We start from the raw sequence: 71,028 nt of genomic DNA on the forward strand, positions 1-71,028 counted from the left end.
AGGAGAGACTGTTTGTTAATGGATCGTTTGAAGAAGCAAAACGAAAAGAAAAGTCTAAAGATTGAAAGTGAAAGCCCCAATACAACTGTCACACTTCCTTTAATCATCTTCTCTAGATACTCTCTAGTGCACGGCAAGGAAAGGCAAGGTAAGGTAAGATACCCAATTTCTTTAATTGGGCTAAAACCGGATCCAATATCCTGTACCCGCATCAATGCATCATAGTGAGATCTAAATCATAGTTTGGATTTTGGAAAATCAGTTTTATATTTTATTTCCCTTTATTTTATTTGATTTATCCTTTTTAAAACCTAATGAATCGGCTGAGTCAAATCTGGTTGTGATGAGTCTTTTTTTTTTTCTTTCTTCCTTTTTCAAGAAAAAAAATAAATAAATAAGAGAAAGAATTGAGGCTATGATTAATTCACAGATGAGAAGAATTGAAGGTAACAAACAAAAATTTGAGGATTTGTTAATTATAGAACAAACTTATGTTATGTAGTAGAGTTTCAAATAATTTGGACAAAAACACCAAGTCAATATAAAATCAGACTGACTCAGACTTAATCTGATCATTTCTTAAATCTGGGCAAGTCTTCATGGCACCTTATCAGGTTTCATGTTTTTACTTCACTCAATTTAAGTGACTAGCTTTGATTTTCCAGTTATGAACTAAATACAAGATTTTTTTTTTTTTTTTTTTTGAGGGGGTGGTGTTGGAACATTAACTTATCCCTGGGGTCTCTAACATAGTTATAGGTATCGAGTATCATTGGATCATTATCAAATTGGATGCCGGGAATCGTCTTGGATATTGGTGCCATTGCTAACCGATGCCTTATGATCAACACCTAAAACCATGACCTCAAAGGATCCTAGATGTTTGACATGTATGATGTATAAAATGTAAATGTATGCATACGCCAATCTCGATCATATTTTGATGCTGGAGAAAGTTTTTCTTGATCATGAGAAGAGAAAAACTCAGAATTCATAATACTCTTTCCCATTTATGACACTCATCAAGGGTTTTAGTTCACAATATCGTGACCGATATTGGTCACCCCATACCAATATCACTAAATATCGATTTGTATCAATCGTATCGGACCATATCAAGCTGATACAAAATTAAATAGTCAATCTTTCCATGAAAAAAAAAAAATCTAAGGTTTAAGTTGAATCACCGATATCAAATCGGTCATGTATCAGTGTAAGGCACAATCAATTCGATATGGATTGGTTGATATGCCTAGTCTAATACATATTCCTAAAACCTTGTATCCATCCAACCCAATTAATACCCAAGGGAAAGGAAGATGTCAAAATCGTCTATGGTGAGGTAGTGAGATGCAGTGAGTATCCAACGACTGAGGTACATGAATAGACCCTCCTATCGTTGAATGTTCCCTACAACTCACCACTCGTTGCAAGTAATTTGAACTCGTGAGAAAAGGAAAACCCATGATCCGTACTACTCCTCCCTCATGTATCTCTTCCGGAAGACCTTATGAGTGTAAGTGCCCTACGCGAAACAGTAGTCCCTCATTTATGACACTCATTTCATCTTCATTAATTCTCACAAGGAAAGAATACCTCAGTGGGGAAGGGATCAGAAAACTGCTCCCTTTGATTTATATTTATTTTTAATCAAAATTTCTCACATTCATTATAATCTCAGGTCAAGCCCGATCCAAATGGGTCATGTACATCCATGACCCATATGCTAATCACATCATGTAAAGTAGGATTGGGATCTAGACCAACTCATGTAACTCAAATGGAAACGTAATTATAAACCATTGTGGGAAGGATTCATAGGGATCGTCTTCTCTCTTCTCACAAAATGGCTTCATTCAAGCCTTTGGTCCAGAGGAGGGCCATGAATTCATGTAGACCTCCTATCCTTCCTCGGGCTTTGGAGTCATGTTGATGTAAGTATGTAACCACTTCATTGATTTATGTCAGTTGTCAAGTAACTTTAGACACCGCATGTTGTGGATTCCATGGATCACCTAAGCTTATCCTAATAGCAGATGATTATTCCATTGTTATATTTAGGTTATCACATTTTATAATTCACATATGTTAACTTATGTATTATAAAGTGGTAAATAGTGAAGCATTATATATATATATATATATATATATATTTCATTAAACACAATGATTTGTAGAAAAATCACTGTTAGAACCAGATTCTATAGTTGCAGGTTTGGGAGGAAAAAAGAAATGAAAGATTAAGGAAGGAAGAAGAAGAACAGAGTTCAAGAACAGGGGAATGGGAATGAAGACAAGAAAATGAATTTATTTTTCATTACCCAGTACAAAGAGTACTCCTCTTGATAGCCCCATCCTCTACTTGTATAAGTGGTGGTCCATCCACAGGTGGTCCAAGTGTATCATTCCCACCCTCTTCAAAAGACACCTTGTCCTCAAGGTGCAACTGTGGATAAGTAGCTTGAAGAGTTCTGAAATTCTCCCAAGAAGTGTCCTCAGGAGCCAAGCCTGTCCATTGAACCAGCACTTGAGGCACCAATTCCCCACGCACCCAAACTTGATGCTTGTCTACAATGGCCAAGGGAAGAACAACAGGGCGATTACCCACACTATGAACTAGGAGAGGGCTGTATGATGTGTTGACATCCCCCTTGAATGGTTTCAGAAGAGAAATATGGAATACTGGGTGAATCTTACTCTCAGTTGGTAGTTGTAACTTATAAGCAACAGAACTCAGCTTTTGGATTATCTGAAAAGGCCCATAATAACGCCTGCATAATTTGTTGCTGGATCGAGCCGCTAATGATTGTTGCTTATAAGGTTCGAGCTTGATAAGAACCCAAGTAGCAACCCCAAAAGCTCTATCAATCTGGTGTCGATCAGCCATGTCTCTCATTCGATGTTGAGCCCTCTGCAGGTTGAATTTCAGTTGTTGTAACAATTGGGAGCGAGTGCTAAGCTCATGATCGACAGCTTCAATAGGTGAAGATCCCTTGATGTATCGCTGAATAGTTGGTGGAGGTCTCCCATAGAGAGCTTGAAAGGGTGTCATTTGTGCTGCCGAATGGAAAGAAGTGTTGTAGCATAACTCAGCTCAAGGAAGAAAAGTGGTTCATGCTTGAGGTCTGTCCATCACAAAAGCCCTTAGATATTGTTCCAAACATCTATTGAGAACCTCAGTTTTCCCATCAGACTGCGGGTGGTATGCAGAGCTCATACTTAATGTAGTGCCACTGAGTTTGAACAAGTTAGTCCAAAATTTGCTGAGGAAAATCGGGTCGCGATATGAAACAATGGACTTTGGTATACCATGTAGCTTAACCACCATCTCAATGAATAATTGGGAAACTTTAAATGCATTGAAGTTGGAAGGCAAAGAACCACAATGAGCATATTTGGTTAAGTGATCAACTACAACCAAAACAACGGTAGCTCCTTTAGACATGGGTAGACCAATAATAAAATCCATTGACACATCTTCCCAAACTTGAACTGAAATAGGCAAAGGATGCAACAGTCCCCAAGGATTGGATGTAGAGTACTTAACCTGCTAACAAATGAGGCAGTGTTGGACATATCTGATGACATCTTGTTTCATCGTAGGCCAATGAAATTGAGAGGAAATTCTGATATAAGTTCGTAGGATTCCAGCATGTCCACCTAATGGGGAAGAATGAAATTCATTGATGATAGAGTCCCACAACTGAGATTGAGAACTGATTCTGATTTTGCCTTTGTAAAATAGTAATCCATCCTTAATAGAGTAATGGGAATCAATATTAGTGCCTTCCCGTAACGCCTTATGAATTGCCATCAACTCCGGATCAATTTCATTTTCCACCTTCAATTGTGGTAGGATATTAAAGACCGGTTTAATGTAAGATTGTAGTGCAGACTCGGATAGATCAGTTTATGGTAATCTGGACAAAGCATCCGTAGCTTCATTTTCCTTTCCAAGTTTGTAGACAATTGTATGAACAAATCCCAAGAGCTTATTGAGGTATTGTTGTTGTTCAGGTGTCTAAATGACTTGAGTCATTAAATTCTTGAGGCTCCGATGATTAGTTTTAATGATAAATTGTCTCCCAAGTAAATATTGCCTCCACTTTTGCACTGCTTGAGATATAGCATATAATTCCTTGACATGTGTTGATGTTGTTGCCATGTTGTGAGATAGCTTCTTACTATAGAAAACTAATGGATGTCTTTCTTGCATCAACACAGCGCCTATGCCCACATTGGATGCGTCAGTTTCTAGTTCAAAATCCTTGTCAAAGTTTGGAAGAGATAAGAGCGGCACTTGAATCATTGCTTCCTTTAATCTATCAAATGCTTTTTGGGTAGATTCATTCCAATGGAAAGCTTCCTTCTTGAGGAGATTTGTAAGAGGGAAAGCTATGCTCGCATAGTGATGGACAAATTTCCAATAATACCCGGTCAAACCTAAAAATCCTCGTAGATGCTTAATAGTGCATGGCTGTGGTCAATCTTGCATTGCTGAAATTTTTTCAGGATCAGGACTAACACCAGCTGCAGAAACAATATGGCCGAGGTAGGATATGGATGCTTGATAGAAACTACACTTGCTTAGCTTTGCATATAGGTGATTTGTCTTGAGACAACCAAGGACCAGCTCCAAGTGATACACATGTTCAAGTAGAGTTTTACTATATACCAGAATATCATCAAAAAACACCGTAACAAATTTTCTCATAAATGGTTGAAAAAGCTAGTTCATAATGGATTGAAAAGTGGATGGTGCATTTGTAAGGCCAAAAGGCATCACTACAAATTCATAATGGCCCCGATGCGTGCGAAATGCTGTTTTGTAAATGTCACTGTCTTGCATTCTAATTTGGTGGTAACCACTCCTAAGATCCAGCTTCGAAAAGAAACAAGCACCATGAAGCTCATTCAACAACTCCTCCACCGTTGGAATAGGAAATCTGTCCCTGATGGTGATGGAGTTAAGTGCTCGATAATCTACACAAAAACTCCAAGTCCCATCCTTCTTCTTGACCAGCAGTATAGGTGAAGAAAAAGGGCTCTGAGAGTGTCTTATAGTTCCCTATTGTAACATCTCTTGTACCAACCGTTCTATTTCAGTTTTCTGAAATTGGGGGTACCTGTATGGCCTTACATTAACTGGTGTAGCTCCTGGAATAAGGTGTATCTGATGGTCATTTGTTCTTGAAGGAGGCAGCCTCTTGCGTTCTTCAAATACCTCAGAAAATTTTTCTAATATGCTCTGAACCTCAGGAGCTTGCTTGGTAATTTCAGTTTCGATACTAGCAAACTAATATGCCTTGAGATGGAAATATGAAGCTATGGAGTGAGTTGCAGCCAATTTTTTAACATGCTTGGTTGAGATAGGATCTAACCTGAATTGAGGTTCACCTTGGAAATGTACTGGGGAATTTTTCCAGGTGAAGTCCATTGTTAGCTTCTTGTAGTCCGTGACTATAGGTCCCAAAAGGGACAACCATTGAATTCCCAATACTATATCAGCCCCTTGTATTGGCAGTACAAACAGATCCATAGTAAATGTATGCCCCTGCAATTCTAAGGTCATCCCAACACATTTCTTGGTACAAGAGAGATATTCTCCATTGCCAACAAGTACTTTAAAAGACTTTGAAGGAAAAACTGGCCATGATAGCATATTGGCTACTTTCTCTTGAACAAAATTGTGGATACTCCCACTATCGATAAGAACATGAACATGAAGTTTGTTGCAAGTACCTGTTAATCTGATTGTACTTGGGCTAAGTGGTCCTGCCAGAGCATGTAAGCTGATTTCTGGTAGCCCTTCTTCAACAGAATCTAAGATTGGTTCCCCTTCAATTTGATTCTCCTCATCTTCTTTACTTTCATCATCCACCATTAACAGCAAGAACCTACTTTTGCACTTGTGACCAGGAGTATACTTGTAATACCCTACTTCTTAAACCCGGTCTGATTACACGGTTGACCCGGTTTAATCATGCAGGACCCAAACCGGAGAGAATTAGAGCGGGTTCCTTATGGACTATGATGGCAAGGGTGACCTTAAACACCGGCTGGCCCGACAAGTCCAAGCCAGTGCCAGAAGAGACGGGAATACCCAAGCTGTGTACATGCACCTATCATAAGGCCATGTACAGATAAAGCAGGTATGTAGTCGTATATTAAGGCGCATACGTATATTACATCGTATGCCAAGAGTGAGATTTACGCCGAGGGTCGAATTCTGTCAAAATCCCAAGTTTTGGCCCTCAGGTGGGCAGACAGGTGGGTGCATCCACCCACCTGAGTGACCCACCCATGTGAATTACTTAGTTATTTAAGAAGTATATATAAATAGCATTTATGATTTTATTTTCTTTTTCATTTATGACACTTGTACGTTGGTGAGAAGAGTAAAGAGGAGAGAGAAAAGAAAGGAAGGAAGAAGAGAAGAGAAGGAAGAGGAAGAAGGGAAGGATTTCAGTGGCGCCGGGGCTTGATCTCCCCATTCCAGCGCTGGAAGAGTGATCTTCAACACTAGATCTACATTTGGAGGTAAACAAAGTTTGGGTTCCTTAAACCTTCACCATACCCAAGCAAAACCCTTGATTTGTGTAGGGTTTCTTGAGATCTTGTAAATCCACTTTCAAATGATGAATCTAAAGTTTAATAGATGATTTATGTGTTGATCTTGAAGGATTTGAAGAAGTATTTACAAGGTTGGAGAAGCATTGTGGATTTGAAGTGATTTTTGGGATTTGAAGGTGGTCTTGAGCAAAGAAGGTAAGATGGTTTCCCATTCCTTAAATTTAACCTAGATCTAGGTTAGAACCATCCTATAAAATCTTGAAGGTGTGAAGAATGGATTTGAAAAAGCCCCATTTGAATCCCTAAAGAATGGAAGAAATTGGAAAGAAACAGCAGGTTTTCCGCCAAGATCGGTGGGCCAAACCGGTGGGCCATCTGGCCCACCTGTGGGCACCCGCCTGAGAGGGCAGGGCCCTCGGGCACAACCGACGGACCAGACCGGCTGGCCACCCTGCCCGCCGGTCTTAGCAGACCCCCTGGCCCAATCGATGGGCCAGACCGACAGGCCAACCGACGGGCTGACCTACCCGCTGATCCAGACCGATGGACCAACCGGTGGGCCAGACAGGTGGGTTGTCTGACCCACCTGAGAGGCTCCAAATGTGATTCTTACGTCCGATTGGACCCAAATAGGACGTGTGACCTTTTTTTAATGTTCTAAACATGATTTTATCATTGGATCTCGTTAATTTTGATCCTAAGATGGTGAAATACTAACCCCGCTCACTCATGTTAGGTTCACCAAATCCTATGCTTCTCGCACCGGATCTCACCCGTACCGAACGGGAATCCTTGTACACTACAGGTAAGTGGGGAGAAGACGTTTGGCCTTGTTTCAAGGCATTGTTTAGCATTCATTTAACTGTATCTAGTCTAGTCATACCATCATGAAATTGCTATGTAGATTAGTCATCCTCACATGGTTATGCATGGATGTTCTGTTTATTTTCTAAATACCAAGTGATAATATGTTTCTGTGATGAATGTTGACATCATTGTGCATGATGCATTAATAGACTAGATGCTGTAGTCTACTTGGAAACGAGTGCATTGGTGGCCCGTGGTATGGGACGCGATGGCACTATGCAATCGTACTATTGTCATATAGGAGCATGCGGTTTAGGATTTTCACCTTCCCGTGCTACGACCCTTCCCAACAGGGGTTAAGGTGTTGGGTTACCATTGGGGGGAAGCAGTGGTCGCGGTTGTCGGGTCACTGTGGCGGTTAGACATTACGCCTGGCTGGTCATTAGGACAGTCGGCAACCCTGGTGGTACATTCAAGAGGGCCAATCGTACTGCTTTTAAATTGCTGGAGTCAGCACCTTTAAATTCAGTCATTTACTTTTCTATTGAGAGCCGGTGGTCGGCATGTTTTTACTTTTCCGAGTACTCACGGTGGGCCTTCTCCGACAGCCCTATGGGCGTATCGCGGGATGGAGTTCGTGGCTCGTACTCAGAGTATACGCGCACTGTGGCTGTAGTAGCACTAAACCAAAGACTTAGTAATGTTGCTTAGGTGCATGTGATTTAAAATGTATTGCATAGCATGTAATGCATATGATTGTGTTTTGTTGTGTGGACTGCTGTGTGGTCCATCTTTCCACTTACTGAGCTAGTGAGCTCATCCCACGTGTGCAGCTCTTTTTAGATAATTTTGCAGGTCATCCATCTGAAGAGCACGGGTCGGGTCCCACGGTTGAGTTCCCTGAAGAGGACTGGTGGACCCCTGAGAAGTTAGAGCACGGCACTGATTGCTCGTGCGAGAGTTGTGCTACGGGACCGCAGTTCTAATGCCGAGCTGAGCTCCACTTTTGAGGCCAAGCTGAGCTCTTCTATGTGATGCCGAGCTGGGCTCAACCTTTGATACCGAGCTTAGCTCTAGGCTTGAGACCGAGCCGAGCTGTATATTCTGATTTTTGATAGTTTCCTTTTTGTACTTGATATGTGAATTGTACTGTGATTGTGTAATTATCATGCCTTCGGACCCACATGTATATAACTATTGTATCACAATTCGGGTATCAAGTATTAGGGGAATATTCACAGGTAAACCAAGTCTTCCGCTGATCTGATAAGCTTTTATTAGTTATGTGTATGTTGTGGTGGAATACAGTATCAGATGATCCTGACAGGTTTGGATTAACCTGTGTTAACCCGGTCACTGGCCCAGTTTAGTGTGAACGGGGTGTGACAATACTGCTCATCACAGTTATAACATAACCCTTTCTCTCTCCTAGCCTTCAATTCCATAGGAGTAAGTTTCTTAATTAGAAGTATAGTTGTTGATGGAGAAAATGGAGGTTTGAGGGCTTGTGTAGGTGGTGTAGGCAAAGAAACAAAGAAACTAATCAAGAATGGTTCTGATAATCCAGTAATACGGTTAGAAAGGTTTTCAAATTGATTTTGATATTCAGCAATAGATGTAACCTGAGTCAATTTAGCCAAATCTCCTTTGTGATCTTCATAAGATGAGGGTCCAAACCTTTGTTTAAGGACCTCCAAGAATCTCTGCCAGTCACGAACAAGGCCATTGGAATACATCCATTGGTACCAAGCATGAGCTGCTCCATCCATGTGAAAAGAAGCGATCATGAGTCGTTGTTTGTCTGGAGTCTCGTGATAATCGAAGAACCGTTGTATCCTGAAGATCCAGCCTAATGGATCGGTTCCATCAAACCTTGAAACGTCCAGCCGCATCGATTTGATCGGTTGATGTTGGTTACAATGTTGAGATGCCGCAGAGTAGCGATCTTGGGAGCTGTGATTGTTCCCGTTCTGTTGATGATCATGCTGGTTGAGATGAGCCATTGTTTCCAGTCGAGCTTCCACAGTTGCCATGAATTGCTTTAGAGTAGCGTTGATCTCTGCACAGTGTAGATCTGTAGACTTCTTTAATTCACTGACTTCTTGATATTGGGAGGTTTGGAAGCTTTGGATCGTCTTAATGGTCTCATTTAGTTTAGTGAATCTGGTTCCTTTAGCCATGGATTCAACTCAATGAAAGCACCAATGTTAGAACCAGATTCTATAGTTGCAGGTTTGGGAGGAAAGAAATGAGAGATTAAGGAAGGAAGAAGAAGAACAAAGTTCAAGAACAGGGGATTGGGAAAGAAGACAAGAAAAGGAATTTATTTTTCATTACCCAGTACAAAGAGTACTCCTTGTTTTATATTCAGTTACAGAGAAAGATAAGCTGGGTTGTTTAACATACTAACACCCACTTGTCTAACTAACTAACCATATTTTAAACTAATTACTCTCCTAATGGCTAACCACATAATATTTTATCCAATGAGGAACCTTCCTTGTCCTTCTTGATACAAAAGTCTGTGGTCCCTTGGTTGAGATTCCTTCTTGATCAGCCCCATCCTCTTCTTGTATAAGTGGTGGTCCATCCACAGGTGGTCCAAGTGTATCAATCACCCTAACAAATGAAAATCCCACACATATAAGAGGCTCAAGGCAGGTTTGGGTTCGTAGATCAAATTTGCACTCCTAGTTGGAACCTTAAATTTGATGATCTATCTCAATCAAATGCTTAATCTTTCTTCTGATGAAACAATATATATATATATATATTAAAAAAAAAACCCAAATATTTTTTTTTTTGTGTTATTCAAACAAAATATAAAATTAACATCTTCAAACTTTTTAAATCATTATAGAAGCATGTAAATGAATTAAACTGATCCCAAGTGAAAATAAATGATGAGGTGGTGATATGAAAAACATGTCTAATAAACTTGGGTACCTTTAAAATTACCACATGGCAAATATACTGAAAATACAATTAATTTCTTCCAATAAATATTATTACCCTTCTTTTCAATTCATCCAAGAGAAGTTTATTTGCTAATATAAAGTGAAGATTGTTGTAGCAATGCTGATTTTGCTATATTACATATTGCTTATATTCCAAAAAACAGGGGGAGTGGGAAATAAGATTATTTTCTTGACATCTCATTTGTATGTGGATCATAATATCATATAGTATAGAGGTTGCATTTTCGAAACTTTAAACAATAAAGTTTAAAGTATAGAGTGCCAAGGCATCACTCTTGGCCTAGTGGTAGGGTCTGATTCTTACATAGTGGAAAATTGGCATAGCATCCCACATGACCCCATGTGGGAGATTGGGTTATGACTTGGGAGTGGATATATGAGTTGTAACCGAAGTATCCTTGTAACCAATAAATAAATTTATCAAAAAAATAAATGAATAAATATATAAATAAATCCAATCGAATTAGGTTTAATTGTTTATGACCGGATAGGCTGATTTTAACTACTTAATTACACTGAAATATATTATCTAAGAGCATGTCGAAATAAGTGTTTTTTGTCCATTTACAATAGAATTTAAGTTTTAGTTAAAATATATGTTCTTTTCGATATTCTTGGACTAAGGTTGCATAGTTCTCATTCCCTCCGGATCTCGTACATACAAAAAAAATTTATACATCGGATATATATATATATATATTTTTTAATATATATGTTCCTCTCTCACTCTCTCTCTTACCAAAAAAAAAAAAAACAAATAAGAGCATTTAGAATTTTTCCAATGACTTGCCAAACAAGTAAGTTAGCTTATCTACTTGAGATTGTATCTTACTACATTAATGATAATCATTAGTTGCTATCACTTCTCACATGGGAGACATGGATGGGGTCCAGTAGAAGAAAACCCCTCACCATGTTAGTAGGTCAGTCCTCAGTCCCGCAGATATAGGGGATTGCCACAATGATGAATCTAAAATGATACAATTTTACAATAATGCCATTAAATTGTATTATCACGGAGGACAAAACTTTTAGAATAGGGGCATCAATATCTGCTTAGTTGTATCTACCAAAATTAAATTAAATGAGGGTCAAATTTGTGTAGAAGTAGACCTAAACGTTCTCTATTTTCATGTAAAATTTCTTCTCTGAAAAAAGTTTTACAAGTAGCAAAATAGTGCTTAAAAAAATTCACGGTTGTAGGAGAATACAAAATAATGATCAGAGTATCAATTCTGCATGAGCATACTAGGAATGCATGGCAGTACATAGGAAGACATTAGATTAAACTAATGTGGGAGGATATTAGCTTAAACTAATATCTGAAATTTGATATGTATTTAATCCAAATCATATCTATCCAACATTTAAAATAACCACATCACCATCCATGTGGACACCTTATTAAAGCGGTCCTTGAAAATGATTTTCCTATTATAAGATGGCATTTTTTATTTCGTAAGACTTTTGATTTGCACTCCAATCCCTTCTTTTGCTTGATCCGCCCACATCTGTGCATCTTTACAATGTGGTAAGAGTGTGGTTTGCGTTGAAGTGGGGTAATCCATCACTGGGATCAAATGTGATAGAATAGTCATGGGCATTTCAGACCTTCAACATTTAGGGAGGCATTAATGGTGACCTTAGATTAAAAGGTGAACCCTTCACCGTAATGAAAGATAACTTTCTCCTATATTTCACCAACCCCAATTTGGACTCCTATGTTGAATCCCAATACAAGAAACCTTGATTTTTCTCAAACCCTACAAAGCAATGTGAAGTAAATAAGAAGAGAAAAAAACTTTGGCCAAGAGAGCCCTATGCTTGTGTGGACATCACACCAGCACACAGACCAATGAAAGGCCATATGGAGACATCAGGTTGGGGGAACATTGCAATCTTTTGGCAACCGCCTTTATTTGGGCATAGAGCCATACAAGCGGACAAGACTTCTATTAGGATGTTCAATTGGAAGTAAGTTGATGTGGGGTGATACTAAGAAAAAAAAAACCCTCTAAGTTGATGTGGGGTGATACTAAGAAAAATAAAAACCAATCTTTCAGGGTGTTCACCAGCACTGAGGCCATGGTGCCTTCTGCAGAATAGACTCTGGCCATAATTCAAGACAAGGTTAATTGAGGACATCACCCAACTCAAACACTCATCACAACTACCCAAGGGAGAACAACACTTTCTAAGAATCTCATGGCCAGTAAATAAATGTAAGAACAGTATCTGATTTATGGAAATGAAAATGTATAATCATAAAATTGAATGATAGAAGTCGGTGATTCGGTAGATAGTTTCCCAAATAAGCAATGAAGGCAACCTTTATTGAAAACTGGATAAGAAATTCCAAGCTTCTTCAGTCCATGCGTTCCAACAAATACAGTAAATGCAAATACATTAGCTAGGAATCCTCTGGAGCTATGAATGATAGAGAGAGAGTGAGAGAGAGAGAGGAAGTGTTCCTCCAAATGCCAAATAATATACACTAGACGTTCTCAAATTTACATGATTTTGGTTTCTTCAGTCCCCCAAAACTCAAAATGAGGTTAACAGCTTTAGTTATAACCACTACTAATGAAATATGCAAGGAAAAGAAAATAAGAGAGGAAGTGAAGGACATGCGAGAAAAGAGAGAAACTGCCTACTGTTGAGAACTACAACACACATGTTACATTCCAACCAACTAGGAGTTCATTTCCTCAAATTGCATCCCTATGATCTGCGAGATGACAGGTCAAGCTCAGTCGGACTCACAAGTCACCACATGGAATTGTTCTTGCTGAAGATGACTCACCCAATGAGACAGAGGTCAGAGAAGATGCCCATACCCGGGCATTTTTTGCACCTTTCTGGAAGTTCCTAGTCTTAGATAGCCTCAGCTTGCTGAAAACCCTCTTCACATCAATCATATTAACGGCACGGCCCAATAACTGGCTTGTCTCCCCAAAGATACCCAAGTTCAGGTGGGGGATATATGAAATCCAGAAAGCCTTGAAACGAGATAACATTGCTGGGAAGAAGTACATGAATGCTCTTAAGCAGAGGAATAATACAGCTAAAATAAGATGGGGTTCCCTCCTTAGAATTTCCTTCACTGAAGATCCATTCCAGAGTTGAAGCAAAGTTTTATCATCTCCAGAGCAACTAGGCCGATCAACAGTGAAATATCCAACTGGTTTGATTCCTGTTTTGAAGCAGCAAAATTACGAGGTCAGCGGAGAAATATCCAACTGGTTTGATTCCTGATTTCGAGGCAGCAAAATTAAGAGGCCCTCCAATTTAAACTATGGGGAATATAAAATACACGTTAATATCAGAGGATCCCTACCTGTTATTCTCATATAGAACTGTATGAGAGAGGACAAATCTTTTGGACCACAATACCGTACCCTTGCTGTCTGATTTACCAAAAATATTGCAGGCAAGCTATGAATTCCATACCTGGAAAATAAGCTATGAATACAAAAGCAGATGTGAATCAGTTGAACTTTTAAAGTTCTGATACAAGCCATTCACATAAACTACAATATCAACAAAAACAACAATAATAACAAGGGAAAAGTCTGGTCTTCCTTGATGGTCCAAATATCAGCCATGTCACGGTCCTTGACTTGCAGGTTTGGTGGGAATTTTGTCGACGTCAATCATCTATCAGTCTGGTAAGTTTCAGCCAAATTCAATTTTCCCAAATGGAGGTATAAACCTTCGAAAATGGTTGCAAATTCAGCATTGCAACTTTAGAGCCAGTATTGTTCAACCATGACAACCCAAGGGTAAAAGTCCTAACATGGTGGGCTATACAGTGGAGATGAGACCTGTAGGTGGGTGCTTTCCATCCAACTGTCAGGCAGACTATGGGCTGTCACAAGTTACACTTCAACAACACAACAGCTGTAGAAATAATCAAAACATCTCAGTGTTGGAAATCAAAGCCAACAAACTGTTGGATTGGCCATATCAGCTCTCCATGTGACTCAGGCTTGAATGGACCCATCTGCCAGACTAGGAAACACCATCACTAATAATAATTAACAGCAATCACAATAACTTTGGATTGTGGAGAAGCAATGAACCCCACACTTACCATGGACATGTCCAGCTTTGGCAATCCATGGGATCCACCAAAGAATCCAGCTCAGATTTCTGCTCAACCATAGGTTGATTTAATTATGTTTATGATATAATGTAAGGCATTCCTTTGGACAACCATAAACCAATCAAACTAAGTGAAGATGAAGAATGTAATAGTTATCTGCTCAAATCAATTTTAGCTTAGGTATATCCTCGGTGGATCCCATCAAAGAAGCAAACTCAACCCCATACATGGCTCAAACAATTAAGTAGATATCTTCCACCTCCCATTCGGGCAATAGGACAGCATAACAGACTTAGAGTCATAATCCTCCTACCTTGGCAACGCTGAAGATTGTTCCACTGCCAGGTGTCTAATTTGTGGAAACATGGAATTGAGGGCATCAAACGTGGGTAGCACACCACATGAAAACGGACACCAGGATGCATAGAAGAGCACAGCGGTATTCAGATTCTTCTGGTTGGAGCTCAGAGCTTTGTCAAGTGATTCTCCGTCCACCTTGAAATAGAAAACAGCCATGTTAAATCGAAACTAAGAAAATTCATTTACTACTAACCCACCCCCCACCGCCCACCACCCCCCCCCCCCAAAAAAAAAAAAAAAAAACTGCATACTGAAGCCAACTCAAGGAACCTTACACAGTTCCACTAACAGAAAATTTTCTCAAGGGAAGATCTATTGCTGAATGCATACCACAAATGCAACTGGTAACCTAAATAAAATCGGTAGAAATTTTTCAAAGGGAAGAAGAAAATGCAAAACCAGGTATCTGCAAGGATTTTAAATGTGTTACTGTGACTTGAAGTTCTTAATTGTTCACTGTGAAACTTATACTGGAAACCAAAGAGTGATACCAAAAGATATTACATTGCATGCACAAAGAATATCTAACTCCAGTTTCCTACCATGAAACCTTTGAAATAAAAAATAAAAAAAGCAACACTACTACTACAAAATGGGATAAATGAAATTCCACACAAGAAACATAAAATCACCGCAACATTATTAAATAATGCCTAGATTAAAGAAAACAAAAAAAAGCTAGGCAATAGCTAACATACCACACAGAAAACACACACACCAACTTTCAAAGCAAAATAACTCAATAAGTTTCCTGCTGAACTAAAACAAGCACACAATCACCTCCAATAAGAATGTAAAAGATATGTACGGCAAGACACCAGTGTCCGCCATCTAAAGGAACCCCAAATTGCAATGGGCATCATGATTACACTGAGAATGTAAAACCTCCTTTTCTAATGACGAAAGTTTCCTCCAAACTCTGTCATCTACAAAAGAACTTGAGGAAGGGGCGAAATCGAAGGACATTGCCTTGAACTAGGATATTCATAAAAATGAATCCCTGTTGAAGTTTGCAGCAGCCTGAGAGATGGGATCCAAAGCTTTCAAGAACCTCTTTCATCACTGCTGTTGGAGGCCCTTTAGCGTCAATGTTGATGGTTCTGTGGCTGGGTGAGAAGGTAGAGATGGTATGCTCTGGTTCCATGACATCAGTCGTATGCCTTCAGTGGTTTCTCCATGGCTGTCGTTCAGGCCAACCAGGTGCTTGAAGACCGAGCCAGATCCAGTCTGGTCCTTTCGGCACTTCTGTCGGTGTCTACGGTGGCCCCAACACCACTCGCTCATCTGCAACCACTTCTTGCATCATTTTCAAGGTTCTTTCTAGTTTTATCGTTTTATCCCATATCTTTAGTTTCTAACCCCCCCCCCTCTTATGTTCTCTCTTTCAATATATTATCGTCTTCAGCCTCTAGACATTTTATCACATTTAACTATGACGAATTAAATCTAATTAATGCAACCAAGTAATGTGCACTTTGGTAAACGCACTTTGGGCTCTCAACACTTATTAAACTACTACATTGGTCTCCATCTGAGTCTTGGTCCTCGTTCTTTCATATAATGGATTGATGGTTTTAGATCAATTCTGAAGAATGGACTACATAAACAAATTGAAGGATCTAAGGGATGGAATTTTCAAGCAGCTTTACTCATCGATGGTTCCATGGAGATTAAAGGAGGAAATCTAGTGCCAGGGCCTTGGATGTTCCTTCCGCCATGAGTGCTCGCAGCATGATTAGTGAGAATTGAAGGAGGGAGAGGATAAGGCTAGAGAGATGGAGTCAGTCAGAAATGGAAATGAAAAACAATTGTACTGCATAAAGGAAATGCCATCATTTTTTTTTTTTTTTCTGATCAAGTTACCGACCTACGCTTTGTCTCATTTGGTCCATGTCATACCATGATAGAAACTATTTTCTTACTTGGGAGGCTCGTGGAAAAATTTAGAGTTTGCAAGAGGGATCTCCATATGTTCTTTATTGACCTAAAAAAAGCCTATGACAGAATCCCTATACAGTTGAACTAGCATATACTAGAGAAGAGAAGGGTGTCGAGTAAGTAAGTTAATATAATTAAAGATACGTATAAGGGCACGGTGACTAGTGTGAGAATCGAGGGAGGCCAAGGTAGGGAATTCTCAATTAAAATTAAGCTACATCAAGGACCAGCTTTAAGCCCTTATTTGTTTGGGTTTATCATAGATGAATTTAACCAGGAACATTCAAGATGAGGTCTTTGGTGTATGCATTTTGTTGATGATATTGTTTTGGGAGATGAGATTAAAGCAAAGATTAATTGCGCGGATCTGTGTTCCAAATTTGGAATCGGATTGCTTATGGGCCCACTTAGACACTTAATAAGTCAATTGCAATAACCAATGGCAGATTCGAAATTAAAATAGAGACTCAACTAGATGGCAGAACTGTAAATAAACTCAAGTTTCCAATGGAGATGGCAAATCCGTAAATAAATAGAAACTTATAAAAGAGTGGAACTTTGTAAAATTGAAGTTGCAAAGGTTAATGGCACTTTTGTAAGAATCAGAATTTCCAAATGTTTAAATGAGTCGTCAAGAAGTGTGGGCAAAAGTGGGAATTTAATTTATTGTTCAGGGTCAGATTTGGAACTAAAGGTAATTAAAGGACAAAGAAGTATAAAGGAACTTTTGAGGGGTATAATGGGAAAACCAAAATAAAAGAGCTTTAAAATAAAACCCAGAATTGGGGTTTTTTTCAACCTTTGGACAGAACCAGAAACAGGAGGCAGATTCGATAGCTTTGTTAGAGCTCTCTCACGACATCATGGGTCGACCTAGGGCTTGGAAGGGAGAATCACAGCACAAGAATCTTGTGATTGCAGCCAAGGTTCAGCCAAAATGGTAAGTGAAAGGATGGAGTTTCCTCTCTGACATCAGAACTGGCAGAAGGTTTCAGAACCAGATCTGATCTCCGGTTAACACTCCTAGCATGGAGCAAAGATCGATTCGAGAATATGAAGGGGTGAATCGTTTCTATCGCAGGGATGTTTCCTACCAATCCCCAACCAATCTGAAGACCATTACTAGAGATCGATATCCCAATGGGGCCTGCAAGTACAGTCCAGAAACAGAACCAGAGAGAGAGAACAAGGAAACAAGAAGAAGAAAGGAAAGGGGAAAGAAGAGGATAAGTCAGGGAAGGGGAGGGTGTGCCACTCAACTCATGGCAGCCATAGCTTTAACCAAAACAAACTTTCAATTCTCCAAACTCTTAAATCTTCACCGTGTTACATGACTATATAAAGGAAATCAAAGCATAACATTGGAAACTAATTAAAAAAGAAACTAACCTAAATTAGCAACTGAAATAAAAATTTGAATCTCCCAACTAACTTCACCACACCCTACACAAACAATAAAGGAAACAAATCAAAGTACTAAATTAATCTTCGCCCAACTGCATCATTAATGCCAAATTGGAGTTATGGAGATCAACCTTGGAATCAAGAGGTTTTAAGATAAGTAGAATGAAGATGGAATATATGGCAAGTAATTTTAGTTACACTAAGACGGATAACGAAATGGTGAAGATTGAGGAGAGAGAGATACCATAAAGTGATTATTTTAGATATACAAGGTCAACTATAAATATTGAAGGTGATATTGAGGATGATGTCTCACAAAGAATTAAAGTGGGATGGATGAAGTGGAGAGGTATGTTCAAAGCGTTGTGTGATTGACGTTTTCCTTTAAAGCTTAAAAGAAAATTCTATATGATTGGCTATGATGCATGGGGCAGAATGTTGGGTGGTTAAAAAACGTTCATATAGATAAGCTAAGTGTAGTAGAAATAAGGATGTTGAGATAGATGTGGAACAAAATTAGGCGGGATAAGGAATGACCATATTTGAGTTGATTTTGGAGTTGCCTCAATTCGTGATAAGCACCGAGAAAGTTGTTTGAGGTGGCATAGCCATGTTCAATGGATGCCTTGGGATGCACCAGTAAGGAGGAGTGATCTGATTCAAATTAAAGGAACTAAAAGAACTAGAGGCAAGCCTAAAATGACAATAGGAGAGAAGTAGTGAGGAAAGGCATGCATATTTTAGGTCTCGTCTCAAGTATGACATTTCACTTCATCATATCTTTCTTTTCCTTTGATACAAGATCGTTACATTTCATTTTTACTGCTGATTTTGTTGTAAAAGAACATTTAAATTGTAGGTTGAAGTATGTAGTTCCACAAAGCATACTAAATCCCACTGTTGATGTATACATTTATGTTCACCTTCCCTAACAGTTCAAGCTTTTAGGTGAAAGGGTAGGAAACATGGTATCAAAGCAAGGAAGCCGAGGGTTTTGACTCCTGAGAAGTACATCAGAAGAGTTTTCTAGACATTTCTTCTCCCTTGGTGCCGCACGAAGGAAATGTTGCGTGAGCTCCACGTGCAAGGGCTATGGGATCTTGGCCTACACGTGCAGGGGAGTGTTGATATATATATATATATACACATTGACGTGGCCCTTCCCTAACAGTTCGAGGTTTTAGGTGAAACAGTAGCGAACAAAGTGAAAAAAGGGGGCAAAAGCTGTGCTCAACAAAGGCAAATGCCCTGCTACATACGTTGATATATCTCCATGGGATCTTTCACATCTCCATAGAGAGGAAGATAATAAAATTGAAATTAGATTTTCTCATAACCACAATATTCCTTGAAGATAAATGGATGCTACTCTGATATTCTACTATTTAAAACCATAATAGCCAGTAAATCAACATCAATGAAGTCTTTTCTCATCAAACATTCAAACCTGAGTCGTTTTTGGCCTCCACCTTGTCATTTGACCACCTTCAATATGCACAAAATCACTCCTTAACAGTGCACTGGGCGGTTGTAATTGCACATGCCCAAACCAACTCAATCAACATTCTCATCATGTCACCTATTGGTGCAAATCCTAATTTTCCTTTAATATGTTACTACAACTTGCCCAAACCAACTCAATCAACATTCTAATCTTATCACCTATTGGTGCAAATCCTAATTTTCCTTAAATATGTTTCCACATTATTCTTCAACAGAATTTGTCATTCACCCATTCTTTCCCCAGCAGGTGGGGGGGGGATCAAGAAGGAAAAATATCATTGAACCAATTAACCATTGATAAGTTTGACTCATAAAACAATTAAGTATATTCAATTCACATTCTGCTGAAAACTTCATTTCAATCTAGAGACAATAGACTTACATTTTACAAGAAAATACAAGACAGAACATGGTTTAACTACCTAAGTTACTGAAACATTCTACCAAGACAAACTCAGGACAATCAAAGTAGCCTGACAAACCTTAGTGGCTTTGGATAAACTTCACGTCTATCTCATGAAAGCATGAGGCACAAATGTCTTCACAATTTTCAGAAAATTCAAGCACAAAAATTAGTAATTCAGTACCAAACACATAGAATAGGGAAAAAGTATTTTCAAAACTGTGATTTGAATTCAAATCCTTAAAACTAAGCAACAATATAGTCCTCAACCAGGTTCGGAAAAACTGAACTCAGGGAAATGGAAAGGGGGCTGTAATCAATTGTCAGTGACAATCCAATAGCTTAATTTACAATTCATAATGATCTAAAAGAAATATGTGAAATTAGCAATACCCACATAACCAAAATTCTTTTTTTAAGTCAACCAATACAGTTTTAGATTTATTCTGATTCTTTATATTCCAGACCATGAATCCACCCCCCACCCCAAAAAAAAAAATAATGACTTGAAAGACGAAAAGAGAGACCAAAATAAAACCCAACAATCTTAACATGTAAACCTAATTACCCAACATCACAACTATAAAAACAAAATCCATCTTTTTATTCCTATAATCTATTAATCAGGGGATAATCAAACCGCTTTTTGAAAGGCAAATAAGGGAAGAAAAAATAATTCTTACAGAAGAATTGAAAGGGGGAAAAAAGAAAATTAAAGGCACCGCTTCAACAAGAAGGCATTAGCTTTTTATCCCATTTAAAATTTCAAATACCATATCCAAACTGAAATTATAAAAGAACCTACAATCCAAATAGGCAAATCAAACAAACGATCCAAGTTCCAAACATAAATTCTTAAAGTAAAACAACAACAGAACAAACGAATATTTCGTTACCTCGATATGCGAAAAGGGGGTGATCGCAGTAGGGCACTGAGATTGAAGATTGCTCAGAAAAATATGAGATTGAGGAAGGCATACGGTCGACGATGATGCGAGTCGAAGCGTAGAAATGGCGAAAATGCAAATGAAAATAATAGAAACCGTAGATGCCGCCATGAAAAACAGAGAAAGAGAAAAGAGAAGAGGATGTGACCGAGGACAAAGAAAAGAAAGAAAATCAAACTGTATTTATATTTTCCAATTCTCTTCTATGTATATGTTTATCGATCGTTCGTTCGTTCGTTCGTCGACGATTCCTTCGGCTTCGACCTTTGGTTTTTTCCTTGCACCAAACCTGCTTTTCCAGCTTCATACTGGTCGCAGCCATTTCTCAGACCTTACGTTTTATATCTCACTTATTATTATATTGTTATCGTCATATTTACCAAAATAATAATAATAATATTATTATTATTATTATTATGGTCATCATCATCATTAGATCTTAGATAGATCGTGCGTTCTTTCTAAATGACGGATATGCCTTCAATAGTCAAATTAACACTCGCCTCCCGGGTCAGGTGACACATCTACATCACTCCTTCCCTCAATTCCCCTCTCCCGACTCCAATAATGTCAACCTTCTAAATTGATTTCAATTCACGATCCTATCTTTAGTAAAAAGATTGGAACAGGAGTCAATATCACGTCAAGAAGAACACTCCATCAGGCACTCTTGGTTCTTAGCCGAGTCTGTATCCCTGGTGGCAGGGATGTCAAAAGCTGACCCACAAACCAAGATTGATTATTATTAGAGTATTCATGGTGCTTGATTGTATCCGAGGAGCCTCTAATCAGGAATGATTGACACACATAACCAACTGGAGCCCTGACTGTTTATAGTTCAACCAATTCTTTTACAGCCCGTTGGTAGCCCAATTAATCTATTTAATGATTAACTTGAATCTGATTATAAACTGGCATCAAATGCCTGAATATAAACGTATCAATGGTTTATGAGAACTGATTAATTAATTAAAATAATAATTATATAGAAACTTAAATTGATGAAAACCTTCTCCGAAACCAATGTGACCAACTACCAATATGAGTTTAACATGCTTTTTTATCTATTGTAGTTGTTAGCAGTGACATATTGATTATATTAAACAACCCAACCCACTCACCCACCACCCTTCCCTCCTCTTTCTTCTCCTTTCTTTCCTTTTACATTTTTTTAAATAAAGGTCCCTCTTCTTTTCAAGTCAATCCAGGCGTAGGGTCGTAGTCTTCTAGAGGGAGCTACATTTTCTTGACGAGTTAGTCAAGTCGAGGGTTTTATATGGCTTTTGACGCAGGGGCGGCGTAAAGGGGCTGTGTAGGGCATTTGATAAAAAACATGATGGAACGGTAGTCTAAGTTAAGCCAGTAAAGAAAAGCAAAGACAAAGAATCAGATTAATGCCATTAAAGCTCCAGCAGTTGAGATAGGCAACTGGAACTGGAACTTCACACTGTTCTTCACTATACCATAAAAGGGCGTACTCAGTGCATAAGGCTCCTGATGTGGAAAGTCCCTTGGGAAAAGAGGGCAAGAACTAAACAGCCTTATCCTCAGAATGAGGAGAAGTCGTTTCAATACCACATTAATTTAGTTGCTCACCTGGTAATATCACAGGTTTCTGAATTCTAAAGCAGTACTTTTTTTCACTAAAGGGTCATGTATATTAAGAGACGAAATGGGAAAAATTAAAAACTGTGCAAAGATGATCCATAATAAGAAGATCCAAAGAAAAACAAACAAATAGCACACAACCTAGGACCCACCTCCACCTACGGCATTGCCATTAGCAGAAAGATAGGCGCTAGGCCAAAAACATAAACTGAACACTAATAAAATCTAAAGCGCGATCTGCCCATAGCATCCTCAGCCATGAACTCAAGCACCTCAGGAGGCCATGCCACTACTGATGAAGACGCTTCCTTCTTAGAAGCCGTCTGCGCCAGGAAATCTGCTATAGGGTTTGCCTCCCGACAACAATGAGTGATTTTTCATCTTATACCATTGAGATAAGAAATAAGGGAAGACCACCTTTACCAAACAAACCACGGGACCGAGCCCCTTTGAACCATGAGCACCACAGCGCCCGAATCACATTCGATCCACAGAGATGCACAATTCATCTCTCTTGCTCTCTCAATTCCTTCAATTAACGCTTGAAATTCAACATGGAAATTCGAAGCTATTCCTAAATAGGAGTTATAAATCGATACAATCTGGCACTTGCTGTCCCTTATAATGCCACCTGCTCCTGCATTCCCTGGATTACCCAAGGACGAGCCATCACAATTTAGCTTCCACCAACCATCCATCGGAGGCAGCCAAAAAATTTCTCGCACACCTTTAATCTTCCTTCTTGGAACCTCCATATTAAGCTTCAAGCATCTCTTAGAATCTAGGCGAGATTTAATTCTATCACTTTTTCCTGGGCCACGTCTTCTGATCTCCTCCATTATTGTATGAAAGACTTGACCATAAGATCGATGCAGTCCCCTAAATCTCCTTGAGTTCCTTTCCATCCAAATAAAGTATGGAACAAGAATCAAGCCTGCCATCCACATTTGAGACAGTCCAATGGCTTTGGATTTTTGAGTCCACCATGAAACATGCCCTGAAAAATATTCCCCCTGATAGGGCCAATGAAATCCAAAGACTTCTGCAAACGCCCTCCAAATGTAGACAGCTCCATCACATTCCAAGAACAAGTGATTTATAAACTCCTCAGCCTTATTGCACACCTCACACCTAGAAGGGAGCGGCACTCCTTTTCTTTTTACCTTGTCGTCACAAGGAAGCTTTCCATGCATAAGTCTCCATCCAAACACTGATTGGCGGGGGATCAAAACCGAGCTCCACACTACTTTTGCCCAGCCCACTTTAGGAGAAACCTTTCTCAGTGCTTCCCAGGCCGATTTAGTGGAGAAAGCTCCTAAGGAGGATAGAGACCAGCAGCATCGGTCTTTCTAACCCCGCGGCAAGGATATATTCCCTATAGCTTTGAATATATCATGTAAAAATTCAAACTAAATAGAAGGAAAACACCACTTACCGTCTCCAATAAAGTCTGCCACTCTGCAAATGCTATAAGAAAAATGAGACAAAGGGAGGGGGGAGAGCTCAGCAATAGACAGGGGGCCTATCCATCGATCCTGCCAAAAAAATATGTCCTCACCGGTACCCACCATCCAACGCTCAGATAGAGATTCAAAGTTCAACATCTTCGCAATTCCTTTAAACACCGAAGATGCTTTATAACCCTTCTTGAGGTCTCCACCTTCATTCACAAACCTAGCCCGCAAGAAGGAACTAAAAGCAGATCCTTCATGCTTCATTTGCCACACTAGTTTGCTGAGCACCGCACAGTTGACATCCCTCAATCGCCTGATACCTAAACCCCCTTCCTCCTTAGGTCGGCACACCTCTTCCCATTTCACAGCGATTTTCTTCACTGTATAAATATCCCCTGACCATGGGAAATTCCTAATCCAACGCTCCACCGTTTTAATTACCGATTCAGGCCACCAATAAATGGAAAAATTATGAATAGGCATACCTGAGATCATAGACCGAATGAGCTCTGCACAACCTGCCATTGAAAGGAGTTTGCCTTGCCATCCCTGTAATCAAGATTTAATTTTATCCATAAGAGAAAGCATCCTATCCTTCTTGACAGCGCCCTTGAAGATCTCAACCCCAAGATACCTCGTCGGAAGAGAGCAAGTTGGGATACCCAGAAGATTAGATATATAGATCTTCCTGTGAGGGGCGACTTTGCCAAAAAAAAACCTTGCTCTTCTCCAAGCTGAATTTTTTGCCAGAAAATTCTCGGTATTTAAGCAGGAACTCTCTCAAACATCGAACATGTTTCGCTCCGGCGTTCATGAAGATAAAAATGTCATCCGCGAAGAGCAGATGACTGGGAACAGTGGCACCTCTAGGACCAGGGAGCGCCTTCAATTTTCCCTCTTTTAATAGACCATTTAGACCCCTGCACAACACTTCTTCTGCAAAATAAAAAGCATAGGGGAGAGCGGGTCCCCTTGTCTCAAACCTTTCTCAACTCCAAAGAAACCCACCGGACCACCATTCAATAACACTGAAATTCTAGAAGAAACCAAAATTTCGTGAATCCAAGCCAACCACACATCCGAGAAGCCGAATCGTTTCAAGACCGCAAAAAGAAAATCCCATGACAATGTGTCATAGGCCTTCTGCACATCAATCTTAATACCCATGCCACCCCCTCTGACAGATGTATGTAATAAATTAGCAAGCTCGGAGGCTAACACAATATTTGATGAGATAATCTTACCTTTATGGAACGCCCCTTACTCATCTGACACCAATCGAGGGAGAAGGCAAGATAACCTCTCAGCCATGATCTTTGATAGGACTTTGCAGAAAAAGTTTGCCATACAAATGGGGCGAAATTTATCCAGAGAGACCGCTCCCTCCACCTTTGGAATTAGCGTCACAAAACTGTTATTTACTCCATTCGGAAGCTTCCCACAGTGGAAGAAAGCAATCACAGCCCCACAAAAATCGTCACCTACTATCTCCCAACACTGTTTGAAGAAAGCTCCTGGAAACCCATCAGGGCCAGGAGAGCTATCTGGATCCAACCCCCATACCACCTTCTTAATCTCTTCTCTGGCAGGGATAGCTTCTAATATGGAAGAGTCCTCCCTATTCACCTCATTAGGAATCACTTGCAACAGCTCCATATAATCTATGCAATGGTCCACTTTATGAAAATTTTCAAAAAAAAGTGACACATATTCTGCCATCTGCAGCGGCTCAGAGACCACTGTACCATCTTGTTTTTTCAAAGTGCGAATGCTATTTTTTATACGTCGCACCTTAACCGATAGGTGAAAGAACTTTGAGTTACGATGAACTGCAGTGTTAAATAGGGGGTAAGAAAATAAAAATATTTAAAATTATGTCTTAGACACCTGATAGGATCTTCACCAAAGCAAGCATTACAAACTCTGTGATCCTACAGTTTCTGTTTTTATTTATTCACAAAGCAAAACATTATAAATTTTCGGCATGTGATGGAACACCATAGGTTTTCACTCTTCACAAAAGGTGGTGGTTTTGAGGGGGAGATGAAAAAAGGGGGGAAAAAAGGGAAACACATATATCAACTGTTTATTACATTATGTTTGCTATATATGGCCGTCTGGTTTATCTTCACACTCAAGTAGAGCCTGAACTACAGCATCCATGGATATCCAACAATGTGAGATGCCATTGTGCTGAATTATAAGGTACAGACAAAACAGAGAGGGGCATCAGATTCAGAATTCAACAGGTATGAAAAGTAAGAAATAAAAGGGTTGTTTTAACAGTTTTAGCTTCAACCCCAAAAGAAAAAAAAAATCAAGTCTTGTTTTATACAATTTGAGAGAGATGGTAGAGACTTTGCAGACAAATCTCAAAACATATTTTAAGTCATAGATGCAGATATCAGGACAAGAGCCAATGAAAGAACAAGATCTGCAGAGGCATTTCAATTAACTAACTCCCAATCAACTATAGTAACTGTAACATAATGCAGATCTAATCTGAAAAACTCTGGAAATTCATTGATCTGAAATCGAAGATGTGATCTGGTATCAAGAACACCACTACATCTAATCCACTGAAGCCGCTGACAGAGTCCTAAAAGCTGCCTAACAATAGATCCAGAGGACATTACATATTTAATATCAGAACAACAGAGGAGATCGGAAGAATGCATCGGCCACCAATAGGATAGAGAATTGGACAGTAACAGAGTAGAAATTTTCACCAAAAAGAAAACAGAGTAGCAATTCAACAATCTGGTGTTCGAAATACTACCATGTTTTTTAGACCAATCATGTTCTCTAATACTGAAGAACTAATCAGAAGTAATGAGATCCAAATAGAAAAATCACAAACCTCGATCGAACTTGCAGTAAATCAGAGAAATTAATGACAAGATAAAGATTACCGCAAATCGAGATCACTTTGACCTTACCTCAAAAAGCACTAAAAAAAAACCTAATAAAAAAGGCCAGAGGACTCTCTCTCTCTCTCTCTCTCTCTCTCTCTCTCTTCCTTTTAGGGTTTTCTCATTAGAAATCAAGAGGAAGAAATCCTTGAGGAATAGATGGAAGAAAACCTAACTAGGCAGCCGAATGAAGAAACGTTACCTGCTCTGCGATTTCAGAACGTTACCTCTCTCTTCTCTCTATGAGCGATTTCACAGGGCACCCAGGATGAAGAGGTTTACCTGCTCTGCGATTAGAAGAGAAGAAGAAGAAAGAGAAGAGGTTTAGAAGTTACCTGCTCTGCGATTTCACAGTGGCGAGATGGAGATGGAGCTCTACTCTTGTCTCCTCTCTGTGTGCGGACTCGTGAGCAAAGGGAATCATCGGGAACGATAGTTCCAACTTCTTTTAATTTGGAACGAAACTCCCCCCACGGAACGCCTTTTGGGTGTTTCGTCAAATTGACCTATTTTCCTTTTTTTCCCACTTTTTGTTCTAAAAAAAAACAAAACACCACAATCATGCACCAAACACAAGATTCCGTTTTTTTATTCTAATAGAACGGAAAAACGACAGAAACGTCTTTTAAGAACAATACCAAACGGGCTCTAAGACCCCCAAAAAAGGTTTTGATAAGATGCACAACTTATGCTTCATTAGCTATATCCTACATCTGGGTAAAATCACTGCCTCCACTATACATCTTGCCTGAGGATGATTTTACATATGCTAATGTTCTTCAAATGCAGCAGTGCCTATGACTTGGTCTGAAAGTAGTATTAACATGAAAATACATGAACCCATCTATCCCTGCTATGACTTCGAGCATTGTCCATTGACGCAGGTCCACTCTTCAGTTCAGTGCATCTCTGAGCTTTCTGCTTAGAACTATAAGTACCTTCCAGTTCAGTGCATGCATCATGCCTGAGAGAAAGAGTATGGCATGCCCCATCATAGGCAGCTAATAAGACCCATGAGCTGATACTACGGACCTAACAGCTGGCCAACTACTTGTCCACAAGAGAGACCCATAAATGTGTCATCCAGAAATCAGGATCAGCTCTGTGCCATTTCCAAAAGGCCAGCTTATCTATTGAGCTACTTTCTTCAACACATATGGGACACCAATCGATAAACTAGTGAACTTTCCCTCTTAGAATTACAGTGCCTTTCGGTTCATTGCATGCACCACACCTTAGATCAGGAGTAATGCTACGCCACATCACTGGCCTGCAAGTAGGATGCCAGCAGTTGATAATACAGGCCATACAAATGGCCAAACCCGTTGTCCACAAGACATTCTCATAAATGTGTCATCCAAGATCAGTTCTGTGCCATCTCCAAATGCTAGCATATCTCTTGAGCTACTTTCTTCAACACAGACAGATTTATTTTTCAGCCTGTTATCAAACATGCTTTAGCCTGTCAATTTAAAAAAAAAAAATACTACACAGTCACAGTTAGCGAACTCAAAAATCTCATGCAGATGATAAGAACCATCAAATAAATGATTATGATCATCCAATATGATCAATCATCCGAACAGTTGGGAATTGAGATGGATATATCTAATGCAGGTCCCTGCTAACAGACACAGCACAACTAGCCCTATGGAATATTTTTGATGAATTGACAAAATCATAGCAGCCATTTTGCTCCTTCTACGCATTCTCTTTAGCATGCAAATGACAGTCACCACCACTACCACCAAGAAAATTAGTAAATAAAAAAAAATATCGAGTTTCACATTTACACAAGCCATATAGGAGAGACCACTGAATTCTTCCCTTTCGTTAAAGAGATAATATCAAGGAAATCTCTAACAAGAACAATGCAAGCCATTATAGAGGGATCCTGCTTCAATAGGCCAAGTTTTACCTTAAAGATGGTATTGTATATCAGTCTCTAAGAGGCCTTAAACATCTTGAAAGTGTCAACACAGTATCGGGCAGAAGACACTTACTGTACTTAGTTTTTTGGATCAGTAACTTACTCGCAGTACTACTATATTATTTGCTCTTCTACCAAACCTAATCTTTATCTACCCCCCCCCCTTCAAAACAAGAGAAAGATAGTCAAATAATTTCAATTTTGCACCCAAATCTGGTGGACTCAAATGGTAAATACCCCCCGCCCCCTGCAGAAGCTAATGCCCTCTGCATAGCCCCACAAAGCTCCACGAAGCCACGGTTGCCCTCACTGGCCACCTGTTTAGGCCATCTCTCTATCCACCATCAGATCAGAATATTGGTTACCCTCTGGATCGGCCATGTGACAAGTTTTAGTCCTGAACTTAATTGTGCGACCTACCATATATTGAACATTTACCCTTCTTGTTAGGCCAGTAAACCTAACTGTTCAAAGTTGAATTTCCTACCATTTCCCAAAGCTTTGAAATATTGGTTTGAGCTAAAGTTACCAGAACTGTGGCGTGGAAAACATGTCAACAAAACAAAATTTGAAAGCAACTAAACTGGCACAAGTGCACAACAAAGTGATACATACAAAACATCCGTTTGCCTATATATGGAGGGCAAGGGTTCTCTTAGCCACCAGGGTTTCCATCAACCCCCTCACAGTAATTTTTATATTCATTTTCCCCCGTAAAAAATGAATATAAAATCACTGTGAGGGGTGTAGGGTGCTGGGCAGTTGAGATACTTTTCCCATTTATAATAAAATGGGCAGCTGGGAAGAAAATATTTGCCTTTACATATACAAAATGGTTCAATGTCAAGTTAAGTGTATAAAAACTTAAATTTTTATAGCATTAATTTCATATAGTAATCTGCAAGGGTTTATAAGAGTAACAACGTAATTTGCAACCAAAAAAAAAAAAATGAAAAGAACAAAGCTCTTACAAACCTAATAGAAGTTATTTCCAGATTCTCTAACTTGTTCAAACATTGCTAGACTAGGAAATCGTGGCACATGAAAGGTGAATTCTCACCCTGCATGGGTATTTTGTCTCTGAAGCTCATTTTGAACAAACCAGTATAAAAGTTGTTTAACTGTGAGAGTACATTCTCCATTTAAATAATTATCTGATATACCTGCATTTATTTTAGGAGATTAGAACCACTTGATGAGGATTAAGATCCATGATTCTTCACCACCATTCTATGCCCCCACTGATTTAACTAACTGCTTTCCATGAACCTCAATCATCAAGATATTGAAGTGAGTATGTACAACAACCCACCGACTCCAAAACATATATCAGGACCTACTTGCATTAGATTTAGCCATTTAGGAATCAAGCTTAGTCAGGTATGGACTGGTTAACAAAATGGAGAAGCAAAGTGAAGTTTTTTAGACTGTTGACTGCTTGCAGCTTTTAACATGCGACTTTGGGTGCTAAAGAGAATAGAGTCAATAGACATGGATGCCCTTGCTGCCCTGGACAATGGTTTAGCATATTTTTAATGCCCCGCTTTATCACCCACTAAAAAGAAAGGGACCTGTTCTCATCTGAGCTCTATTTTCAACCAACATAAATCTATATGCTTCAGCATTTTGCTATTATAGCTACAGATTAATATTGTCAAGTCACTCATTCATTGATTGATAGACACAAATATTAGAAGGGAGATGTGGGTAGGGTGGTGATGATGGTTCTCAACCATCATATCCCTTCACACACGCACATGTGACCTTGAATATGAGAGATCAAACAGGTTACGATTGTTCCCAACATCTATGTACATGCAAGAGATGACTATATTCACACATTAATGGTGTTTTATACAATGCATATGGTATGGTAAATCATTCCAAAGTGGGAGATGTTGACCCGTGTGGATCAGGTTCCCATAATTGACCATATCAATCTATTATAGGAAGTACCGTGTACGCTTAGCTATTTACACATGTGTATGAACGAACCCTTTCTTGATCTCTCACATAGCGTTTAAGGGTGTATGGGACTATGGGTGCATGTGTAAACATGCATGAGAAGGAACATGATGGCTGCAAACATCAGGCCCCTCTCTTCCTCCCTGTTGTCTCCAACAGAAATACAAAGGAAATTTTTCAAAGGCAAATCTTATTTACAAACACAATGTAAGGGAGCATAAGCATGTGTTCATGCTTATTAAGAAAACGATCACATTATAAGAATGTGATAGTGCGTTTTAGTAGTAGTGTCAATGAGAAAAAGAAGGTACCTATTCCCTAATGGCTGTTATATGTGATTGATGGGTGCTTTGGATGCAAAAGTGAAGCTATATAAAAAGTTTGCAGCCCATTTGGTAAAAGCATCAGAAATCATACATATATCTCTTCCCATAGTACCTTGGACCGCACATCAAGGTGATGAACGATCATTAATTCACTAGCCAGCCCCAACAACATAACTCTAAAATTTCACCCTATCCTGGGACATCATTTTCTTCTATAACTCAGCAGTGATCATTTCAAAGAAATTGTCAAAATTATACTTTGAAAAATAGTAAGTACAACATGTTAATGTGTGTCTAATATAAAGGAATTAAAAGAATGCAAGTTAAGTTATTTACCTAAACAATCACCAGATGAGAAGCAACATAGAAATTGCAAGCATCTCTTATAACCATGGTTAAAAATTATCAAGCAGGCTGTATTTGAAGCCTTGGTTGCAATTCGTGGAGTTTCATCAACAACTCATGGCATGAGATACCCAATCCTTTTGATGCACCAAGTGAAAAAGTGGGGATTAATTCCATGATCTTGGGATTTTCTTCATCCATACAAAGACAGTTCAAAATAGTAGAAATTAACCCCATGTCAAGAACAACACCCTTAGCTGCCATTTGATGAATTAAGTTGATGACTTCATCTTTTTCACCATTTTCGCTAAAACCATTTAATAGTGAATCGTATACAATGGCCTCTGGTGACAAACCACGAGCAATCATGGCCTTGAACATACTTTTAGCCTCATCCAAGAGCCCTGCCTTTGAAAACCCATTTATTAATGTGGAAAAAGTAATTAAATCAGGAGTGAAACCGCTTTGAAGCATTTCCACAAGCAATTCCTTTGCTGCTTGAAGATCCCCAGCCTCAAGTGCTCCATCAATAATGGTATTAAATGAGATCACATCAGGTTCGCAGTTTGCATGCCTCATTTCTTGGAGCAAACTCCTTGCATTCTCTAGATTACCCTCCTTGCACAAAGATGCCATCAACGTGTTGTAATCAAACAAAGTTGCACATAAACCCTGCACTTTCATTTCAGAGAGAAGCCCTTTCACAGTACCAACCATTCACATTTTGCAGAATCCATCTATCATGATACTATAGGTGAAGGAGTTTGGAAAAATCCCCCTGCCAAACATCTCCTGCTGAAGCTCCATAGCCTTATCAACATTTTGTACCCTTAAAGACCCACCAATTAGCATGTTATAAGTGACCAAATTGCTGAGGTTCTTCCTCTCAACCATCTTCTGACGAGCCCCCATGGCCTCATCAAAACGGCCTGCATTGCAAAGCCCCTGGATTAGCATGTTAAAGGTCATAGTGTCTGGCTCAACATTGGACGTACCTTTGCCCATCTTATTGAGTAGATCCATTGCTTCATCCATTTTCCCAGTATCACAAAGACCCCCAATTAATGTATTGTAAGTCACTACATCAGGCATTGTCCCCCTTTGGGCCATCGTGTCAAAAAAATTCAATGCATTAGACACCAAGCCCTCTTTGCATAGTCCATTAATTAAGACATTATATGTTACTATGTTGGGCTCTTCCCCCTTCTCCATCATCGAAGCCATCAATTCCATAGCTTTGGTAGCCCTCCCATCCTTGCATAGGCCATCAATCAAACCAGTATATGTAACAACATCTGGATCAATCCCAGATTCCATCATGGAACCTAACATTGCTGTAGCCTCTTCCCACTGTCCCAGCTTGCTAAGACCTTGCACCATGCAAGTATAGGTAACAACATTTGGAGAAATTCCCTTGTCCCAACATCACATGGAACAGCTCCTTCACCTTACCCAAATTTCCACTACGACAAAGACCATTTATAGCTGTACAATATGCAACAACATCTGCATTGAGACCCTTTTCATGCATCTCATATAACAAACCCACCGCCTCATCAACTCTATCTGCTTTACATAGACCATTCATGAGAGTGATGTATGTAACCACACTGGGGCAACATTTCTTTGCCTCCATATCAACCCGCAACTCCAGAGCTTCTTCCAACTTGTTTGCCTTGCAAAGCCCATTGATGATAGTGTTACAAGAAACCACATCAGGAGATATCCCAATTCTCCCCATTTCCTGGAATAGTTCTCGCGCCCAGAGGACTTCGCCACCCAAAGATAGTTCCTTCAGTAAGAGGTTCAAAAGGAAAATGTTTATGGCCTAACCCAACTTCAAGACTAACCCCATGACTCCAAAGGCGAATTTGGGCTTCCGGGCACGTAGGAAACAGTCCATTAACGCATTTAAGGATCGGTAGTTTGGAAAAATTTCCAAATGGGTCATCTGCTGATATGTGGAAAAAGCCAGATCATACTCTCTCGACTTCGCAAGGCCATCGATAAGTGAATTACAGGTCGAAGCTGATGGATTGAAGCCAGAATTGATGGCACGATTGACAAGCTCAAACACTTCCGCAACCTGACAATGGGGATTATCACGTAGGGATCTGATACGAGTCTCCAGCTCGATTCGTGGATCACTGGAATCGGGAACATCGTTCAGGGCCAGACCCGAAATGAATGAACTGAATATGCCACGGCCATGGCGGCCATGAGAGGGAAGATGAAGATGGAAATCATAAACGATAGATTTTACAATCATTGGTCTATTTAGATTATAGAATGACCAGAAGAGCTTGACATTACATATCATCACCACCATAAAATAAACACAGATGTAACTCAAACACCATCATTCTACACAAAGAAGAAAAGTTGAAAGCACGGAAATCTTACTAATTGTTACCTCCGTAGTCTTATATCTTGTTTATCCACTTTCTGCAGGCAAACCTGAATTAGTCTTCGAATTCGGCGAAGAAACAAAGACAGAGGCAGATTGGCAGAACCGAAAATACAAGAGGCGGCATAGAGCATATGGGGGTATTTTCGTAACTGTAAACTAATTTCTCTGGGACTCAAGTTTCTTCACATGAACAACCTCAGACTTTTTTTTTCTTTTTTCTTTTTCCTTTTTCCTTTTTCCTTTTTCCTTTTTCCTCACTCTCCATCTCTACAACCTTTTAGCTCCCTTCTGTTTTTTTTTCAAATTTGGAACCTCTTACTCTTCACACCACAATTGTCAAGGCATATGTGTCGCCTAATGCACCCCTGGTTGGATGACGCTTGGCTCGCCTAGGTGCCCTCTTAGTGTTGTTTAGGCATGCAGCCCTTCTCCATTGCCTTGGGTCTCCTAATCATCTTGTAACATGTAAGGGTCATTTTTAATGCTAAAATGTAAGTCGTGTCTCCAGCGTTTTCAATGAGGTGAATGCTATTGACATGCCTGTTGCCTTAAGATGAATGAATTGATTTGTCCCTTAGCTCACATTCCATAGTAAGTGGGTTTTCATTTCATTGTGTTTGCGTGTATGCAACTTAGGTGTGTATTATAAGCTTTTTTTTCTTCTTTCTTTTTTTCAAACTATTATTCGAATCGATATTATATAATTTTAGGCTGTGTTTGATATGCATTCTTAGAACTTACTCTAGGTCAATAATGCATTCCAAAAAACCATAACAAATGCAACTTTATAAAGGGTATTTTGTAATTAAAAGAGGTATGGAAATATTGAATACTATATCATCAAATAAATGCCCAACAATACCCCTGGTGAGTGGCAATGAAGTAGGTAGCCCGTTTCGTGGAGGCTTCATCTTCTTCTTCTTTTCTTATTGCTATTTTTTCCAATGCACCTATTGTCTTTATTCTTTATTTTTCACCACTTTCCTACCCTCTGTTTCTAGAAAGAAACCATTTTGTTTTGAATCCCTGAGTTCTGGAACTTACCCAACCATTAATCCTTCTATTCTTACTTTTTATACCCTCTTCTCACCAACTATACTATGAAAATTGCAGCCATAGAACCCTCAAATTCTGTCGAGAAAGTTTTCAAATCCTTTCTTGTACTTGTTTTTAAGTCTTCTTTTCATTTTAAGATTTTGTTCCTCCCTATCTTTATATTGGTGCTCCTCAGCAATCTGTACCAGCAGAATACCCAAGTCTGAAATCACTAAGGAATCCCTCAACCTGAGCAAAACATAGACTAGGATGCCACATGACCATGTATCAAAACCTCTTGGACATTAAACTCCATTCCATCATCAAGTCCTAGTCTACACAATTTATTAATCCCTACAATTTTTGCTTCACGAACTAGTGGGTTTGACATCCACAATCCGCTTTAAATCTCCAAACAAATGCTGCAGCAACTACATCTGCAATTACTGATAGATATTTGTATGGGTATATGTTTTTTTCATTCCATTGAATGCTTATCTAGTACATTTTTCTTTTATCTTGTGACAATGGATGTGTTTGTAATTTGTGAAACTGTTAAATAGTATGAAAGTGTATTAGTTTCTTCAATTTTCCCTCAACTGTAATTCCCCCTGGCATCGACCTCCGTTAGAACTGGTAATCAGATAATAATCACTACCATTGAAGAAACACATATAGCCAGGTGAATCCTGATTATCATTTTCTGTTGCAACTCTTGTATATAAAATTGCTTGGATGTTCATTTACTGTTTTTAAACTTCCAGCATTCAATTGTGATTGTTGCAATATGCTGCTCTGCTATTTGCATGAGTTCAGCTTTTGAAGCATGTTGAGATGCTTATATTTCTTTTCGTTTTTTTAACCCCAGATGGAGTTGAAACATAAATTACCAGGCATAATGAGAAGTGCATTTGCTGGATTTTGATCTGGAGAATTATATTATTCAATTATTAATAGCCAAAAAAGTACATAGATTACTTTATTTAAGACAGGGATAGCAGACAACAAAGGATCAACTTCTTAATATTTCTTATAAATAGTAAATAGATTCAGCTTCAACTGGAGATGGGGATCATTTCATATCTTTCTGGCCACATCTTGTACTTTAACCAATCCTGCAAAATGATGAAGAGAAGGAATCTATCAAAAAAAAAAAAAAAAAAAAAAATGAAGAAAGAAAAGGAAGCTCTAGTATAGTGCCTGATGATCAGTCATTTTAAGAGCGCAGAAAGTACATACTTGCTACAATCTGTGTTAGGAGACACAGTGAAAGGAAGGCTGATTCCACAGCTTCCTGGGAGAGCCTTGGCTGCTGCTGCATTTATGTTTATTTGCTTGGCTGTGGACTGGATGCAGTTACAAGCAGCCCTTTTGTCAGCAGTAGTTGATGCCGCAGCTGCAAGCTTGGAGGCTCCACTGCAACAGCTGACAGATGGCTTCCCACTGCCACTTACAATATAATTGAGACAAGGTGTCAAGTCCTTTACAACATCACTGCATGCAATTACAGCCTCTGAAGTTGGGACAAGCAGGAGAAGCAGCATTAGAGCAGCAGCCATGGCTGAGGCTCCTCCACTAAGTGATTTCATGATGATGAGAGGAAGAAAGAAAAAACTGAGAAAGAGTGAAGAAACTGTGAAGTTGAGTGAGTTTGCTTGCCATTTGCAAACGGTTCTGGACTATTTTTATAGTCTATTTGGAGGGAAGTTTAAGATGGCAAGAAAAGTGGTTAGATTTTGAAGAGCAGGGTATATTTGATTGAGTGCAAGCAAGAAAGAAAAAGGGAAATTGTCTCTTTGGTGGAGATTTGTCCAAAATCTAGACCTTAAGTTTGGCGGCCCGTGCCCTACCAGTTGGAAGTAGGGTAGTGGGAAGTGGTATCTTCAAGGGTATTGTTGTTGTGTGTTGGTATAAATTGTTGTGGTATTCATTTTAATAATTTGAGCTTTTGGAATAAGTGGTTGTAATGTGGCATCAGAGTCGTGAGGTGCGAGGGGTTTTGTGTTTTGTGTTTTCTGCCCTGTCCTTATGCATTGTGTTTTTCTGCTGCTATATGAGTGAATGATGTTGCTTGCAAAGCTATTCTTGTGTGTGCATGCAAGGATTTCAATTATGGTGGCGGTATTAATTTGCTAGAAAAAAACATCAACAAATAGGAAAAAAACAAACACAAATTCACACAAAACACAAAGATTTTGCAAGATTCACACACTAATGGGGTATGCTACGTCCTCAGGCGAAGAAAAAGATTCTCTATGTTGGAAGCAAAGTTACAATGGAGATTTCTCTCAAGAACACCCAAATCACGGCAAGAAAATTCACCTAAAAACCCTAACACGAAAAATCCCTAAATCTCACAATACTTACTTAACAAGATGATAGTACATATCTATACTATAAGCACAAGCCCTCAGCAACCATCACAAATCATCACAAAAAAAAAATCCTTTCAAATAGCCAGCAAAATATGTCAGAGGCTCAGAGCTGGTCAATCTTTGAAATTGAAAAAAAAAAATTCGAAACAAAATAGCAATATCCATCACGACCCATACTAATACCTATATGGATTGGCAAAACAGGCTGTATTGGATGATTTTGTCTTCCTATCTTAAAATGTATAATGTGGATAAGGTCATCATGTTAATTACTTTGGTAGTCTGCCCAGGTCTTTTACTAATTTACCCTCAAGATCCTTCCCCTAGCCTTGTGATTGGTGGAGCACAAGCTGTATATCAATCCAAGTTGCGGTTAGAATTGGTGGGCTCACCACTTTGATGGGCCACAGCCTTGATTGGACAATTTTTGCTGTCTGATCTTCCGTTTGATTAGAACCATTTGAAGAAGGGAGGAACATATTTCTGGCCGTTTGATTTATGGACAGTCAATCCATCGTCAACTGGGGGCTCCACTATTCCATCTAGAATCACCCTTGGCAACGCCACAAATTGACCTCTTAACTTCATTGAGACAATAATTTATAAACTAATGGATTAATTGTTTAAGTGAATAAGGTAACATTCATTAGCTGTCAATTACTTATCACTCACTTCATAAAAGTTGGTAAATTTTGTCCGGGAAAAACTTTCCAGGGCTTGACAATAGAGACCTAATGACCCTTTCATCAAAAGATACTATAGACTCATATCAAAATAGATATTGAACATGTTTTATTTAATTATTTTTTTAATCAAAAGAAACAAAAAAAAAAAAAAAAAAATATTATCAGAGACTACCGGTGTGGATTTTTTATTTTTTTTAATGGATGGAGTTTATCTAGAAGGTTCATAGGTTTTGTACAAGTCTTCCATTCATATTGCAATGATTTTTCAAGTGAAAAAGTTTTCTATAGAATTAGGAATTGCAAGTATTTTCTTTGTAAATCACAAAATCATTCTTTCTTGTGGTGGGGTCTTTATTAAACACACTCAAATATGTCATTAAGGGGTGATTTTTTTTTCCCCCGGTAGAGGAGGGATTCAAGAGATTTTGATGCAAACTAAAGTGAGTTTTATACCCAATGGAATAATTTAGAGTTAACAATATAATCAGATAATAAATATAAAAATTACATCTAAAAATTTGATTACTAAATATGGTGAGAAATAAGTAAATAATAATTTATAAAATCATGTTGGATAATGATTACTCAAGTTTATTTTTTAAGTTTAAAATTGTTCACCTCTCTTCCCAGTAATTCCCCTTGCAACCAAAATGAGCTTTAGTTTTTCAAATATTTTGCTTTAGACGTGTTATTCTCTATTATTTATTAATTATTTCTAATAAAAATAAAAAATCCATTCTCCACTATCAATATGACTTGTGAAAATGGTTTTCGTCCATTTGTCAACAATCCATTTGTCTACCTCTCCCAAATTGAGCTCTATTTGTTTCAAGGTATAGAAGTATAAAAGAACTTCTACAGAAAAAAAGGAATTATAAAAGAACATAAGATATCTATCCCTTATGGCACAAGGTGAAGACAATAGAGTAAAACCATAATCTCCTGAGTGTTTGCACTCAATTAACAATGCACCATCTAATTGAGTAAGCAATTATCTTTAAGTACAATAATTGAATTCATAAAAACAAAAAAAAAATAAAGTAAAATAAGACATAATAATTGAAGGAAAATAAAAATTCATTTTATATATTTTTTGTGAAAATGCATTCTAATCAAGGGGGTAATATGCACTATTATATGGTCACTTTTAATAGCTCCTTAAGTCATTGAGTTATTGAATTTTTTTTCTTTTTGGGGGGTGGGGGAGTCGTGGGCAGGGGTTTGAATGGTGCAAGGTGATCAAGATATCTAAACCCGTCACATATGACTAGGGCATTGAAAACCCATTTAACATAATAAGATTTTACTGCCATATGTTTGACTGACACAATCTGTGAGATTAGCATTTTTATTGTTACCCAGAAAAAATTTAACGTTAGCATTTTAATTTCTTTAAGTAAAATATTATTGTTATAAAGATTGTTGTATATATATATATATATATATATATAACATCACAATGCATTTATTATGCTATGTAGATAGATGATGTGTCCAGTCCAAATGGTTGGATAGAAAACCATGGTTCAAATTAGACATATTTCTTTAAAAAAAAAAAAAAAAAGACATATTTCAAATTTTGGAGTCTAATTCAACCAAGTATCCCCTATAGTACCATACATCTCATGTTTGTATGTCCATGCATATATGCTAATATCTTAATCGATATTGTGTACGCCATCAACTTTGAGTAATTTCAAAATGGATGGTTTATTTGTCTTGTGAGTTCTGACAAATGTCCCAAATAGTGATACAAATAACTACCTCTTCTTTAATTACTAATGAAAAAATATTTTGCACTTTCTTTTTAAGAAACTAATTTTTAATTACTTTGAGGCACATAGATGGATGATGTGACTCATACACTTACATAGGATAGAGATGATATAGTCTGGATTAGTTGAAGTTCAAATTTCAAATAATTCAAATAAATACTCCTTTTTGCATGCTTATATTTGTACACTCACAATTACCCCACTCTCTCATTATCTTATCACTTGGCAAATTCTGTTCGAATCCAAATTTAATTTATAAATCGGAGCCTTAAAAATTTTCTGGTTCACAAAATTTGAGCCTCTTAAAATTTTGTAGGGTTGTTTAAGAAACACCTTTATAAATGGACCATGTAGGAGTACCTCCTAATTAAAATTCCACTTAGGAAACACAGACTGATCTGATGATACTGATTGTAATGGATGATGACGTGGATAATTGATTTGGGCCATGGCAACCCGCTAGTCGGGATCAGGTCCGGTATGTGAAGAGCTGTTGCTCTTCACTTCCAATCACGTGACAGTACGTGTCATTTTTCTTTCACAAATATCCTTCTAAACCTCTTAAGGACACATGTCGTCACGAGATGATAAGCGGAGCCTTCACGTCCGGAAGTTGATCCCGGCTCGCTCGCCACCGGCCTACAGCGCTCGACCGACCACGATCCGTTACTCACTTCGCTCCACTTGTAGTTTTTAAGCTTCAGCTGAGGCCATCGTCTAATCTCTCTTCCTCTTATTGTTCTTCCTTTATAAACGGGAAGAGTTAATAACTATAAGGTATAGGGAATCCGATTGGGATTTTAGCATTCTGCGAATAAGCTGATGGAGATTATAGAGAAAAAAGAAGGCGATGGCAAGGGCTTGAATGCTCTGCAAGTGGTCGATCCCTCTGCCGCTTCTGATAAAGAAGCAGAAGAGCGTGAAAGGCAATCCCGCGAGCTCAAAAGCGGTTTGCATCCATTAAAGGTTCTCTTTCTCTCTGGTGTTGTTTCTCATTCATGATGCATTGAATTTTGCTTCTCTCAGGTGTCTATTTCTGTTTCTATGGAAGTATCTAGGTTGTAGGTTCCATTTTTATGCTTCTCGAATTTCTTCCTTTCAGTATTCTTGGGCCGCTCGTAAATTTATTTATGTGGAATTGGATTTTGATTTCCTCTATCATGATTCATGAGTCATTGAACTTTTCTGATGATTTGGGAGATAATATTTGCGAGCAATCTCTTTCTGAGCGTAATGGATTGATTCTCGTCATGGCTCTTTTTTCTTCTTTTTTTTTTTTTTTCCAAAGAAGGGAGAGGAATCGGAGGACAATGACATCCTCTCTTAGTTGAATCGATGAAGTAGTAATAAATACAAGATGATTAAATGGTAATTTTGAAAGGGATTTCTTCTCAATCTTCTCATCTTACCTTCTTATGCCTTGTGGAAGGTTTTGAACATAATGAAATATTCAATTTTGTGATTAGAAAAAAAATCACAGTAATTTTACTTGGGAGTCTTAAGATGGGACTGTCAAGGTGCATTCTACTTGAGAGATCATGCTTCTGAATAATTGGGAAAATTTCTCATATATCAAGTTGTCCAAAGTTCTCTATGTTTTTAGGACTTTGATCTCACACTTCATGGCATTGCTTGGTTTGGAGTGAGACCTTAAGGATTCTTTTGTAAGTGTAGAGTAAACACAAGCGATGGTTTAATGGCTGAAAGACATAGTTTTCATGGCGTCTAGCAGTCTAGGCGACCCAGGGTGTTGGATGGGGCATGGACGCAAGGCGAAACCAACAAGGTGACCAAGGTGACGCCTCAATAACTATGCTGAAAGAGCCAAAACCCTGACCAATTTGAGAAGAAAACATAGTAGACAAAGTTAATTTGATGCTGCAGGAAAGAAGAGGAGTAAGGGTTAACGTGCTTTTCTTCCTTAGGAGTTAGTCAAATCCAGGTCATGGTGTTAGATCGAATATGATTCAGTTGATTATTTTCTTATTTCAGTTGATTCATTGGAGTCTTAGCGTTGTTAGGAATTTGATTAGAGTTTCATCTTCCAGTTTATGTCCTACTTTCTAAGAGTCCTAGAAGGATTAGGAAAGCGTGCAAAGGCTGGAGACATGGTTATTTTAGTTCTCAAAGTTGTATTTGGATTAAGTTTTGGGCCTATTTTCTAGTCTATAAACATGTTGTAAGGCTACTAAGACACACCCACCATCTTTTATGCTGACAGAGATTTCCAGTTTTCACACTGTGAGTGTAAGCTGTGAGGATTTGTAGTGGACTCGAGTATGTTCTCAGATTTCTTGGTGGATTTGTAGTGGACTTGAGTGGTTTCTCAGATTGCTTGGTGGTTTTGTAGTGGACTTGAGTGGGTTCTTAGATTGCTTGGTAGTTTTGTGGTGGACTTAAGTAGATTCTCAGGTTGCTTGGTGGATTCCAAGGGTCTGATATTGCCGATGAATTATTATATTCCAAGGGATTGTTATCGCAGGTGGATTATTGTTTCTCTTTCTCACTCTTCATATTTCTGTTTTCCTTTGGTTTTTTCCAACTCATACAGTGTTCCTTGCTCTTCCGAAGACCCGTGACACCCCTATTTTCTGGTTACTTTTCTGTTAGCTTGGAACCACTATATTTGATGCATGCTTAAAATTAGTTGCCTTAACCGTGTGTAACTTACCCATGTTAACTCTTTACAACTCCTCCCCCATGTACCTCACTACCACCCAACTTCTCATATAATGTCCCATACATAACTACTTAAACATAACTAAATAATAATTACACCAAGATGACTCCTTACCTTACATACGTAATGATATTCCTCTTAAATCTCTCATCGATCTCAAAGCTTAATTGTCTGGTATCATATTCATTTAGTTTCTGATCTGGAATTGAAATTTGATACTGAAGTTCTTTATCTCTCAACTCTGCCTCTGTTTCCGCATTAGTACTAGAACTCCTCCATCACACACTTTTGGTGTTCCCTGATTTTTGCCATATTTTCTTAGTTGTTGGTCCTCCCTTAAAGATCACTTGACCCAGGTTTCAGGGCTATCAGACCTGTCCTTGTTGAGTTATACATTTTCTCTCTTAATTCTTCCACCCTTAATTTTTCTAGTTCTGTAATTTTATTCTGCAAGTTTCTACTTGCTCTCTTTTATTCTCTCTTGTTTGGAGATCCATTTAGAAGATCCAATCCCTTGAGTTCTTTGTGTAAGACTCAAGACATCAGATTTTCCATTATATTTGCAAGAAAGCTTAACTATCTTGTGGTCCTCTGCATGACTATAGTGTTCATCTCTCTCTCTCAAAAAAGGGACAGAATTGCTAAGGCTATGTTTGAATCCCCTGGAGACTGAGGTTAAGTTGCTAAGTAAAGTTAGTTGTGGACCTCACACGTGGGAAGTGAATTAGAGTAAAGGGAATTGAGCAGGTACTCTCACATTTTTTTTTTTTTTGGTTGGCTATGGAATCTTGGCCCAAAAAAAGAAAAGAAAACTTAAAAAGGCTCAATTCACCCTAAACTAGGCAGAAAACTTAAAAAGGCTCAATTCACCCTAAACTAGGCATCCATGCAACTCTTTTAAATACAAAAAGTAGAGAAATGAACTATGTTCTGTAATCCTTTCAGTTGAAAAGGTGAATTTCCACTTAATAGTAGATTATTCTGGTAATGCTTGACTTAGAACTCCTTGATACTAGTAAAATTCTTGGTGAGATGCTGCTGCCCTTGGTATAAATCAGATGTTGACAATTGAGATGTGGCTCTGAAAGAGTAACAGTTGGACGATTTTTCCATCAAGGCTGTAACAATGTTAGAAAGAGAGTAAGCAGCAAATACAGCTTAGAGAAACAAAGGAAGAAGACAGAAGAGAAAGAAGAACCGTGAGGAATAGGCTTACGATTAGGAAAGGAGAAGAAGAACCGTGAGGAATAAGCTCACAGTTAGGAGAGCACAAGTTACCCAATCGTGGGTCCATAATAGATTTTTATAACTACTTAAATGGTGCAATTACAAGTATGTCCAAACCAGTTAAAAACTATGACCAATGTACCCTCCTATGACAAATAAGCATGAGCTACAACCCATACATAATAAACACCACCAAGAACAATTAAGTATCACCATAGTTGCTAAACAACAGCACTGCTATAATTTTAACAAAGGCTTCCCTGTTCTATGGAAATTCTTGATAGCACGCTATCCTTTGGAGTTCTCACCTGTCAAGATGATCAAGATTAAAAACTTCATGAGAAAATGCTCTTATTGTTGCTCAGTGTATTTTTTTTTTTTTTTTTTTTTTCTACTTCACATAATTTTTTCTTTTGGCCAATTTTTTAATCGTTACTTGACTTTGTTAGTGTTACTTATTGCTATTGTGTTCTCTGGTTCAAATTTCAGCACAAGTTTGCATTATGGTACACACGTAGAACACCTGGTGTTAGGTCGCAAGCATACGAGGACAACATAAAGAAAATTGTGGAATTTAGTACGGTAAGTTACTTCTTGAAGCATCATAGTGCTATACTGTGATTATCTTGACATCTTACCTTCTTGTAAAACATTCTTTCTCTTGGGTACCCAGTTTGGATTTAGTGGTTGCAGAATTGTGAATATATGTTTTCGACCAATATCCATTTACAGGTTGAAGGATTTTGGGTCTGCTACTGCCATCTGGCACGTCCTTCTTCTTTGCCAAGTCCAACAGATTTACATCTCTTCAAGGAAGGAATTCGTCCTTTGTGGGAGGTAGGCATTTGGAACCCTATGCATGCTAGTTTGGATTTGTTTGCTGTTGAAAACTTTGAGGAGCCTTTTTTAAATAAAAATTTTCAAGTTAACAACAAGGTTATCAAGGTGTAAGGCGACCCAAGGCGCTGGAGGATGTTAAATCAACAAGGCAACGCCTAGGTGACCAAGGCACCAGTCCAGACTCCAGCCTGGATGCCTAGGTGACGCCTTGATAGCTATGGTTAACAGGGAATTTTTTTTTAATATTTAATAAAAAAAATATCACTCATTCAAAATGATTTGGAAACCATGAGAGTAAAAGATTACGTTATCTTTTCTCAGCAAAAAAAAAAAAAACTATCTTTGTTTTTCTCAAAAAAATAGAAGATTCTTAATCAGTATAGTTTATTTACCATATCTTTTCCCTTTGTATCAGAAGTTAATTGAATTGGTTGTTTGACACATTAGATACCTAAAATTATCTTAATGATCAGGATGCTGCCAATTGTAATGGTGGAAAGTGGATAATACGATTCAGAAAGGTTGTCTCAGGTCGATTTTGGGAGGATCTTGTAAGAGAACAGGCTGATTTATCTAGGCTTATCTTTCCTAAGTTACATGTGCATATGTGATTTATCTTGCAGCTTGCTCTTAAAACTCTGTTATTTTTATTTGGTCTTCAAGGTTGTTAGTTTCCTTTTATTGCTTTGCCACTCATAAAATTCATGGTATTACAATATGATATCATGCTGCATTCAATTTAGACCATTATAGGAACATTTGGCCAAGGGAAATAACTGCGTAGTTGGATAATTTTAACAGGTGATTTGATGCTTTAGTAGCTACATTTCCCATGCAATCTGTTTCTTATAGTAAAATGTGGCAAGCTTAGTCCTCTGTTCATTTCATGGGCAACTCTTATATGGTTATAATTTTTCTCTTAGTAATATAGCTGGCTGATTATAGAATATTTTGCAAAATTTCCTGCCTTGTTATTTAAATTTCTAGAAATTACCAGCAGTCCATTGAGATTTAGCTGCAAGTTGAGATTAGTCTGTGCTTGTTTGTATTGGCTTTTAAGGGAGTGAAATGGCAACTCACATGGTAAGTTACCTGATCCAGAATTTTCATGCTTAATTGAAATCTGAAGATTATCAGCATATTTTATAAAAATCTCCACTCCATTTATACCTAGAAAAACAATGAAAATAACAGGTTTTCTACATGGTTCCCAGGGATTCTCACATGATTTCCATTCCCTTAGAATAAAATATCAGACGTAATGAATCTATGTTTTTCACAAGGAGGAAAGGAAAAACTGGGTCCTTAGAGAGAGACGAACCCTGATGGTCTCTTTAATATCATTATGTTGAATGTGGTGAGATGGGCATTGTCATTAACATATTATCATTACATTTTCGAGGGAGTGGGTCATCTGGTCCCTCAAGCTGAATCTTCATTTGAGTTCTATGGGGAACCCAGGGCAGGCTAGGGTCAGAAGTGAATCCCAGGATCAAAAGGGAGGTATTATTCTAATTTTCTTGGGATCTCTTGGTGTTGGAGTTTCAATTGCAGCAGATACACTGGTTTATATGCAGCGTAAGTATTATATTTCACATTTCAAATAGTGGATCAACCAATTAAGTGGGACGTTATCCTATGGTGTAGCTTGCTTCGTCAGCTTTGCCCTTGGCCTTTTAGGATTATTATAACTTGTTTTACGTCCCACTTTAAGGTTGTCCAATATATATCTCCATCTTTTTGAAGGCCTAGAGTAGATTATTCTGGCTGCAGCTATGCCATATTGAAATTGTTTCTCTTTCTGAATGTTTGTTTGAGTTGCTTTGGGTATTTACCATTAAGTTTAATAAATGTGCATGGCTTGTGAGGGAAAATATGTTCTTTACAAAGGCTGGTGATCCTTTCAATTTCTGGATTTTATTGTACTGTTGAACATAATTCTTTTTATTGAAGTTAACATAAAACTCATCATTGTCTGTGCTCTTCGGAATTGGAGGCAGACCCTACTAGTGGTTGTAGATATTCTGTAAGCTGAAATTGTGGCCGTGAAGCAATTTTCTGCCATGTTATTAGATTTGGTCTTTAGCTGAAGGCTGCTAAGAGTGATGATTTTCTTCTATCCAGAAGTGACTTCCCCCACCCCTCCTATCTGCCCAGGTTCTAGCCTTGGTTGGTGACCAACTTGATCATGGGCATAACATATGTGGCGCGGTACTAAGTATTCGATTTAATGAAGATATAGTGAGTATCTGGAATCGCAATGCATCGGATCACCAGGTTAGTGCTACTTACCCTAATGTTATATTGGGGTATCATACCTGTTCTCATTGTTGCTGGCTAATACTAATATGTTGGTTGCTGTACTGTTGTAATAGGCTGTGATGGCTTTAAGAGATGCAATCAAACGACAATTAAAGCTTCCTCACGGCTATGTGATGGAATACAAGGCCCATGATGCATCTTTACGTGACAATTCGTCATATAGAAACACTTGGTTGAGAGGATAGGGATATATTGGCTTCACTCCTTGTAATGAGGGTTGGATTTCATGCGTTCAGAGGGCTTAGAAGCATCCAGTGATTTCTCTGTGGTTCTGTTATTATTATATGCGCTTCTTTAGTAACTGAAAAAAGAATCCTTTAAATTGTCTAGGGGTTTCTGTATTCGTCAGTAATGTATTGGCAATTTTCTTTTCAACTTTTTTTTTTTCCTTCATAAATCATGCTTCATGTTGGATTTTCAAAATTTTATTTCTTCACTTGGCCAACTCTGTTTGAATTGAAATTTGACATGTGAGTATTGCCTGGTTTTAGTGTATGGTATTGGGACCGGTATTAGTTGCCAGTTGCAACTAATATAGGATTCCGATACAGATCGGCCATTCAGATACATGCAGTTTTTTTTCTTATTAACTATTTTTGCATCTCCTATTTTGGATACCACCGATGTGGTATCAGGCAGGTATTGGTACCAGCGGCAGCTGATCCGATTTCAATACCTTAAACCATGGAGCCTTGGGTTTGATTAGTCCACAAAATTACAGTTAGTGTCCGATCTTCCTTGTGGTGGCAGATAATCGTGTTCTACAAGACCGACCTGCTTCAGTGGAGTAGCTTCCCTTGTCCTCGGGATTTTTTCGTCACTGGATAGGACTAGTGAGAAAAAGCAGAAGTTAAGGTGTGGTGTGTGGAACCCGTAAGACCTATTGTTGTCACCAATCTTTCCAGTATTGAAGGAGCTGTGTAATCTAAATTCAAAATCGAATCAGAAATCAGAATTGGTGGCCTCTGATTTCAATAATGCCGATTCCAGAAATCCATTTTGGATTGGGCAATGCCTTTTTTTTTTAAATGCAAATGAAAAAAACTTAATTATGATAACCAAAACAAATTCACATCCTGAATACATTTTATTTGCAAAACTTAGCTTTCTTAGAGTCATAAAGTATCAGAAATCAATGAAAGTTATTTCTTGTAACCAGATCAATAAAACTTCTGAATAGAAAACCCTAAAAACGTCAAAGATATGTGGTCAATGGTTATTTCTTCCAGATTCCATTTTCTAGGGTGTCAATGATTCCGGCCTATTCTTTAATTCATGGTAGAATGTTAAACAGGTTATGTTTTTCCCCGATCTGTCGAGAGCACCACTATAGCAGGGTACTGAGGATCATACATCATAGACAACAGAATCACTGTCCTAACAAACATGTATGTGTCATCTACAAGCCCAAATGATGATAGTTACTCGTTTATATGGAACAATGATGGTACCAACCATTCAATTATAGTCCCTGACATTTACCCCCCCAAACAAATAACTCCCAGTCCGTAACACTACTAACACAAGGATGCCTCACAGATCTCTCTTCTCCTACAGCTCCCTAGCACTCTCAACAAGATTTCTCCATCAATTAGTCAAAGTGTACGCCTGTGAAAAGAGAAAATAGAAAAGAAAGAGTGTATCTGTTGAGTTGCACAAGAAAAATAGGAATCTAAAACTGTGTTCATGACAAACATTTTAAAAGCATTTAGAAATGACTGCGAGTCCTCTCTCAAAGCGAGGCAACACGCCCACGTTTGTGGCTTGACAAATCTGGCTACTAATATTATTCCTACCATTAATTTTCAACAAAACTGAAGGAAATAAATACTGCAACAATTGTTTCTGATACAGCTCTAAATGAATTATAAAACCTTCTATTCAGTCAAATTTGCCAAACTTCCCAAAGCAACAGTTGAGGGCTGCCAAAGTCGCCAAAACCAGCTCCCGCTAACAGTACAAAGCCAAAAAGATTTTATTGTAGTGAGTACTGATACTCTTAACCTGTAAGCAAAATTCCAATATTTCGAATTCACAGCCCGACGGTTTTCTCAATCTTCTGAATTTGGTTCAGGAATATCCATGTCATCTGCAGAAGGATTTCATCCAACAATCACAGTCCATACAACATACACTTTACCAATGAAAAGAAAAAAACAGAAGGAACAAGCATGATATCTGAAGTGTAATAGATTAGAATTCTCAAGGAAACAAAGTACAAAAATTATCCACATGCGCGCACACACAGAAAGGTGAAGTGGAGAGAGATACCATGACATGGGGAGCAATCCTAACACAGTAGACAGGAAACCCTGTGTAAAATTTGAAGGGTCCTCCTGCCTTAAGAGTTTTCATTGCACAATCCAAAGATCCAGTGTATGGATACTTCCCATTGGCATCAGGTTGCATTTTCTGTATTTGAGTTTTCACATAGTCAAATGGTAAACTACAAGCTGAAGCAAAGAATCCGGAAACAGCACTTGCTCCTGAAGAAGGAAAGAAAGAAGTTAGCATCAATTAACTTGACAGACGAAACCAATCAATATCAATACTACACAAGCCATTAGTAGTGGATCAGAGATACCCGTTCACCACATCATTAAGTGTCTAAACACCTTGCAGGTGTGTTAACCTTAAATGTAAATTTCATTTTGGATGTTATTTCCTGAAGGTGAAACTTTTTTGCCATTTTTGTAGTTCCAAAGTGATATTTCAGACCATCCAGCAAAATTACAAAAGAACTAAAAGGCTATGAAAAATGGCTCCTAATCGAGCCCCAATACTACATAAATTACACGCTAAGCATGGTCCTAAATTTTTATTACATATTTAGGGCAAATTTATTTAGCAAGCTGAGCATTTCAGCTTCTGACAACTTTTGCAAACGATAATGAAGTTAACAACTGACGCTCCATTTATTTAACAATAATATGGCGTATTCTACTACACCCAACGGAACACAAGAACACCCCCCCCCAACCCAAAAAAAATGACTGGAACATCCAGAGTCCTAGACGACAGAGGATGCAACCTGATCCCAACTCCTTTATTTTAGACTGATCTGTATAATAACCTTTGAAGAACTTCAAGAAATTTTCTTGATGAAATCTCCTAGGAGAAATACTAGCACTACAACAGCAGTGAAATACAAGAAGCGATCCAGGCTCTCAATAAAGTGGGACCACGGTATTTAGCAGCTTGATCGCCTGTTGTATCTTACAACGTCATAGCACTATAACTACTGTATTTCCTATAAATAGAATAAATATTTTCATAGACCATAAAAAATAGATATGCCAACTTTAGAGTCCATCTTTCTCTTTGTGAGAATAAAACAGATATCGACACAAAAGCACACCAATGGAAATCTGATGAGTTTACAGTTTGCCAAAAGAATAAATATGAAATAACTCATATTACTAGACTACTGAGGCCTATGTTTACAAATTTCAAAATGTGTAGGTTATTAGCAAAGATCAGGTGAAGTATCTTACCCACTACTGTACTAGCTTCACCAAAACCAAGGGAGTCTCTGAAAAGCTCAACACTTTGATCATACGAGGCAAGCATGCCCATATTCAATGCCATGGCTCTCACTACAGTAGGACCTGCTCCTTTCCAGAGTGCCAAAACCCCTTCATCTGCAACGATGCGGTATAGTGCATGGAACGCATTCTTGTAATGTCGACGTTGTGCAGCAGCCAAAGTGGCATCGGCCTGCATACGGATGAGTGCCAAATCTGCAGGACTACCAAAACATGCTCCAATTGCTCCAGCCGTCAGCCCACAAAGCGCTTTCTGGTACAGAGGTAATGGCTTCCCATCATTAGCAGCAATTGCTTTGTTCGTCAAAATCCTGATTGCCACAAAGAACAGCAGTTCCAGAAAGAATGAGAAAAAGATAACTGTTTCTTCAGAGTACCTGAGAAAATTTATCACTTTTCCATTTTTTACGCTATTCCAATAGTAATATCAAAATTATTTTCCTCATATATTCCAAGAAGAAATCTAGCAACGTTTGTCAAACATAGCAAATAAAATAATCCATCTACGGTTTTCTTTTAAGTATTTCACAGACACAAGCAGTTTGTGAGAGGCAGTCACAAATATTCAGTAGGAACATGAGACCAGCAAGAATTGAATGTTGACCTATAAATCAAAAAATTATACACCATAATCCCATTAACATCGTTCATGATTCAACAAGTAATAAGATGTAAAGCTATGTAAAAAATACAAATAAAAAAGCAAAAGATAGGAAAATAATACAAATCTCAATAAAACAATAACAACTCAGCCTTATCCAACTAAATGGGGTATGCTACATGGATCCTTGCCCACCAATTAGTTCTATTGAGGTCATACTTGATACAAGGCCTAAGCTATGCATGTCTTTCCTCACCATTTCTTCTAGGGTCATTTTAGGTCTGCCTTGGCTCTTTAGTTCCTTCAATCTTAAATCAAATCACTCCTCCATGCTAAAGCATTCAAAGGCTGTTGTTCAACATGGCCATGCCACCTCATGACTTTATCGTGGCTTCTCATGTATCGGAGCTCTCCCAAATCCGCTCTAATATGATCATCCTTACTTTATCCTTCCTAGCTTTGCCACTCATCCATCTCAACATCCTTATCTGCTATAATGAGTTTATCTATATGATACTTCTTAACTACCCAATATTCCGCACCATATATCATAGTCATTCATATGACCGTCCTATAAAATTTTCCTTTAAGTTTTAAAGGAATGCATCGATCATACAACAGCTTCAGAAGCAATTCATCATATTTCTCTGTGAAACATCATTCTCTATATCACCTTATTTATTTATGATTGAGCCCATATACCTAAAACAATCACTTTTCAGAATCTCTCTCATCAATTTTCACCATCCCATTATCTATCCTAGTACCATATCCTCCATCTTCGTTCTACTTATCTTAAAACCTTTTGATTCCAAGGTTAATCTCCAACTTAGCGTTGATCCCTGCTTTTCTCTCATCCACCAAAACAGTATCACCAACAAAAAACATACATCAATGAACTTAGGATTGAATGTCTTTGGTTAAACCATCCATGATAAGTGTAACAAACAAGCGCTTAAAGTTGATCCCTAATGTATCTCATTTGTAATTAGATATCACTACCTTGACCCTCTTCCCCCCCCCCCCAAAACAACAATTCTTCACTAGTCAACAAACCATCATACATATCTTTAATTACGTCCACATATTTACTTGAAACACTTCTCTTCACTAATACTTGCCAGATCAACTCTGTAAGGACTCTGTCATAAGCTTTTTCTAGGTCAATAAAGACCTTAAGGAGATCCTTCTCGTAATCTCTAAATCTTTCCATGAGTCTCCTAAGTAAATAAGTATTGTTGTGGATCTTACTACCATAAAACCAAATTGGTTCTCTGTAATAGTAGTTTCTTATCTCGGTGGGTTTCAATAACCCTCGCCCATAATTGCATAATATAACTAATTAGTTTAATGCCTCTATAATTATTGCAGCTCCAAAAATCACCTTTATTTGTAAATAAAAACCACAATGCTTCTCCTTCATTCATCTAGCATTTTCCTTGTGCTCATAATCTTATTAAACTTCCAGGTTAGCCAAGATAAAACTTAGATTTTCAGTTTTTCCACACTTCTATTGGGACCTCATCTAGTCATGGCGCGTTGTCTGCTTTCATCATTTTTAAAGCTTCATGTACTTCAGATACCCTAATTTTGTGCATTGTCTACTTTCATCGTCCTTAAAGCTTCATGTCCTTCAAATACCCCAATTTTCCACATATATATTATATATATATATATTATATATATATAGTGTCTTGCTGGGTAATGCAGCCTTCCAGATTACTCGAAATGTCTTCATTAAGTAGGTTGTATAAATAACCTTTCTATCTCTCCTTAATGTCCTCATCCCTTATTAGTACTTTACCATCTTCACTTATAATACATCTAACATTATTGAGATCTTTACTCTTCCTTTCCCTCATTCTAGCTATCTTATAGATAGCTTTTTCCCCTTTTCCCCTTCCTTGGTACTCAAATTGTTATAAAGATCTTCATATTTCTTCGCCCCTGATAGCCTTTTCCCCCTTCTTTTGTGCTCAGATTATTATAAAGATCTTATGTCTTTCAGCCTTGTTTTTTCAACAATCTTCTTAGCTTCATTTTTGGCAAATTTATACATTTTTAGATCCTCTACATCCTTTAGTCCTTTGCCATGTCTTAATGGTTGCTTAAACCCCATTATCCCACCATCAAGTTTCCCTAGAGGAATGATGTTTTTTTTTTCAATTCGCCTGGGACATCTTTAGTTAACTCTCTTAATAAAAGTAGTCATCTTGTTCCACATCGTAATAGTGTCTACCTCAAGGTCCCACTTTCCTTGTTTGACCACTTTATCAATAAATGATTTCAAAATATCTCTTTTAAAGATCCACCATCTTATCCTACAGAAAATAAGTTCACCTTTCATACGATTTTGCATTGTGAGGCATATATCCATGACCACTAATCTATGTTATGTGGTTAGGCTCTACTCTAGTAAGAGGAGAGAAGGGATCCCCATCTATAACCGAATCGAGAGGAGCCCGAGCAACAGGTTGAATAGCAACTAATATAAAAGGAGAACTGGCTAATAAAGCCTAGCTTGTTTAGGTCTAACCGTTCCTACCAATCTATCATTGGTCAACTTGAGAATCAGCTAGACCCGACTTTCTCTTTCAAATGAATTGATTCGCCAGTTTATGAGCTCATAAAGAAATATATTTGGCTACTATGATGGCCCACTTTTAAAGTTAACTAAATCCTCCTCTCTCTTTTCAAAGTAAGTGTTTACAATGGATAAATCATAAGTCACAGCAAAATCTAAAACTAAGTTCCCCTCCTCATTCCTTTAATCAAAACTATATCCTCCATGTACAACTTTATAGCCTCTACGATTTCTCCCAATATGTCCATTCAGATCACCCCCTATAATACTCTTTTCTCCTTGACTAAAACCTTATACTAATCCATCCATGTGCTCCCAAATTGCAACTTACAACTTACACCCAATCCTACTTAAAGTGTGTAAGCACTACTATATTGACAACCTCTTTCTCCAACACACGCTTGATGGATATAATCCTATCTCCAAATATTTTAACATCCTCCACATCATTCTTTAAATCTTTATCCACTACTATTCTCACTCCACTTCTATTACTTTAATCGCTTGCATACCAAAGTTTAAAATCGTTCAACTCCTTAGCTTTTTTACCTTCCATCTAGTCTCTTGAATACAAGCTATGTTAATCCTTCTTCTCCGCATAACAACTATCAATTTTAGACCCTACTTGTTAAAAATCCAATGTTCCAATATCCAAATCTAATCCAAATCATATTCCGAAAATTTCTTGATCAAAACTAAAGAATTTTTCGACTGAAATTTTTCCCCAAAAAAAATATTAAAAATAAATAAGAGAAATGTTTGCTGAAATTTCAAATTTTTGGATTATATTGTTTTGGGTTCCTACACCAAATTTGGTCTGTTTAAAACCTTGGTTGATGGTCCAGCCATTTAGCTAATGATCCAACCGTCCAATTCATAATACAAGAGGGTGATCATATGACAAATTAAGTACGATGTTTACAGCACAAAATCAGATGCCACAGTGGTTTTGTTATTGTATGTAAAATAAGAGGTAACATGTTCAAAACTTGGACCTCACCATATGCTTCCATTATGTATTGTTTAACCTCAGTAATAAGGGTTAAATGAGCAGTACCGCTACCAGGTTCTCTGTTGACCTGTCAACAGTTGTTCAGGATCATATGGCATATTGTCAGGGTTAGTAAGGACCATCATCCAAGGTTATTGATGGTCCAAACAGTCTGATCATGCTGTAACCACTCAGTTCAAGGGTCCATGAAAACACTGGTCTGGAATATGGAAGATTTTGGAGACCTCATAAGCTTTTTACACTTAATGTGGCCGACCCCATTAAGTTGGGATAAGGCTTTGTTGTTGTATAATCTATTTTCACTTCCCAAATAATGTGTAGATATCCAGTACCACAACTTGATCATCAGATCACCAAAGAAATTTTTAATCTATCCACCCTTTTAAAACTGAATCACCCACCAGAGATTTGAATAGGTTTATCCAAGATAGACCAAAACAAGGAAGCTGTAAGCGAGAATCAAAAATTTATATGAAACTAAACTAGTACTGCTCATGGCCAGGCTGATGAGCTCGAAGTACACAACTTCTCACCTGAATGATCCAAGTCGTGCGGTGGTGTAAGTAGCTTGCCTGAGCAACCCAGCTGACAACCCCTGCCCAGGAAAATAATGCACTTCACATTAATGGAGGGTATGTACAAGGGGGTAAATTATCAGCTTATAAACGGATGGACAACTTCAAAATCTAAAAACATACATAAATCGTAGAGCAGTAAGATAATAGGAGCTAGCTCACACCCACACAAGTCAAGATATAGTGCCTCAATTTAGAATATTATCAAGCATATGGGATAGTATAGAAGGCCTACTATTACCATCTACGTGGTCACCCAGTGGCCCAACCAAAGATGGACCGTGGAACACTCATGGAACACAACATAAAGACACTTCTCAACAGTAGCTGCATAATCAAGACTACTCAACCATGGATCACAACATTCACTGGCCACAGACAAATCTTAGTGCTACATAATGGAAATTAGTTTTGAAGGAGCATCATCATGAGCTTCCCCCTGGTGAAACATGCAGAAATCACCGAGTAGAACCTCAACAAAAATACATACACCTACCCCACTGCCAACCCCTTACCGGAGAGAGGGGGACTCTTAATTACAGAAATAGTAAGAACAATCAGAGCAATGAAGCCATTTTCATCCAGCCAAATAAACAAAATGAACCTCGGTTTCCAGCTGTGTATCTCCTCTGGGTTTCAGAGATTCAGCAAGTGTTCTCGTACAGCCATATAACCAGTACTCTTAACTATTCCGACAATCCCAAAACTAAGAAATCATATAACCGCAATTAAATATCTTCTCCAATCCCACAAATGTAGTCCCAATATCATCAAAAGGGGAAAATTGATGGTAGCAGTGAAGTGTATCAGACAGAGATTTACTCCCGATTTACTTGGATGCACCAACTTTTATCGTTTATCTTCTAACAAAAGATTCAGATCAAGTGCAAAACTTTGGTCTTTGAAAACAAACATAAACAGCAGGTCCAAAACCCCTCACCTCGTTTTCAAAAAGAACAAGCTATGGAAACAATTGAGCTCAACTAAAATTCCCAGCATTATCTAAATCGAACCTTGTAAAAGGCTCCTAAACCCTCTTCTCGGAGCATTGTCTTGGAAATTTGGACTGCAGAGCCTTGACCCAACTGAATCCTCACCTGTAAAATATGAAATAGAAATAAGAGTAAGAAACGGAACAAAATCAAATCCACCGAATCATTGAAGCTGACGGACCAAAATAACCAGATCCCCAGACAAGTTCCAGCTTCATCATCATAAAATCAGAACATACCCATCAACGAGAAAAGAAAGATTCCCTCAAAAATTATGTTTTTTTCTTTTTTTTTTTTTTTTTTTTTCAGGCATGCTAAGGAGGACGAGGAGATGATACCTTTACCATATCCACAGGTTGGATAACGCAGGTAGCGAGCATCCCAGATGCTCCGCCATTAACGAATGGCTTCACAGTAGGCCAGACACCACCCACTTGCGGTTTCTCTCCCATTTCTCTATCTGAAACGTTTAGCAGAGAGAGAACGGCGTTTCTGTGGCCTTGAGGAAGTAAAAGGGCTTTCTCAACAAACCCTCCCTCCAAGCATAAAGGTCGAATGCTTTCCTCGGACTGGAATTATGTGCCCGAGATTTGTGTTAGAATTACGAAACCAGATTTTTTTTTTTTTTTGGTAGAACTACCACTTCTTCTTGTTGCATCGAAAATGATAATATTTAAAAAATTAATAATAAAAAAATTAATGATACGCATCCTGAAAATGATATTAAAAAATAGGAGAAGGAAAAATGATCAAAATCCTCTGTTTTTCTTATCCCTATTTTTTCTTGTTTTGCTACCTGCAGAATACGATACGTGGACAACTTTAAGATCAACGGTCAAGGTTGGGTGAGGATTATTACATCTGGTACGTTGGTCTTAAAGTTGTCCACGTATCGTGTTCTGCAGGTAACAAAACAAGAAAAAATAGGGATGAGAAAAACAAAGGATTATTTTCCAAGGAAAAATAGCTACCGGTTGGCGCAAGTACACACTTTAACACAGCTGGTGCAGAAAGATCATACTGCCCTAAGCTAAAGATATTTCCATGTAAGGATGTAAATGGATCGAATACGCGTAAGATGTGGTTGGATATGAATATCTTTAATGCATACGAATGCAGATCGAATTTAGATTTTTAACTATTCATTTACATCTATAACTTGTGTGATATGAACTTTTCTCCCTCCAATGAATTTAATTTACTCTTAATCATTCTTTCTAAGTTATCTTAGCAATTTTTATCATTCTCTAAAACTTGTCTAAACTTTAAGAACCCTCAAAATTATTAATTGATTATTTAATCAAATTAAATAATTATTTTTTGAATAATTCGAATTTAAATCTGGATTCCCTTTGGCAGATGTGAATTGAATTCAAATTTTTTACTATCCATTTATACCCCTATTCTTATAGGCCCTCCCACTGATCCGTGTGCTAACATGTAGTTAAGCAAGTAGTATAACATTCTCTTATCCAAAAATAATTATTTATGAATTTTTTTTTTTTTTTAGGTAAAGATGTGTGAAGAACTATTCACCAGATTGGTAACATTCATCGCTTCGTTGGTGTAGGGATACAACTTGGATTGCAGCTACACCATAGCAAATCTATGAATCACACCAATTTGTTGCAGCAAGTCTTGAACCCGAGACCTCTCTTGAGGAGAAAAATGTCACCATCCAACATGAGCTTGGGGCTTTTGTCAACCTTAATTTGATAATTTTGATACAAACTTTCGCCACCACTCACAAGGAGATGTGGAATGGAAGGTGCTAGAGTCTTCCAATTGGGTCTGGGTGACTTGTCACTTAGGCTATGTTTGATAGTAAAGAGAAGAAAAGAAAAGGAAAAATAATCTAGAAAAGAAAATAAATTGTGAGAAAATAAAAAGAGAATGTATAGTTGGTTTCCAAGAGAATAAAAGAAAAAAATTTAAAATTTTTGAATTTTAAGAGAGAGATAGACACATAGGAAATCATTGTGTAATCATTCGTTTTTTGTCTTATTATGTTTTTATATTTTCTCATGTTTTCTTGTGTTTTCATCAAGAAATTTTTTGGAAGAACAAAAGAAAATTTTACAATTCCTAAGAAGAATTTAAAATTTCAAAAGGTGAATCTTCTCTTAGGTGAAGATATACCAAGTGCAAAGAGAAATTCTTCATTCAAGAAAAAAAGTACAAAATTTGCACTTTTTTCTTTTCTTGGGTGATAAGACTATGTTTGTAGCCAAGAGAAGAAAATAAAAGAAATGAAAAAAGTGAAGAATTTCTCTTTGCACTTGATATGTCTTCACCCAAGAGAAGATTCCCCTTTTCAAACTTAAAATTCCTTTTGAAAATTGTGAAATTTTTTTTTGTTCCCCCAAAAATTTTATTACTAAGAACACAAGAAAACATGAGAAAATATGAAAACATAATAAGACAAAAAACGAATGATTACACAATGATTTCCTATGTGTCTATCTCTCTCTTAAAATTCAAAATTTTTTGAATTTTTTTATTTTCATTTATTTTCTTCTCTTGGTAACCAAACATACATACTCTTTTTATTTTCTCACAATTTCTTATATTTTCTAGATTATTTTTTCTTTTCTTTTCTTCACTTGGCTACCAAACATAGCCTTATTGCTATCCTTCTCTGCTTGCTGGATACAACATCCAGACCATATAACAACTATAGTGTCTATTAAGTGCCACCTCAAAACTCTCTCTCTCTCTCTCTCTCTCTCTCTCTCTCTCTCTTTTTAAAATCTTCTGTAGTGGGGCGATGAGGAACAATGAGCATCCAACAACTGGAGTGTATGATCGAGCCCTCTCAACTGTTAGATGTTTATTACACCTCATGCTCACTGCAAACAATTTGGACTCCTCACTCTCTTTGGAAAAAAAAAATTATCTCTCTCTCTCTCTCTCTAATAGGCTTTACTTGGTGGTATTGATCCAAATATTAACCGCGTGTCCAATACCAATAGGGATCCTCTCCTATCAAAGACAGCTTAGACTATTGACACCACCACATCATCTATATGATATCTATATGATAACAGCTTCAACCCTTGAAATTCCAACTTTCGAGCTTGTTCTTTAGCCTATTTTCGATGTTTGCATGACTAGCCCCATAATTTTATTTTATTTTTTGGTAAAGAGCCCCGTAAATTTACTAGATTGATAAATCCACATATTATCGATCTAGATATGATTTCAAATTCAATTTCCAGATGGACCAATCTCAATGTGGCCACCTGGTCTAGTCTCAAATAGTTGATTAATTAAAGTAGTATGTGAAGCCATACTCTAATTCTAAAGAAAGCTTTACCCAAAAAAAAAAAAAATATCCACAATAACCAAAGTCTTCAATCACTGACTTTCGCCCTCTATTGTATGAAGTCTAAAACAATTTAATCCAAAGTTTGAATGTTATGGCTCAAAAAATTATCTTGAAGAGGCAAAGATTGGGATAACTCTTGGCATAGAAAGCTATTATGTAGCTCTACCCCGAACTCGTAAACAACTTTCTTTACCTCTAGTATTATTCTTTTGATATCAAATAAGAGGATGAACTCTCTTCATCGTGGGCCTCGTGGCTGAAGGGAAATTTGGTCCTTGTTAGAGAACACAAGGTTTACTAAGGGCTCGTTTGTTTAGAGGGGTTTTGCTGAGGTGAGATTTAAGGCATGAGATAGTTGTACGAACTATACCACCCCAACAATATTTAAGGTGTTTGTTTAAAATGGGTGGGATTTTGGGGAAACATGTGAACTATCCTTGTCACCCTACGTGGACAATAAATTCTCCCACCCCGGTCTTCACCAAAGTCCCACCAAATTGATGGGACTCTAAGGGGGACTTTGGCAAACCTCCATCATCCCTTCTTCTGAAGCCACTACAACTGAACTCAAAACCACCGTCAAAAGCATCAGCAACACCACCCCAACAGCAACGGCATCATCTCTACTCCCACTGCCAGTAACTCGGCTGCCAGTATATTTTCCAGTCCTTCTTCTTCTCTTGCTCCGCTTCCTCTGTCTCCTCCTCCTCCTTCTTTTGTCTATTTCTTCTCCTCCTTCGCTTCCTGTCTCCTTCTTTTTCTGTCTCCTCCTTCTTCTTCTTCAATTAGTAGGATTTGAACTTCGATCAGCTGCAATTGAACGAACAAGGGCTGAAATCGGCTCTGAACCATCTGCACATGCCCTCCGATCATCTCACTCTTTCCCTTTTTCTCTTTCCTTCTCTCCATCTCTCTCCTCCAATCAAACATTGCTGGGGTGGGAACTTCCTTATTTTACCTCATCTCTACTTTCTTGTCTTTCACCCCACTAACATTTGAGTCACATACTTACAACATTCCCACCCCCAACTCCCCTCTAAACAAATGGGTCATAAAAATTTTTTTTTTGGAGGTAATTTCCATTTAACATGCATGATGATGACAAATACGTTGTCATCACCATCCTACATGGTATAGAACAAATTTTTATTTTTTATTTTTATATATAGAACAAAACACTATTAATGAAACTAATATTTCTTTTCGGTAAAAATTAATGAAAAAACTAATATTTGACTCAATGATATATGAGAGGAAAACCAAATCCAATTCCAAATTCCTTTATCAAGTGAATCCATTAACATCAAATCATATGAGTTAAAAAGACCCTTCTTCACATACAGAGAGAGAGAGAGAGAGAGAGAGAGAGAGAGAGAGAGAGAGAGAGAGAGAGAGAGGTGGTGCCATGGTTTAAAAAATCGAAATTGGATCGATTTAATAGGCCAATTCAGATAAAACAAAATGATGGTGATCGGTTCTGATTCTAGCCATTTTCTGAAGTGTGTGGCTTTTTAAACTACTATGGGAATATGTCCTAGACCTTGATTAAATGGTGTACTTAGTGTATTAGATTCTCATGACCAGTCACTATAAGGTTCCACCCAAAAAAAAAACAATCACTATTAATGGTAAAACCAGATCAGTTGGGTTGGGTTTCTTAAAACCCCAACCCAACCTTAGGTCCCCAAAACTCAACTCAGACCCAATCAAATCTTACTGGGTTCATGCTCAGGCCCAACCCTACATGGCTCAGGGTTAGGTCAGGTTGACTCTAGTTGGTTTTGTATTTTTTTTTTCCTACAAAATATCACAAATGTTAAGCCTGTACTTACCAGATGAGGACAATGAGATGTTAAGATTATGGCTAGGCCTTTTCTACCCTTAATCTATAAATTTGTGGTAAGTAAGGTTGCCAATTTAGTTGTAAGATAGACATTTGAATCGTTTGACATCATCACATCTCCCAGAAACAGGACATGCCAAATTTTGATTCAATTTTTCATGATTGCTATTGTATCTAAAATTCATATCAATACATGACAGCAGACACAAAGCATCCTATGTAAAGAAAAGGAAAAAAATAGTTTGACAATTTGGTTGTCTTAATATGTAGCTTATGTAACACATGATGTGGACCTAGATGAAGGGAAATACTATTACTAAATACAATAATAGATTATAATTAAAATTAGGCTAAATTGGGCCAGGCCAGGTTGGGCCTGGGTTCCCCAACCTTGGTTAGAAGCGGATTGACCCTATTAACCAGGTTAGATAGAATTCAGGCTAAAGATAAGCTAAGGTGAGTTGGGACCACCCCTAGATTTGAGAAAAGTCATAATATGGATAGTCTTACCTCCGTTTCGTTAAGAGGATATTTTCAAATTTCAATTCGTGACCAGTAAGACCGCAATGGAGCAACGTACGAATTATGGGAATTGGGGTCTCCATTATTCCGGAAAAAGTTCAAAAATCAAAATCCTTGGGTGGTGTTTTTGCCTCGCTGGTATTACCAGGCAAGCCTCGTTTTGTTACCTTCATGGCCCTATAGGTATACAAGACTAATCACTAACCCCACACTTCGTCTCCGCCCCTCGTAATGGTGACATTTGTGTCTTACTATTTAAATGTGAAGGGTAGTTCTGTAATTATGAATCAACCCACGACAGTGACAACCGATGGATCAGTATGACCTACAAGCGGTTCAGCGCCAAAATGGGGAGCTGGGGGCCTGGGCTAGCGGGCCCTGCGCGAGCCCTCTTTCCGGACTCCAATTATTTATGAAATGTAGTTATTAAGTCTTCGGATCAAAGCCAGGGCATCCCCCTCTCCCCCTCCATCGATCCGGGTTCCCAACCTTTTTTCACTGTTTCCTTCTTGTCGGTAGGAACATACATTCTTTCTCTATAAAGGGAGGGAGATAAAAAGAGAGGGGAATAGATGAGTAGAGAGGCGTGAGAATTTTAGGTTTTTCTACTTGGATTGGATCCGGAGAGATGAGAGAGATCATAAGCATTCATATCGGACAAGCTGGGATTCAGGTTGGGAATTCTTGCTGGGAGCTTTATTGCCTGGAGCATGGAATTCATCATGATGGAGTGATGCCTAGGTATGTCATTTGCTAAGATATTTTTCTGAAAATTTTCTTTCTCATTTTTTTGGTTCTATTTCTGTCGAGATGGAAAGGCATTGTGCTTGATTGACAGTTGTGTGCCATGGGTTTTGAATTCTTCCTCCTTGTTTTGTCTATGAATGTGAATTTTAGGAAGAATGGGGAAGCTGTTCGGTTTCTTGTCCTCACCGATCCTTATGAAACAGCATTAAGTTGGATTTGTTTTTTATTTATTTTTTTAAGTTTATAGAAATTTCTTCCAGATCTCATTTTGGAAATGCTTTTTAGATATTTCACTAGCACACTACATAGGATCCCGCCCATTTTTTTTTAATTAGATCTTTGGTTCATAAGTGCTTTTGTTTCTCCTTTTGTTCTTGGTTCTCTGCTATATCTGCATATTCTGTTGAGATCTCTCCTACGCTTGCGTTTGTTGTTATCCCGTTGTTATTTTTGATGTGTACATTTGATTTTGCACTAGGTTTTGTTGGATTCTGCTTTGCTTTCAATCTTCGTCTTTATTTGAAAGGATTGCATTTTTATATGAGGTCATGTTTGGTATGCATTCTCATCCTGATAATGTGCATTCCCATTCTCAACCTAGAACGAGAATTTCGTTTGAATATCTGGTTGGTTAAAGCGCATTCTTGATTTTATGATACTCACTCAAAAACCAGCATTTCATCCAATGACTTATGGACAATATCTTCAATGTTAACGGTGAGGTTCCAGAGGAAAATAGCTAGCATTGAACTCGGTAGCCTCTTTATATGATCCTTAATAACTTTGGGGCCATGAAGATGGAATGATTTCTCAATTCATAGACGAATCAGGTTAGGATGAGGATGATGTGAATACACTCCCTAATGTCAAATTCCAAAAGCCAGCGATAGGTTGGGGAAGCTAATGGCTTTTGATGAAAAAAGGGAGTGCAAGGCCACTTTGCATTGGATTCTCTTTACCCTCCCCATAATATGATGGCTCTGTTGTATTGGAGAGTGTTGAAGCTTGCTTCTTCTCTAGAGTTTTCTTGGTCATTAATATGACCTATCCAGCATGCCATTGTTTGTGTCTTTGCTTAAGAAGACTATTTAGAAACAGGGGAGTGTTTTGGTCTCTCTTTCTTTCTTCCTCTCTCTCTCTCTCTCTCTTTCTCTCTCTGCTTCTATGTGTGTTTACGCTTCTCTTTCCCTCCAACAGTAGTATATTTTGAGAGCTCCCAGACGCATTCAACACCATTTGTCCCAAAGCAGGAGGCCACTCAAAGAAACCTAGTTGTATGACAGAGGAAGTGACACGACCAATACCCTCCATTCTCCGTCGCCGTTGGCTGTAGAGGAAGAGCTCCTTGTTTGATTCCCAAGAGGGGTCGAATTCTGATCGGCATTTAAAAAGTGTCTTCTCATTTCCATACCAAGAGAAGCCTTGGACTCGGTAGTCATTGTATGCTAGTCGTGTGATGTCTAGTTACAGAATGAGAATGCAGAATGGGCTTCTCGATGCATTCCAGTATGAGCCTCATTATTGGATGCAGTCCAGGTTTGAGAATGTAATTGTATACCACCAAACAGTATTTTTTCATTGCTAGAGTACATTTTTGTCTCAGGAAGCATGCCAAACGTAGCCTAAGTGAACACTACAATTTAAGGGTAAACTGTTATACTCATTAGCTCCTCGCATAATTTTCTGACTCTAACTTCTGCTTTGGATTGGTTGTTTGCTTGAATTGCAACCACAATTCTAAATGTGGTCAGGCATACACGTTGAAAATTCCACATTGTATTTGTTTAAAAAATTCCTGTTTTTGGATATTCCAGATAGGTTAAAAATGGATATTAGTGGTTTATGGTTGAGAAGGGTCTTGATCATTTCCTGTGATCTGGAAGGTTAAGGAGGACTTCAAATGAAACACCCCCCCCTGTTATTACATCTGTCAAAGTCTTGAGCATCAAAGATAGTTTGAACTTTGAATCAGAACCTTTTGGTTTATAGTCGCACATGCTGTCTATCCTTGAAATTGAATGGAATTTTTGATCAATTTCTAGTCATATTTGTTTGGGATGTATAATCTTTTTGATTAAAAAAATGTTATATTCTGATGTGATTCTACTGCATTGTCTAAAATAAATATTTTTATTGTGATTGTTTACATTCCTTATGTTAAGAGTGGTCAGTATTCCTCTTGTTCATGGATATTGATGTGTATTTGGAGCTGGATTAGTTTAGGACTTTCTAGTTTTCGTTTATGTGGTGACCGTGCAGAACTTGCTTGTTCACTCCATTTAGGGACCATGAATGTAGTGTCAAATGCTTTATCTGATCTATTGTTGCCCTTTTTTTGTGTGATTTAAGAGTCGGTTGCTTTTGCTGTTATTGATGAGGTGTTAATTTTTTTTTATAATCTTTCCTCTTTTCCTCCTTTCATTTTGTCGTTTGTATAGTGATTTGTTTGGTTGGCAGTGATTTTAATTCCTACTCACTCCCCTCCCCCCCCCCCACAAAAAAAAAAAATGGGATCTACGATCATCAATAATCAAATGTTCAAACTGTGTATATTTTAATCTGTACCCAAAAAAAGTCCAAACTGTAGATTTTGTCATATGTTCATCTTGTTTCCTCCATCATTTAGCCTGTAAAGTTAAATATTTTTTGCTTGTTCAAGAATACGAAGATTCTGTCAATTGCTGTTATGTGTAAAAGTATTTGTTCTATGTGAAATGCCCTATATTTGTTGGCATCTAAGTAGCAGTGACCTCCTCTGCATTGGTCTTTCTTTGGGTTAACCTGTAGAGTTTCAATTGTCACAAACAGGACATGTCTCTTGTGAAACTATATTCGAAATTTGATTGAGGAAAACAGACTCGCAGTGGGATTCTAACTGGCTTTTTGCCCTTGCAGTGATAATACAATTGGTGTTGCTCGTGATGCGTTTAATACCTTCTTCAGTGAGACTGGTTCTGGCAGGCATGTACCAAGAGCTATATTTGTTGATTTGGAACCCACTGTCATTGATGAAGTTAGGACTGGGTCCTACAGGCAGCTTTTTCACCCGGAGCAACTGATTTCTGGGAAGGAAGATGCTGCTAATAATTTTGCCAGAGGACATTACACTGGTTAATTGCATCTCTAGTTCGGCTTTGATCCTTTCACAGTGTCTGCTTCTTTGACTAAATTATTTTGATGTTATGTGCTGCAGTGGGGAAGGAAATTGTAGATCTATGCCTCGACCGAGTGAGGAAATTGGCTGACAACTGCACTGGTTTGCAAGGGTTTCTGGTATTTAGTGCTGTAGGTGGTGGCACTGGTTCTGGTTTGGGTTCTTTGTTGTTAGAACGATTGTCTGTGGATTACGGGAAGAAGTCAAAGCTTGGGTTCACTATCTATCCTTCTCCCCAGGTAACTTCTGATTTATACCGACAATATATCTTCTACTCAGAGTTGACTATCCATCCTTTCTCTGTGTCTAGTTAAGATTCTACTTCTGTTTGACACATCTGTATAGTTAAGCTTGGGTTCTCTATTTGTTTAACTCTGATTGGTTTGATTACCCCGAATAACAGGTCTCTACAGCAGTTGTGGAGCCTTATAACAGTGTGCTCTCCACTCATTCCCTCCTGGAACATACAGATGTGTCTGTGCTTTTGGACAACGAAGCAATTTATGATATTTGCCGGAGATCCCTAGACATAGAGAGGCCAACTTACACCAACTTGAACCGCTTAATATCTCAGGTCATTTCATCTTTGACTACTTCCTTGAGGTTTGACGGAGCTATTAATGTGGATGTTACAGAATTTCAGACCAACCTTGTACCATACCCCCGAATACATTTCATGCTGTCCTCTTATGCTCCCGTCATCTCAGCTGAGAAAGCATACCATGAACAGCTATCGATTCCTGAGATTACAAATGCTGTGTTTGAGCCTTCAAGCATGATGGCCAAATGTGACCCAAGGCATGGGAAATACATGGCCTGCTGTTTGATGTACCGTGGAGATGTTGTTCCCAAGGATGTTAATGCTGCTGTTGCAACCATCAAGACCAAGCGGACTGTTCAGTTTGTGGATTGGTAAGTTCTGAGCATCTCTTTCTACTCAAACCCAACTAATCTAAATCTTATTCCAACTGCTTGGGATTGTACTTAAAAAAGGAATTGTCCGGATTCATGTTCAAATAGTTTGGTAAAAGGTAGTGCAATCGGCAAACCTGATGCAACACCACCTTGACTAGCTTGGGATAGGTCATGCAAGGGTGCTGGCAAATTTTGCTAATACCTAGTTGCTTGTGGAATAGTAAATTGAAGGACTAGTTTTAAACATGGACGAAGTATGATTGTCCATGCCCGTAAATGGGGTAGAATTTAGAATGGGTGAGATTATCATATCCTTGCAGTGAGGTCACCTGGGCTCACTGTTGAAACAGACATGTAATCCTCAGAATACAATCTTCTGCATTCTATTAGGCGGTAAATGAAAATACTTGATCAGCGAAAGGAGAGTCTGAATATCTTAATTTTATTCTTGTTTGTAAAAACATTGTATGAACTTTCCATCTAGAATCTAATGATGCCTGTTGGGTGGATTTGTAGGTGTCCTACGGGCTTCAAGTGCGGGATAAACTATCAACCTCCGACAGTGGTCCCTGGGGGTGACCTAGCCAAGGTGCAGCGTGCAGTGTGCATGATAAGCAACAACACAGCTGTGGCTGAGGTGTTCTCTCGCATTGACCACAAATTTGATCTTATGTATTCCAAGCGGGCATTTGTCCATTGGTATGTTGGTGAGGGTATGGAGGAAGGGGAGTTCTCAGAAGCTCGTGAGGATTTGGCTGCGCTTGAGAAAGACTATGAGGAAGTTGGAGCTGAGGGTGTTGATGATGAAGAGGAAGGTGAAGATTATTGAGTACTTTTGCAGGGTACTCATCAAATCCTTGTGTCTCTCACGTTTGTCTCTACCTTCCATTATGCATTATCATATCACTCCATATTTGGTGTTTTAGTTGTGCTTTGATTTGTGTTCTCATAATGTTTTGAGGTATAGTGATTTTTGATAATCCAATTACTATGTTCATCGGCTGTGGAAAATTGATGGCATTCTTTTTAAAATCCCTTTAATTGATAGGTCCCCAAAAGTTGTGAAAGAGATACCATTAGCATTGTCCACTCGCCACTCCCTGATTTTGTTCTGAAAAGAAGAAGCTTTCAGTGCATTTATTGTACAGGGAATTCTCGTCAGAATTCTGTTTTTAATTCTAGTGCAGTGTTCGAAGTGGTGGTATTTAAGTAACTCATCCTTTAATTGTGATTTAGCAGCCTGAGGATAAATCACTATATTGTTTTTACTTGAACCATCAGGAATCAGGACTGATGGAATTGGAGAGTGAGCGGTGCCCTCTGCTATTTTCTCCAAACTTATTCTCAAACATTGTGGTGGACTCCTCTTAATTTCATGGTTAAGAATAAATACTATGATATATTGATGCGAAGATTGCGAGGAAAGTAAAATAATATAAATCAGCTGTACTCAGGCTGTGCTTTGTTCAGATCCATGAGTGTCTTACCTTAGTTTCGATTGAGGTAGGCCACGGAGAAACCCATCGTTAAAAACTAATAAATATATATATATATATATAAAATAATAAATAAATAAAATATATAGAGGTGCCCCATCCATGAAACGAGGTCAGTGAGGAAAGTGGGAACAGGGTTAAATTAAATAAATAAAAAAAAGTCTATTTTCTTGTGAAAAATGCTCTATTTTTTGTGAAAGTGAAGGCAAAATTAATCGATATGGCAGATCTGGGATTGGTATTGTACTAAATTCTTGGTTTGCTAGGATTATGGGCATCTCCATTTGTGCAACTTGATTTTTCAGGAGTTTCAACCATGAAATTATGAATTTGGGGCCAGCTATTATAACCGTGGGTTTGGGTTTGGGTTTGGGATTTTGCCGAATATAAAATATAAATTTTTACAGATGATCAATTGCATTACAGAAAATTGTAACATTTTAGGTTGGTAGCTGAATTCTTAGAAGTGTCTTCCAAGCCATTGAGCATGCAATGCATCTCGCATGTTTGATAAAATTATGCAAAGAACATAAGAATTAGAAGTAGAGCTTCCAAATTCATTAATTACTCATTCTACTATATATATATATATATATATATATATTTTTTTTTCCTTATAGTAACCAAACAACTATTATTAATGGCATATAACATATTTCTAAACATGTTTATTCATAACTAGATTATAAATGTAAATATAAATCATACCAAAGAGAACTTAAACCTTAAGAACTTCAGAGCTATAATTTATTTAATAAAACAGAAAAAGTACATTAGTACAAATTCTGTTAACACCAAAGCTCTGAAAGATATGTCTTACATGAATATGGAGGATTTCATATAGCTTCAACAAGCCTTCAGTCTCAGCCATAATTTCCTATTTCAAGATCTCCATTGTTTTCATTTTTCTGGTCACCTTTACCTTTAACACACTGAAAGTCAAGAGGGCGGGCTAGCGCTTTGGCAGCCACATCTGGATTAGCTTGGGTGCCCACATTATCCAGTCTCACTTTCCCTTTATTCGTATTGGTTTGAGTACCATCTTGAAGTGTCTGAACACGGCGGCCATTTTCAGATGCTGGAGTAGAAGGAGAAGAAGCCTGCTGCCCCATCTTTAACTTAACCCGGCTACCAAACTAAATCTGAAAGAACTAGCTAGCCTTCCTTCCTTATGTGGTTCCTTGGTTTGTAGGAATATTGGAGCTACTTCATTTGTTTATATAGACTTCTAAAAGAGAAGATGAGACCATTTCGGCATTTCCCACCCAAGAAGCATCTTAATTTTAAACTATTCTTGACAAGAAGTGAAGAACCAAGACGAAAAAACAATAATCAAAGATAATACTTTCTCACTTCTAGTAAAACCACTCTTTGTGGCACTCTCCAGTTTTCACTTTTACATTCTTAATTTGGGATTGGGCGGTCAAAGAATCCACAATATGTATCGCTTAAAATATGAAGGAGCTGGCTTTGGAAAAGTTGGAGCATGTGTGGGGTATCAAAGCCAATTGCCAAGTAGGAAAACAAGGATGTTCTATTCTCCACTAATTTGTGCCATTCTGTCCAGGATGTAACTAGCATTTCTTCCATGGTTCAGTATAGTAAGCTTTTTATCCTTTGGATTCCATCATCTAGTGGATTGCGGGGCTTCTCGTACATGTGAAATAGACTTACACATTGGGGAAAAAAAAATTTACATGTGAAATAGTTAGGGGGAGATCAAAAGTGAGATTATTGTACCATGGATGGTGTGAGATGGGATTAGAGGGTACAATCAGATGGAGATGAGTACCCTCCACCGATGGGCAAAGGGAGAGTGCATTTCAGTGGGTGTCGGTTTGTTCCCCTCTCAAACCCTACCCTGGTGAAGGCTAATTAAGGTCTTTACATACCTGCTGAATCAATTTGCACCTTGAGAATTTAGAACCCACACTCTCTCCTTATTAGACGATTTGATCACCTACTCCTCATTGGTAAAAACTTCACGTGTGGGCGTTGATTTGGTGGCTCAGAGAGAAAATTTCCAGAACAAATTGAATCAATTTTCATTAGCATCTCCTTTGGTACTTAATGGTAGGGGTGTCAACCGGTCGGGCTGGTCCGGTTTCGATCGGGTTTAATCGGGCTTGAAGACTTTTAAATGTTGCACCATGTCCGGCCATTTAACTAATCGGGCTTAGTTAGTGAGGGCATGGTACACTTTATACTCGGTCGATCGGTCTCGGGCTATAATCGGGCTATTAAAATCAAGCCTTAATCGGGTTTTAGTCGGGCCTTAACCGAGCCACGGACATGTTTAATGTTAAACGGGCGTAACCGGTTTTTAAATGGGTCTTCTTTAATATTATTGAGCAACGACGCCGTGACGGACGATGGGGTTTGGTTTCCTATTTTTCATTGTCTAAATTTGGTTGTGGCTATTCTTTTATTTGTTTTAAACTGGTTGAACATTTCATAATCCATGCTATGTACAATAACATGGTTAATTTTGCAAAATAAAATTTTAAGGAAAGAGATGATTGGATGAAAATGCAATGAGAATGCTCTCATGTGGGATTGCCATAACTACAAATGGATCTCAATAAATGTATTGATTGATCCAAGGAACCTACTCTCTTCCAAGTCACATATTTAAAAACATCACAAAAAATCCAAAGCATTGATCCAACATGCTCCTAAAGCTCTTTCTTAATAATTATTTAATTAAGAGCGGTTTGGGTATTTATAGGTGAACTTAGTGAAGCATTTTAGGTAGGAAATCAGGCTCTAACGGACGTATTCTGGGACCATCGGTCGACCGCCATCG

The 71,028-nt window shown here is 38.1% G+C and overlaps 6 protein-coding genes and 1 pseudogene across 6 annotated transcripts; 2 read left to right on the top strand and 5 right to left on the bottom strand.

The window, feature by feature from the left end:
* Positions 1–12,824: 12,824 nt before the first annotated feature.
* On the bottom strand, positions 12,825–21,346 carry LOC122089210 (5'-adenylylsulfate reductase-like 5). Its single transcript, XM_042658765.1, has 4 exons — positions 20,968–21,346; positions 14,777–14,958; positions 13,696–13,820; positions 12,825–13,551 (listed from the first exon to the last, which is right to left on the bottom strand). The coding sequence occupies exons 1-4, from the start codon at positions 21,127–21,129 to the stop codon at positions 13,118–13,120; spliced, it is 903 nt and encodes a 300-aa protein (XP_042514699.1). The 5' UTR covers positions 21,130–21,346; the 3' UTR covers positions 12,825–13,117.
* Positions 21,347–23,941: 2,595 nt separating this feature from the next.
* LOC122088953 lies at positions 23,942–25,736 on the bottom strand. The gene is made up of 5 exons (XM_042658335.1): positions 25,345–25,736; positions 25,153–25,257; positions 24,799–25,000; positions 24,195–24,629; positions 23,942–24,001 (listed from the first exon to the last, which is right to left on the bottom strand). The coding sequence occupies exons 1-5, from the start codon at positions 25,734–25,736 to the stop codon at positions 23,942–23,944; spliced, it is 1,194 nt and encodes a 397-aa protein (XP_042514269.1).
* A 1,818-nt stretch (positions 25,737–27,554) lies between these two features.
* Positions 27,555–34,337, bottom strand: LOC122088367 (annotated as a pseudogene).
* A 1,585-nt stretch (positions 34,338–35,922) lies between these two features.
* On the bottom strand, positions 35,923–36,679 carry LOC122090061 (non-specific lipid-transfer protein 1-like). The gene is made up of 2 exons (XM_042659897.1): positions 36,243–36,679; positions 35,923–36,118 (listed from the first exon to the last, which is right to left on the bottom strand). Exons 1-2 carry the CDS (start codon positions 36,590–36,592, stop codon positions 36,109–36,111), a joined length of 360 nt encoding a protein of 119 aa, XP_042515831.1. The 5' UTR covers positions 36,593–36,679; the 3' UTR covers positions 35,923–36,108.
* A 3,870-nt stretch (positions 36,680–40,549) lies between these two features.
* On the top strand, positions 40,550–47,283 carry LOC122088353 (eukaryotic translation initiation factor NCBP-like). Its single transcript, XM_042657589.1, has 6 exons — positions 40,550–40,805; positions 44,236–44,328; positions 44,479–44,583; positions 45,060–45,137; positions 46,744–46,863; positions 46,962–47,283. The coding sequence occupies exons 1-6, from the start codon at positions 40,662–40,664 to the stop codon at positions 47,091–47,093; spliced, it is 672 nt and encodes a 223-aa protein (XP_042513523.1). The 5' UTR covers positions 40,550–40,661; the 3' UTR covers positions 47,094–47,283.
* Positions 47,284–48,575: 1,292 nt separating this feature from the next.
* On the bottom strand, positions 48,576–56,791 carry LOC122089833 (mitochondrial dicarboxylate/tricarboxylate transporter DTC-like). The gene is made up of 6 exons (XM_042659544.1): positions 56,556–56,791; positions 56,239–56,322; positions 55,184–55,245; positions 50,403–50,764; positions 49,180–49,394; positions 48,576–48,997 (listed from the first exon to the last, which is right to left on the bottom strand). Exons 1-6 carry the CDS (start codon positions 56,667–56,669, stop codon positions 48,941–48,943), a joined length of 894 nt encoding a protein of 297 aa, XP_042515478.1. The 5' UTR covers positions 56,670–56,791; the 3' UTR covers positions 48,576–48,940.
* A 5,582-nt stretch (positions 56,792–62,373) lies between these two features.
* LOC122089134 (tubulin alpha-5 chain-like) lies at positions 62,374–67,737 on the top strand. Its single transcript, XM_042658632.1, has 5 exons — positions 62,374–62,651; positions 65,553–65,767; positions 65,851–66,050; positions 66,215–66,723; positions 67,243–67,737. The coding sequence occupies exons 1-5, from the start codon at positions 62,539–62,541 to the stop codon at positions 67,553–67,555; spliced, it is 1,350 nt and encodes a 449-aa protein (XP_042514566.1). The 5' UTR covers positions 62,374–62,538; the 3' UTR covers positions 67,556–67,737.
* The last annotated feature ends 3,291 nt before the right edge of the window (positions 67,738–71,028 follow it).

Source organism: Macadamia integrifolia, chromosome 9 (genome assembly GCF_013358625.1).
Source record: "Macadamia integrifolia cultivar HAES 741 chromosome 9, SCU_Mint_v3, whole genome shotgun sequence".
Taxonomy (NCBI): Eukaryota; Viridiplantae; Streptophyta; class Magnoliopsida; order Proteales; family Proteaceae; genus Macadamia; species Macadamia integrifolia.

What these genes read in the sequence shown, in the direction of transcription:
- LOC122089134 (XM_042658632.1), top strand. Translation starts at nt 62,539, where the DNA reads ATGAGAGAGATCATAAGCATTCATATCGGACAAGCTGGGATTCAGGTT. An exon ending in CTATCTATCCTTCTCCCCAG is followed by an intron (nt 66,051 to 66,214) that starts GTAACTTCTGAT and finishes CCCGAATAACAG; the next exon opens with GTCTCTACAGCAGTTGTGGA. An exon ending in ACTGTTCAGTTTGTGGATTG is followed by an intron (nt 66,724 to 67,242) that starts GTAAGTTCTGAG and finishes GTGGATTTGTAG; the next exon opens with GTGTCCTACGGGCTTCAAGT.
- LOC122088353 (XM_042657589.1), top strand. Translation starts at nt 40,662, where the DNA reads ATGGAGATTATAGAGAAAAAAGAAGGCGATGGCAAGGGCTTGAATGCT. An exon ending in AAATTGTGGAATTTAGTACG is followed by an intron (nt 44,329 to 44,478) that starts GTAAGTTACTTC and finishes ATCCATTTACAG; the next exon opens with GTTGAAGGATTTTGGGTCTG. An exon ending in GAATTCGTCCTTTGTGGGAG is followed by an intron (nt 44,584 to 45,059) that starts GTAGGCATTTGG and finishes CTTAATGATCAG; the next exon opens with GATGCTGCCAATTGTAATGG.
- LOC122088953 (XM_042658335.1), bottom strand. Translation starts at nt 25,736, where the DNA reads ATGGAGCTGTTGCAAGTGATTCCTAATGAGGTGAATAGGGAGGACTCT. An exon ending in TTCGGCTTCTCGGATGTGTG is followed by an intron (nt 25,001 to 25,152) that starts GTTGGCTTGGAT and finishes AGTGTTGTGCAG; the next exon opens with GGGTCTAAATGGTCTATTAA. An exon ending in TCAGCTTGGAGAAGAGCAAG is followed by an intron (nt 24,630 to 24,798) that starts GTTTTTTTTTGG and finishes TCTTGATTACAG; the next exon opens with GGATGGCAAGGCAAACTCCT.
- LOC122090061 (XM_042659897.1), bottom strand. Translation starts at nt 36,592, where the DNA reads ATGAAATCACTTAGTGGAGGAGCCTCAGCCATGGCTGCTGCTCTAATG.
- LOC122089833 (XM_042659544.1), bottom strand. Translation starts at nt 56,669, where the DNA reads ATGGGAGAGAAACCGCAAGTGGGTGGTGTCTGGCCTACTGTGAAGCCA. An exon ending in AACCTGTGGATATGGTAAAG is followed by an intron (nt 56,323 to 56,555) that starts GTATCATCTCCT and finishes CATATTTTACAG; the next exon opens with GTGAGGATTCAGTTGGGTCA. An exon ending in TGAAGCTAGTACAGTAGTGG is followed by an intron (nt 49,395 to 50,402) that starts GTAAGATACTTC and finishes TTCCTTCTTCAG; the next exon opens with GAGCAAGTGCTGTTTCCGGA.
- LOC122089210 (XM_042658765.1), bottom strand. Translation starts at nt 21,129, where the DNA reads ATGGCGGCATCTACGGTTTCTATTATTTTCATTTGCATTTTCGCCATT. An exon ending in CAATCTTCAGCGTTGCCAAG is followed by an intron (nt 13,821 to 14,776) that starts GTAGGAGGATTA and finishes TTGTATTCATAG; the next exon opens with CTTATTTTCCAGGTATGGAA. An exon ending in GTTCTATATGAGAATAACAG is followed by an intron (nt 13,552 to 13,695) that starts GTAGGGATCCTC and finishes GCTTCAAAACAG; the next exon opens with GAATCAAACCAGTTGGATAT.